The sequence below is a fragment of the Gallinula chloropus genome (genome assembly GCF_964237585.1).
Source record: "Gallinula chloropus genome assembly, chromosome: Z".
Lineage (NCBI taxonomy): Eukaryota > Metazoa > Chordata > Aves > Gruiformes > Rallidae > Gallinula > Gallinula chloropus.
In genome coordinates this window covers 60,524,814-60,585,213 of record NC_140089.1, presented here as the reverse complement: position 1 = coordinate 60,585,213, position 60,400 = coordinate 60,524,814, and the positions used below count along the sequence as shown (strand labels likewise).

The 60,400-nt window shown below is 43.9% G+C and overlaps 1 protein-coding gene across 1 annotated transcript; it reads left to right on the top strand.

Moving 5' to 3' along the window:
- Positions 1-3,040: 3,040 nt before the first annotated feature.
- On the top strand, positions 3,041-59,862 carry DMRT1 (doublesex and mab-3 related transcription factor 1; the record flags this gene model as incomplete). The annotated part of the gene is made up of 5 exons (XM_084278620.1): positions 3,041-3,325; positions 6,818-6,998; positions 24,269-24,552; positions 33,920-34,082; positions 59,723-59,862. The coding sequence occupies 5 exons, from the start codon at positions 3,041-3,043 to the stop codon at positions 59,860-59,862; spliced, it is 1,053 nt and encodes a 350-aa protein (XP_084134746.1).
- Between the last annotated feature and the right edge of the window lie 538 nt (positions 59,863-60,400).

The following is a 60,400-nucleotide window of genomic DNA, read 5'->3' as shown; positions in this document are numbered from 1 at the left end:
ATTCTATGATTCTATGATATGCTCGGTCATCCTGTATGTGGTGGTGGAGACTTTTCGCCCTCAAAATTATGATCTTGTTAACAAATAAAACATTTTTGCAAGGTTCAAGCAATCAGCTAAAGGCATGCATCAGCAAAGGACGGATGGCCACTGACGTGTACCTTAGAAGACTTGTGCAAAAAAAGCTGAAGGGTAACTATCAAATAGCTAGAAAAAAAAACAAACCTGTAATTTGATTACAGTTATTGCCAAAAGTGACAGCAAACTGCAGTAATATTTAGTTACTGACATCATTGCTGGATTCAAATTGGAGAAACCCAGGCTTACATTTAATGAATGACTATGATTTCTCAAAGACTAGCAATGACATTACTCTGATGCGTGTTAGAACTGCTGGCAGTTTATAACCATCTCCTATTCCTTCACTACTCCAGCAGTAATCCAGTAATGTGTAATGTGTTGCCATCTTCACCAAATACAGAGTAAAAAATTTTGAGACAAACATTATTCCCTAAAACGATACTCAAAGTGTGACTTGAGCTAGCAAAACCAAGACAATACATACTTAAAGGACCATCCATGTACTTGTATTCATCAAGCATCCAACTATTTTTATGGTATTCATCCAGAACACAAAATAGGTACTAACAACACTATTTTTTTTCCTCATAGATTCCATAACATTATGTATAAAACACATCTGTGCAGTTAACCTGAAGAGCAGGAGCACAAAATACTACTTTATGTGAGACAGCTGAATTAACCTTCTTGGAACTGTTGCATTTTTTGCATCTTGTAATTTACCTCTAATCTTGACTGTCCCACTTAGTTCCTTGTGAAAAGTCATATATAACCAGCAGGTAACTGCTATTACTTTTTCTTTCTGTGTGTTTGCCTGCTTTATGCACCATACTTCTCTTTTCCTGTTTTTCACTCCTTCCAATATTTCCTGTTCCTCCTGTCATTTCTGATGTGCTTTTTCTTCTTCTACCTTTTCATACCTCAGCCTTTTGAGTTTTACTTTATTTTGCCTTCCTTATTGTTTTGATTTAGCTTCCTTTCACCTCCTTTTTAATTTGTATTTTCAATTAACTTCAAGACAACCTCAGATCCTTAGCACCCGAAAACACCCCTGTGTGTGTACTCAATTACACACAGAACTTCACAGACTAGAGTTTCACTTTCAAGACTCGCTCCTAGACAACGGCTTTGTTGCCACTGTGAGTTGAGATCCCAACTGGTTTCATTGAAATTTCCTGTTTCTATATAGGAAGTTAAGCACGCCTCAGTGCATTGTTCATGTCCTTAAGTACTAGTGATAGACACCATTAAGTGTATAGACAAATCGTTATTTTTGTTCCACTGAACATTGTATTCATCTCCTCTTTTGCAGGAAAATGTGCTTTAGAAAGGTCAATCCCAGCAAAGTCATGCAAGGGAAAAGCTCCGGTTTCTGACAGTTGAATTACTGTCATGCCCCACTGCCAAGACCACACAGCTTCTGCCAGTGCCTCCACTGAGGACCATCTGACTGCTCCAGACTGGGGCTGAACGCAAGTGTTTTAACGCAGTCTCTCTGGAGGATGGAAAATACAGCAAATGTTTCCAAAGGAGAAAGTGTGCTTAAATGTCATTTAGCAAACGCTAATGCAAACCATGAAGCAGCAAAGATCTGGGGCTTTCTTCAGGCCGGGATAGGTACCGATCGTTTCCAGCAGAGAGGCTCAGTCTGAGCAGAATTAGCCGGGAGATAGCTGATCTCTAAGAGGTAGAAGCTTTCTTTGGCTTCTTCCAGCAGAAATAAATTTCTACCTACTGTAACTTATTACCATCTGATATGCTGAGTCATGAAGCTGGGGTTATAGAAATCTTTATGCAATCTTTATAAATCAGCCTCACATAATCTCAGGCGCTTTCTGCTTCATCTCTGTTGAGTCACTCATTTGACAGTTGTCATTCATCTTAGATTGAGCTGTAATTTAATAGTTTCATTTCAGCATGAAGATAGCGTCATCTGAAGTTGAGCCTGGAAAGATTTAAAGGTGTAACAGAGGAAATATTAATACTGTAAATAATATCTGTAGAGCTGCATGAGTCTATAAATCTCTTGGTGCCAAGTTGGAAGGGGAGCCTATGTAAAAAAAAAAGAAGAAAAAGCATCTTCCTCTGCAGAGCAACCCGCTGTAGCCACCCACACCAGCTCCAGAGGTGCTGGTTACCAGGCTGTGTCCCCACCAGTCTCACCATCTGCAGTTGTTGGCATCACCTGCTCACGCAGGTATTAATCAACGCGTGGTTATACCGATTCGGGGAAATGAGTGACAGGCAGCCCGCAAACAGCGGGACACAGCCCAGCAGCGAGGAGCCAACAGCCTCACAAAGGAGGGTAACTGAGCTGCAGCAGCCCGGGTGTTGTACTGAGGGGTCACACCTTTCCCTGCCACTGGCCGTGTGCGTCGCATAAGCAAACCTGGCCGGCCCAACCCAGGGGAACGCAGGGCTTTACAACCGCCTCTCCGAATCCGGCCTTGCGCCCTTAGACCACGACCGGCGTTACCGCCATTGGCGCGGCCTGTGCCGGTCCCTGCCCCGGCAGAAAGGACGGGGCGCCCGGACAGCGGGGCGGCCGCGGAGCCGCCTCCGTCCCTGGGCGAGGGGCGCGTTGTCGTGAGAGGCCTGCGGGCAGCCCGGCTGAGCCGAGCCCCGCGGGTACCTACAGCACGAAGCCGGCGATCCGGGGCCGCTCAGGCCCAGCACCCCCACACCCAACGGCCACCCCATGCGACTCCCCTCCACCCGACTGCCGCGAGCCGGGCCCAGCCGGACAGGAAGGCGGGGCAGCCGCTCCCCCCCCCCTAGCGCCTGCCCCTCGGGGCAGATAAGGCTTCGCGGCCGTACGGACTGTCCCGGGGTGGGGGGAGGCAAGGCGGGAGGGGCGACGTCCGGCTGCCGCCGCCAGCCAAAACGCGCGGGATACTGGGACTGGACGGGGCAGGGCACAGTCGTGCCGACCCGAACTCGGCAGTCCCGGGCCGCCGCGATGCCTAGTGATTCCCCGGCCTTCAGCAAGCCCCCGGACGCCGCGAGGTCGGGAGACCAAACGGGCGGCTTCGGGAAGGCGGCGGCCCTCATGGCGGCCGCCCCAGCGGACGGGGTCGTCACCGCTGCAGGGAAGAAGCCTCCGCGTCTGCCCAAGTGTGCCCGCTGCCGCAACCACGGGTACTCCTCGCCGCTGAAGGGGCATAAGCGGTTCTGCATGTGGCGGGACTGCCAGTGCAAGAAGTGCAGCCTGATCGCCGAGCGGCAGCGGGTGATGGCAGCGCAGGTGAGCCCCCCGGGGCGGCCGCCTCCTCGGCGAGGTCTGCCAGAGCAGGGTGGGCTGTGCGCCCGGCGTGCTGCCGGTGGTGGGGTCGTTCCTCCGCGCCCGGAGGCGTTTGGCGCCCGGAGGCGTTTGGTGCCCGCAGGAACCAAGCTGTCGGCGCTGGGGGTGCGGAGCGCTGAGGCAGCGCGGCCGCGAGGGAGCCGCGTCCCGGGCTGGGGTTACACCGGCGTCTTCCGAAATTAACGAGTCTTTTCGCTGTCTTTTGGGGGGGTTATTTGGTTTGGTTTTTTCGGGGGTTTTTTTGTTTGTTTTTTTTTTTTTTTAAGTAGGAGATGGTCTGAAGGCGGATAGCATTTAAGTTGGTGAGCCAGCAGCAGGAGCGCAAGTAGCGGGCTCAGGTGCCGCCCTCTGAGCACGCCTGGGTGAATCCCCGTCTGAAGCGGCGGGGAGCCTGGACGTGCCGCCTGCCACTCCTCAAGTGTGCGGGTTCATTTTAAAAACCTTTGGAGAGGAGGATTTCTAGTTAACGTCAGATGGTAGTTTTCCAGCTTGTTTTGAACTAGATAATCTAGACAACTAACTGGTTAGCGAGAGTATTTCGCCCACGTGTTTTCAGATTCGCTGTTACCTGCTTTTCCTAATGCTAGGTGACTTCGGTTGAATGCATTTCGAAAAAAGCTTTTTGCTTTCTTTTTGCCTTTTTTTTTTAACGGCGGTGTTCCCGATTTTGCATATAGCTATTCTGCACACAGCCGTGTAGCTGGCCTGTCTTAAATCTAAACGAGGACTCGGTAACACAAGCTAAGAAACCTAACTGCATCCAGTTCTGCATAGAGAGTAACTTCTGTTGGTGGTTGTTGTTGGGTAGTCCCGCTGATAGTCACAGCTTCTCGGCGGTGTAAATCACCGTTGTATTAGACCTTTATGATCTTTTGTCTGGGAAACTTCATTCGGAGGAGCCCTGGGAGCCTCGTGGCTGCTGGTGTGCTGGAGCTCTGGGTGCGGGGCTGCCCGTTGTTAGTGCGCAAAGCCCCGTGCAGAGAGGTTGGCTGGAAGGCGTTCGGGCTGCAGGTGCGAGTGAAGGCGGGGATGCTACCCCCGCTGACACAGTTTGCAGCTCATCTGCGCTCGGACCTTCGAGGTCCTGCATTAAATGTGTCGGGTTTTTTTTTTAAAAGCAGCCATGGAGTAAAAACTTGGGTGCCTTTTTTTTTTTTTTTTTTAAAGTTACCCGCTGCAGATATAACCAACTGTCCCCTGAACCCAGTGGGAGATTTCGTTCATTTAAATGATTCCTCTTTGTCGGTGGCATGGCAGCCCAGAAATGGTTATTACGCCCAAGTTATACGTGCTTTCTCTGTACAGTGAGAAACGTAGAATAATAAACATGGATCCCTTTGCTGCCTGCCTCAGGGGAGGGAGCACGAAATGAATGGGGTGTTCCCTGCACAGCTGTCCTCTTCTGTACAGACTGTTCTGCCCAGCAGCTTCTTTCAGGTGGTGAATGCCTCCAGCTAGCCAGTTCTGGCAGTGCCCCCCCCTGAGGGTTCTCTCTTCCCTGTCTGCTTTTGAAAGTTGCTTTGAAAGCCTCCCTAGCTGAACCTTATCTGTGTAGGAGTTACAGATTGGAAGTGTGTCTTTTCCCCCTTTTGCTGTATTTCTGCAATAAGCCCCTTGCTGCTGGTGGAATTTTACAGGTCAAGGTTATTGGCTTGTGAAGTCAGTTACCCATGGTGGTTGCAAGACTGAGCCTCCTGTTTGGGATGTCTTGATTTACTTCAGCAAGTAAAATTTCTCTAATGGTATTTGACAGCTGTATTAAAAAAGTGTTGCTGTTGAACATGGAAATGAAGGGGAGGCCTGTCCAGCTCACTCAGGAGAATATCCAGCAAGAAAAGCCCATGATCCCAGTCTTGTAATCAGGGTCGTATTTCCAGAGTTCAAATACAGATGCAAATCAGACGCCTGACAGGTTGCAGGGTAGGTAGGTGTAAAACCCTCAGTGTCATGAGGGTAGAAAGGCACTAAAGAGGGATCTGGACAGGCTGGATCGATGGGCTAAGGCGAATGGCATGAGGTTCAACAAAGCCAAGTGCCGGGTCTTGTGTTTGGGTCATAATAACCTCAAGCAGTGCTGCAGGCTTGAAGAAAGAGTGGCTGAAAAGCTGCCAGGCACAGAAGGACCTGGGGGTGTTGTTTGACAGACAGCTGAATAAGAGCCAGCAGTGTGCAGATGCAGCCAAGAAGGCAAACAGCATCCTGGCCTGTATTAATAATAGTGTGGTGAGTAGGACTAGATTGCCTCCCTGTACTTAGCACTGGTGAGGCCACGCCTTGAGTGCTGTGTTCATTTTTGGGTCCCTCACTACAGAAAAGGCATTGAGGTGTTGGAGCGTGTCCAGAGAAGGGCGATGGCGCGGGTGAGGGGACTGTGTTACAAGGAATGGCTGTGGGTTGTTTAGCCTGGAGAAAAGGAGGTTGAGGGGAGACCTAATTGGTCTCTACAACTACCTGAAAGGAGGTTGTGGAGAGACAGGGCTGACCTTTTCTCCCTAGCGACAAGTGATAATACAAGAGGAAATGGCATCAAGTTATGCCAATGGGGGAGTTAGATGGGATATTAGGAGAAACTTCTTCACAGAGGGGGTTGTTAGGCATTGGAATGGACTGCCCAGGGAAGTGGTCACCATCCCTGGAGGTATTTAAAGATAGTTAGATGTGGCGCTTAGGCACATGGTTTAGTAGTGGTGGCTGGCAGGTTAGGGTGATGGTTGGACTTGATGTTCTAAAGAATCCCTTCCAACCAAGACAATTCTGTGAATCTATATATGGCCTGGGCATGTATCACAACTTTGTATGGGTGGACAGCTGCCCAAAATTGATCTGCCAGTTCATATGAGGCAGAAGGAGTTCTCTGTATCTTCAGTAAGCAACAAATACAGTTTGGACCCATGTCCAGACTGCGTATATTGTGCTGAAATTCCCCTGAAGGGCTAGATTTCCATCAAAGAGACAGTGAGGGAGCCCAGCAGACTTGTGGAGAGCAGGAGATTGCAGGTATAGGTCATCACAAAGAGTTGCTTTATATTGATGAAGGAGGCACAGCAGAGCCCTGCAAGTAGATGAATTTCTGATCCCCAGCAGCGGTGTGTCAGCAGAGAGAGGGGTAGTGACTACACTTTTCACAGTGTGCTTTGCTCAGGAGCAGCCGTGTCCAGTGAGTACAGTCAACTTCAGTACAACTGCATGTGGCCTCATTGGAAATAGATGTACATGACATCAGCATTTTATAGGTTTGTTCATATATGTTTGGTGACAAAAATGTGTTGGTTTTAAATAGCTTCATAACCTTCTTTATATCCTGCTCTACTCACTTGGCATCAATGCTATAGAGAGTACCAAGAAGTAAAAACAGCCCTCAGTCTTTCATTGTCAGTGTTTATAAACTATTCTCGAGCCAGAAAGCATACCTTATGTTTGTTTTCTTGTTCTCAGGTTGCACTGAGAAGGCAGCAAGCTCAGGAAGAGGAACTGGGAATCAGTCACCCAGTGCCCCTGCCCAGTGCCCCTGAGACAATTAAGAAGAACAGTGGTGGCAGCTCTTGTGTCCTGTTGGAAAGCAGCAGCTCTATGCACTCAACAAGTACAGCTGTGACAGCAGTTAGCACACAGTCAGGTAAAATGTTGGACAAATGATGCATACTTGGTGGGGGCAAAGTTGTTTATACCTACCTGCTGTTGCAGCCCTCCTCTGTCTGCAGCGGCGAGGTTACGGAGAATCCCCTGTACAAGAACAGGCATGTGCTGTTGGTACAGCTAGAAAAAGGGAAGAACACAGGATGAATCTTAACGAATCTTAATTGGTTATTTGTACTTGAAAATCAAAATCTGTTTGGTATAGACCGGTGCTGCAATTGAGTTCACTGGGGTATACACCTGCAAGTAGAGACTTACGAGGACTTCTTCTCCTTTCTTCCAAAATATATACTCATGCCACAGTCCAGGGAAACACGTTGGCTGGTTGTGTTACTTCTTCAAAAGTGGGAGAGTTACCAGCATTGTATAGGAGCCATGTATGTAAAGTAATGTCATTGACACCCAGCAGCAGAGAGCTGACCATTTTACATGACTTAGTGTGGTGGCACATCTGTTCTGTGTGGCCAGGTGTAATAAACTTTGAAAGACTGATTAAGTCCTTCCTCTCTACTATACCTCATTGTATTGCATTTAACCATTGTAGAACAAACAAAAACAACGCACCCCAAAATAAAAACAAACAAACAAAAAAAAAAACCCCAAAATCCAAACTTGTGTTTGTCTGCAGCTTGGGTAAAACCGTGCCTAAGCACAGCTGGGAGTTAAAGGCATTGGAGTGAAGAGTAGGCAAAGTGCTTTTCCCTATGCAGAGCTTATGCCTGACAGATAAAGAATTTGAGTAGGTATAAAAATGAAACTGATGTAATTGACTTGACAAAAAGCCAACCAAACAAACATCGAAAGGACGTCAGTAATACAGGTGAATATATTTAGCAGTTTAAAAGATGCATCTAGAGTGGACAGTGCCTTGCTTGAACTAATAAAAGGACAGCACATCTACATGTCTGTCAAATGACAGCACTCTCTGTTTTTTAGGCTGTTTAAAGCCTTGTCAGGTGGATTCATTGCATCCTGTGCAGACAGGCAGTTTCAGACCAACATGGAGGAATTTCTTTGGGAACCTTTTAGAAGAACTGGTTGATAAAACAATAAATAGCTTTTTATTAGCTTTTTTGTTTTCATTATTGCAGTCATGTTAGTGTCACCTTTGAATCGATGTAGTTACTCCTTTCATATTTGGATTACTGCATTAGACATGGAAAAAGCTAGCTAAAGATTAAAGTAGTATATTCAGTAATGTGTAGAGATTGTGTGTAACGCAGGAGAACAAGAGAACCCTTGCATATACAGAAAAGCCAAAAAATGAAATTGTCTTACTGTCAACAAAATTTACCGAAGCTTTGATGTAATATTTTTAAAGTGTCAGTGGAGGCAGTTAATTTCTTAATCCCACTTTATAATTTCTTATTAATTGACTTAAATTATGGTCTTTGAATGCAAAACATTCATTAAATAAGCTTAAGGCAATTCACATGCTTAAGTAAGGACCTGAAAACCGGAAAATGCCTACTTCTAAAGTAATTTGAATTTTTCTTCAAAGGAATTATAAATGGTTTGCAGTATCATTCTTCTTAACAGTGCGTTTTTCTTTGTGAGCAATTCAAATACATTGTTTCTCAATTATTTTACTAAATAACTGTGCATGGCTGACAACATTTAAAATTCACAGCTTCGTCTCCAGAGAGATGGTGTGATTTCAGCCAAGAATCAAGGCAGGTTTGGTTTTGTTCACCGGGAATCGAAGAATCTGGGAGTGAGTAGGGAATTTAGTTATAAATTTTGGTTTAAAGCACCTAAGTAGCAACAGAAATCGATGCTCAGCTTGGAAAGTGACTGCACTGCATAAAGTCATGTCACAAATAATTTTGGTAGGTTCATCTGTTGAAAGCAGTGTAAGTACTTGGTATGGATTTAACACTACCAGTGACTGAGTGCTGGCTCTGGAGCTTCAGAAGCTGCTCTGCCTTCAGTCAGACCTGTGGGGTGATTTTGTCAGGTGTCAGAGGACAGGCTTCACCCTGGAAGATCTTATTTTTCAGTGGGGAGTACTGCTCGTATGTTCCAAGGCTTGCTTTTTTTAGCATCTTTTGTTACCTAAGAAACTGCCAGGTGAGATGTGAAGCAAAGTTAGTTTTAGGTGTCAGGTTCTTTCAGGACCAGGAATCAAAGGGTTCTTGCATTGCTATTCTGTCATTTTGCTGGTACGCTCAACTGTGAGCAAAATGAGAGACCTGGTTGGAGCAGGTGTTGGGATGTCTCAGTTTGGTAGGCTGAGATGCTGAATTTGCATGAATTTACAGCAGTGGTTAAGGCAGGCAGAGAGAGAGAAACACTTCATGGCAGGGGAGGTCAACAGCAAGCACCAAGGAGTGCAGCGTGCCTTGTACAAAACACATTAAGCTGGGCAAGAGACGGTTTTGACAGTGTTAACTCTGTTCCTCCTGTAAATTTGTGGCTTCGGAAGAGCAGTTTTTGTTCTGGACTCCCATCACGCAGAGCGTTGTTTGCCAGCAGAGAAGTAATGTATGAAGGAGTTGCACAAATCAGACAGTGCCAGAGAGAGAGCCTTCCCTCACTGTATCTATTTTATCATCAGATCAGAGAAGTATTGTGACATCTGGAGAGACTGGAGACAATTTTTCAGATCCCTTCATGACATGCTGTTTCTGAAAAAAGGAAAAATAAATTATCATGGTCATCATGTAGGGTTTTGTCCATTTACCTTCTCAAGCTTGGAAAACATGTTTACTTTGGATGGTGCATATCTTCCCTACTCACAGCAAACTGGGAATTTGTAAGGAGCAAACTGGGAATTAGAAAGGGAGCAGACTGTGATCACAGGGCATTAGCAGAATTTCTTGCGAACAGATTTTGTGTCTTCTGTGTGTTTCCTCTTACAAAATTGCAGGTCACTGAGAGCAAAGTCCATTTAATTGTCCAGAGCAGCAAAAATTTGTGATCCTGGGGCATATAAAGTGATTGTCCTGCCTTCTGTAGGTTAAGTGCATTTAGTTCAGTTAATTAGTGTGGAAAACTCGGGAGAATCCCACTCTGCAGTGGTCAATTTACAGTTGGTTTTGCATTGACCATTAATGACAGCATTGTTCAGGTGCCTTATAGTATCAGTGGTTGGCAAGTTAAACATATCACTGTCAGCATGTAGGAGTAGTCAGCTTGTGCTTGTTAGTTTCCTTCATGACATTTATCATGTGTGACAGAAACAAAATAGTGTTCTTTTTACTTTTCTCTTAAGTAGGCGCTATCTTTACTCTGAAATTCAGTCTGAAGGAGGAGTGTCTTTTCATCTCTTCAAAAGTGGACTGTTGTGGGGTCAGCAATAATACTATGCCTAATGAATGATAGTACTGAGATCCTTTTGAGTTCACAGTGCCCTAGATGCCTCTGAAAACCCTACCTTGCCTTCTTTACTCTCCCTGTGTGTTGGTTAACCTTTTCTACAATACTGTATTATGATTTCAGAAAGTTTTGTCTTACTACATAGGTGATGAGAAAAAAAATGATATTGGAGGATACCATGGCTTCTTTTTTTAATTTAAAAAAATTTTGAAAGGAAGGCCTGAATCTTTACAGTATAGTGTCACATGCTGTCACAATTTTGATTTATCAAAAAAGTCTAATTCTAGTCAACTAATGGGCAACATGAGGAGGCTGCCATGGACCATGAGAATGGTCAAGCACTACAACAGGTTTCCCAGAGAGGTTGTGGAACCTCCATCCTTTCGGAGACTGAAAACTCAGCTGGACAGTGCCTGCGCAACACGGTGCAACTGTAAAACTGGTCCTGCTTTGAGCAGCATTTGGGCCAGCTGGCCTGCAGAGGTCCTTCATTTCTATGAAATGCCTACTTTTTTGCATTGACATTAAGTCAATGTATTGAAATTTGAAATTCATCCGGCTTCAATACTGATTAGTGTTTGCAAGGCGGTGAAAAAAACTCTTCACTCTTTTGACCTAAAATGACTCAATGACTACACCTACGGTAGATTTCAACAGAAAATAGCATTTTTGAGGTTGGTAGGTGGTGGAGAGGATGGCTAGCTCCAATGGCAGAGGTCTCAGCTTGGCTGAGAGGTAGTGAGGAGGCATGAGCTGGTTTGCTTACCATTGCCAGGGCTAATGTGATGGCAGCATGTCCTTAGAGGTCTTGGTGGGTTCAGAGTGGTTTCTGGTCCATCATCTTGCTGTTTCCTTTTGTCAGCTTCTCTCACAACCAACAAATCTCTGCTGCTCAAAAGAAATGAGTGTACTTGAAGGTGATGTGTATTTACTGAATTGTGGATAACTAATACCTTGCTATTCATGGTAATCTGTTTTTCTCCAGTTGGTTGCCATTAAGATGAGAGAATCGTATTTGCATATGCCTCCTGTAGTAGTTTGAATTTCCTTACTTCTCTTGCTTAAGCATTATTTCCACAGCATTTGTCTCGGCTTTGTCTCGGTAAGCAGTTGCTGGAGACAGTCTTCTGCCTCTGTGGTGTTTTTCTCAGTTGCTAAATCTCTTTCAAACTAGAACTAAGTAAATATTCAGGGAGTGTTTCTCTTTGAGCGATCTTTCTTTGGTTTAGGCTAAAACTTTCTTGACTGGCTTTTTAAATTTCTGAATGATAACAGCCTGCAGTGTGCCAGTCATGGCTTTGTAATTTTCAGTTCCTACTGAAATCCTGGGTGTTTTGCTCAGGGTTGTTTAAAAAAGCAGCTTGTGAAGCAAGGGGGGCATTTCTGCCTCTCTCCACTGCTTTGGTTTCGCTGTACTTGGGAACGCTGCAAAGAAATTTTGAGCATCTCATTATAAAAGGACATAGATAAATCTGAAAGGATAGAGGGAAGGATGACAAAAATGATGTATGGCTTGTAGAAAAGGAGACTAAGGGTGGATATAACAGTCTATAAATATTTGAGAGGTAATAATATGGAGGAGGGGGAGGGATTATTTACAGTGCTTGAGACAGCATAACAAGGAGCAACGGCTTGAAACTAAAAAAGACAAAATTAAATTAGACAGTAGACACTTTTTCTCCTAACTAGAAGTGCAATTAGCAATGGAGTGACCTGCATAAGGACAAGGGGGTAAGTGAAGCATAATCAGAAGAGGTGTTTAAGAGTGTGTTAGATTATGATCTCAAGTGATTAATATGGGGGTAAACTCTGATCAATGTGCAGGTTAAACTAGATGACGGAAATCTCCTGCAGCTTTGTCATCTCCTGTATGATTCATTGCCTCTGGCCATTGTTTGATTGTGTTAAATAAATGATAATGTTTCAGGGTTCTGCATCCCTGATTAGATGTTTCCACTTAATTCTCGTGTTCTGGAGCTTGCAGCTTGCAAACCTTGCACTTTACCTGCTCCTCCTTTCAAGACGTATTTGTTTTTTGTCTTTGCAGCTTTGGATGTGTGTATGTGTAGGTGTCTGTGTTTTGTCTACTAATGTCTGCAGGGCCATACATGGTTTTTCTGGTGAGGTGCAGACTGTCAGTGTGGTCTTCCTGCCATGTTGGTGAAGCGGGTAGAAGAAGTAGTGACACTTTACAGAGTTAAGTCTCTAAATGTGGAAGTTTTATTTTTCCTTTCAGGCTTTCAATCCTGTCTAAAGCTTCAGTGGAAGTGTAAAAACGGATAGTAGTGTGGAAAGATTTGTAAAACCTCAGAGGAGATTGCTTTTCTTTTCTGTGCAGCGTTATGGCAGGGCTCATCCAGGACTGCCTTCACCCTGCTTCGCCCCAGCAGGGTGTTCCTTTCATGTTTCAGAGGAGCTTTTTCTCCCTGCAGTATTTGGAATAGATTTTTTTTATTATTATTATTATTTTTAAAAAAACTCCAACTTGTACCCTAAGGCTTCCTCTGACATGCTGGTAATTGCATATGTGCATTCACATTCAGAGAGTAATCTGTGCAGGCAGGTGCTTTCCATTTGTCATTATGAACACCGAGATAAAGAACAGAGCAGGAGATGTACCAAAAATTTTCTATCCATGGGCACATTATTACTGCAGCTAACCTCTTGTTCCTTTCTGTGTCCTTGAAACAGTTACTACGACTTATCTGAATGCGTGGGGCTTTCTTTTTTCTTTCAGAAAAGATATAAGTGGGGAGTGAAGGAGTACTGCATGCTTCCTTAACTAAGCACTGGCATGATTTCTTGGGGGTTTTTTTCTTTCTTTTTTTCATGTGCTTTCTTATACCTTGAAGACTGCTTTTGTTAGCTTTATTTATCAACTAACTTCCTAGTGCAGCCCGTTGGCTCATTTTCAGTTTTCAGTAGATTTGTCATTTAATGACGTGGGGACTGAAGTGCAGTTTTCAAAGTTTCTTTTGTAGGAATGCTTTTTCATATGCTTCTTCTAATTCCCTTCTTTTTAATTCATTTTCTGAACTTTGCTAAACTCTCCCCTGAGTTTGAGTATATGCTGGTCTCAATCAGAGGTGTGAATAGCTCTGTTCCTTAAACATACAAACATTGTTAATGGGCTCCTGTCCTGTGTCTTGAAGAGCTTGAGGAGAGTCAAGTTAAGCACTGAGCTGCTTTTTTGTTGGTTTTTTTTTTTCCTCATTTAGTTCCTGACGGTAGTTCTTGTCCATACTATTTCTGTTGCTTGTAGCATAGGCCATCCAAGTGTGGTCACTTGGATGACTATCATCATGGGCACAACTGAACTTCAGCTGTTATAAGCCACTGTAGCTCTAGTCACAGTGTATTTCTGTCTCTCACTTGTGCCTGAACAAAATTCATTAGTGATCAATTTGCATAGAAGCACATTTTGTGAGTGCAGATGTTGCTGCATCCATGCAACACTGGCGATCATGTGTGAAAGTGATGTGTATGTATGTGCTTTCTCCTCACTTACCCAGGACCAGTGGGCATCTAAAATGTTTTTTTTTTACCAGTCCTGGTATTAAGTGTATAGATATTTCCGTCACATAGTAGGAGACAGAGTGAAAAAGCCCTCCTGTTACTTCCATTTGGTCTTTTTTAGAAACCTTTTGGGTTTCTGTCATCATATAGCTTATAACCAAGGATGGACTCAAGCTAATTCTAACCATTGTCCTACTCCCTTTATTATTTTTAGTGTGAGCCATAATGATTTTATCCCAGTCATATTTCCTCCAAGGTCTCCTATCTCAGACACTTGTAAAGCCTTCCCTCCCTTCTGGTGTCCTCTTTGATCTCCTGTTAATGACTTAGATCCCTTTATATTTAATCCACACTGAGTTTCTTTCTCCTCCTCTCAGTTTGCTTATTTGCACCTGCAGGCGTCTGGGCTGTTTTCCGTCACTGTCTAGGAATCTGGTTTTCTTTACTAATTTTCTTTCTCTACTAATTTCTTCCTCCATTTTTTTAAAAGTTGGGTTGATTTTAACTTTTGCTGCCATTGCACACTTCAGTAGCATTTTGGATGTCTGAATGCAATGAGTTAAGTATCTGTAAATTTCTTGCTCAAATCAGGTACCTCAAGATGAATAATAACATGTATATATATGCACACACAGTAGTCATACTCTTAGCTGTTATACTGAAGATTGAAAATGGCACTTGTTTCTTATGCTCTTAATTTTCTGAAGCACTAATTTTATTGGTCCTTACCCTGTTACCTGTCATGCATGCTAGTAATGTTAGATATGTAAATAACTCTGCTGTTTCGTTTCAGCAGCATTAAAATCATGCCTAGCATCTTCACAGATTCGACGCCATGTTCAAAGCTTTTGAATTCTTTTTCTTTACCACAGCCATTCTTTTTATTTGCAACTAAAGATTTGAATACTGTAGCTGTATTATAAAGACCAAAAGTACATGTGAGGAAAGAAAAGCGTGCCCCTCCCCAGCTTACATAAAAACATCAACTATTCTGCTCTAGCTAGTGGCAGAAAATGTTGGAAGTGGAATTTGCTGCTGTAGGCATCTTATTGAGGGCCTGAAGCTTGCATTAAGCCTGTAAATAAAAAATTTTTTCTGTAGGTTTTATTTCTTCAGCTGTATTAGGAGGATTTTTAAGTTGCATGCTAAATGGTTGCAGCAGATCATTTTTATTAAGTGTACGCTAAATGTGAACAAAACGTGCCCTCTCTGGTTCTACTGAAATCCATGGTGGTATTTCAGCTCCTCTTAGCTGGAGATGGATTGGGGCGATGTGTATTACTGGGAAATTTACTATGCCAAGCTGCAGTCTTCTGTCTGGGATTTCTCTCTCCTTGTTTATTTCTCCCAAGTTACATTTTGCTTTGATTAAAAAAAAAAAAAAAGTGTTTGTGTTAATTTTAAACTTAAGTAACAATCTTAAATCCGGGAGGTTTTTTAGTGGTATTTAGGAACACAAACATAGAGTTAACAGTGATTTGACGAATTATGGGCTAATAATTTTACATGTGAGGGAGAGGAAGAAATGCTCAATAACTTTTTCTGATCTTTGCTTTTAAGAAAGGCAGATGATACTGATGTATATAGAGATGGTGACATTCTGCTTTCACTTCCAGCAGTAACTGAAATTAGCAGGATTGGATTACCTGCATGCAGTATCAAAAAAAACCCAACCCAAACAACAATAGAGAACTTGGCTGAGGATCTCTCTGGTCTATTAATGCTAATTTCCAGTAAGTCTTTTAACACTGGGGAAATTTGTAAGGTCTAGAAGAAAGCTGATGTCATGCAAGCATTGGAAAACAGCAGGTGTGGCAGGATGAGTGGCAACAAGTCCATCAGCCTGACACTGCTTTCTATGAAAACAGAACAGTCCACAGCAGACTGAAATGGTGGGAGGGGGAGAAATGCAACTGTTGAAGGATGCCTGCAAGCAAATTACAGAAGTTATGGGTAAAAGATTCTGTCAAGTTAGTAATCTTCTATCATTACAAAACTGCTTGACAAAGTGGCATGTTGATGCACTAAAATTCTGCAAAGCTTTTGATTTTGTATCCCTTGACATCTTGATTAGGAAACTGAATTGACAGAAAACCAGAATTGTATGTGGTACATGGCTTTAAGAAGGATGATCCTATCAGTCTGAAAGTGCAGGTCTGAGTTTGGGAATCTAATGTGGTGGTGTTTCTGGAGAAGTCTCACAGGGACCTGCTTTTGGCTGTAAGAAGTGTGGCCTTCCCAGAGGTATCCAGGAAGCAAGCCTGCAATCACACAGATTGTCTTCATAGGTGAAAGACACATGGACTGGCAAGCAGTGGAGAAGACAGAAGTATACTGTGGGAGGGCTTCACTAGATGCTCGGTCACAAAAAAAAGGATGACCAAGAACTGGTACAACCCTTTCAGACAGATCAGTGATGGTGGGAAGGGGGCGTGTTGTCTTCTGTGCCTCAAACTGGTGAGGTGCCTGTTGGGCTGGTGGGACTTCTTCCCTGGTGACACTGTACATTCAGGAAGTGAGCTCTGCATGAATATCAGAAGGTAGATCATGGGTGGTTTTTAAGTAGACCTACCACACCAGGCTCCAGAGTGTCACTGAGCCAAAAAGGGAGGGAGAGGAGTGAGGAAGGTACCACATCCATTTCCCCTGTTTGTATGGTTCCCTAAGTTTCTCTTTATAGTTGGTATGGGGACATAGCCATGGTCTGAAACAGTACACCTGGGCTTGAACTTGGAAAGGCTCAGGCATGTGGTACAGGAATGGTTAAAATACCAGAAAACACATCATGTGCTGAGATACGGCAGTTCATTTTGCCCTTTAGTTGCCTGCTCATCTGAGATTTAATTAATCCCCATATGATTGTTCTGAATCACTTGTGCCTTTGCCAGACTATAACAGCTCAAGTTGGGAGTTTTCTGTGTCATTTAATGTGATAGGTTTTGGCATTGTCAACAGACACATCACGTGGATGTGGTGTTGTATGACAAGCTTGTGTTGGATGCATCTACCACGGGGTTCAAGCAAGAACCCACACCTTAATTCTAGGATCTCCCTGATTTTCTGGAAGTGCACTTTCCTTGCTGCTGAACTTTTATCCTAGAGTGCCTCTTTCTGACATATGTCGTTCTTAGTGAGCTGTGCTGTCCCACTTGGGACTGGTTTGGCCCTTTATAGGTGGAACTGGAAAAGTTTATTATACTTTGCTCAAAAGATGACTCCACGATTATTTCTAGAGGGAAGAAAAACGTAACACTCATTCCTTTCAGGTGAAAATGAGTGTTGTTTTGGTAGTCAGGTAAACATTGAGTAGTGGGAGAGCACAGCCATGATCTTTTCATGGATAAGGCCATCTCCTGCCCCCAGGATGCATACCCTGTGCCTGCAGACACTGCTGGCATTATGCTACTCCTTGCCAGTACAGCTGAACTTTAGGTCTAGCTGCTTTGTCCTGTAAGGGGAGTTGTGGGTCACCATGAGTCTGCCCTAGCTATCAGAGAAAGATGCAATGACTGGTGGTTCTGTGGTAGAGTTGGCAGGTGTGCCCAGGTGAAGCATAGACAAGACAAAGAGGTGGGGTAGATCAGTCCCTATGCATCTCAGCTCTGGGGAAGAGGCCAGGAGCCTGCAAGGTGCTCAAAGTTGTTGACCTGGGCATTTTTTTCTTTTTTTTCCTTCTTGTTTAAAAATTTCTATTCCTGCTTTGAGAAGGAATACTTGCTCTGCTGAGCAAGTATTCTTGGGTATGGTTGGAGGGGTACCCATGGACTGTGGTAGCAGTAAGTCGTCTTGGCAATGATTCAGCTGCTTTTAGTCCATGCCTCTATATAGCTGATAACAGATTTTTTGACCTTTCACTCTAATAATGTTAGTCAGCACAGCTGGGCATCCAGGACTGTGTGGGCAGACAACCCTGAGCAAGGAAGAGAAAGAAATGTTAGATTTGGTGTGAGAACTCAATTAGAGCTCAAGATAACACTGTTGGCGGTTGGGGGAGGGAGGAAAAAACATGCTTTTCTTGAAACCTTTCTGGTCAAGCAGAGGTGGTTTTCCATAGGTGAATGGAGAGTCAGCCCCATACATCCCATAAACTGGGTTCCAGGACACAGGTTTGCGTGAAAGTTCCCCTTCTGCTCTGCAGACCCTGTTCTTTTCTTATTTTTGCTGGCTTACATCAAACACAGGGTGACTCTGTCTTCCTTGCACTGCCCAGAAGTGGAGACAGAGTAGACTCTGTCTACCTCCCCACTGCCCAAGAGCTACCACAGAGCAGCGCGCCTGAGGCCTGCAAACTGCAGAGGAACATAGAGAAAGTTTTCTCTTCACTGCAGTGGCTCAGGGACTGGATTTGGGGATGCTTTCAGAAATCCAGGGTCCCTATTTTTTCACTCTGCTTTTAGGAAGAAAATTTTCACTGGCAGATCTGAAAGGCCTGATTCTGTGTGAGTTGTATACTGTGCACTTTTAGTCCAAATTAAGTACCTGATCCTTGGTGTTTCCCTTTATTTGTCATGATGCCAGAAATGTGTCTCAGATTTTATTTCAGAAATGTATTTAATCAGTTCAAAAACATCAAAACTACTTTTTTCCTAAAATGTGCTACAAGATTATTTCTTAAATATCTCTTTTCAGATAGGTGTGTGGTATAAAAGTTTATGTATATAAGCACCTGGAAGGTTTTAATATAAAGCACACTCTGGAGTACATTGATAAAAAAGAGGACTAAGGAGAAAACAAGTGTGTCAGATTTCTTGTTTTCATGAGAGCCCTGCTTCTCTGGGGGGTTTGATTGCAGGATCCTTATGAAGGACATGGTGTGTGGAGTGGTAGTGTGGTGAGGCTCTTAGCTGAAACAAATGATACTGAGATGCAGGTCAGGGCCTGATCCTTTGCTGGAAGCTTTGAGAGCAGTAGAGATGGAAAACCTGGTCCTTTGCACACCCACACTAGTATTCATAAAGGACGATTGCTGTGGATCTCATATTGGACCAGATTTGTTTCTTAGGAACCTGTACTGCATTCACTAGAAGCTGTAAATTCAGGGTGGGAGGGCAGTGGTTGTTAAAGCTCCCCCATCCCTGCTTACCGAAGGAGCAGTAAATGGGCTTGTCTGTGAAAGAGTAGGGCTCAGAAGAGTTACACAGGTCTCAAAAGTAGCCCAAATCATGGAATCAGACTCTGGGGAGGAAGAGGAAAAAAAACGTGGCATTGATGAGGAAAGTGGCTGGAACATTATTCAGTGTCTCATGTTGAGGCTCCGCCATGCATTGCTGTCCTGTTCTTCAAATTCCCATTGGGAGACTCAGGCCTCTTCCCATTCCCTTTTCTTACTAGAGGTGTCCTTTCCCCTTCACATTTTAGCTAAAGCAAGGAGTAGGAATAGGGAAGGTGTTGGTGGGTAGTATTTTGTACGGTATCACTATGCAGGGTACAGATAATACACTGCTGGCAATTTACTGCTGGCTTTTGTATGTGCTATGACAAGTGCTCAAAAGGTCAAAAAAGCTTCCTTAACAAATTTGATAAGATAATGCAGTGAGCTGTAACAACATAAAGTCCTGGGGGCCATAGACCAGAATAGAAGAAATAATTATGCATGGTAATGGGTAATTACAGATAATGGCCTTTTTTGGGGGTGGCAGAAAATACACAGCCCCACAGCCTTGCCTGGAATGAACATTGTCTAGCACATTAACTTTATAGCAAGCTGAAAGTTCAACGCTGGAACCAAAGATAATCCGCAACTTCTAATGGGAAGAGAACAGAAATTCTCCTCTCAAAGGCAGAGCAAGCTTATGGGTTCTGCTCCTCAGCAGACAGTGTCTCAGCAGAAGGTTAAGTAATGGTGCCAGCTTTCTTTGACATCTGAAATAGCTCTGTCATGATTGTCTAGTGGGAGAAACATACTGTTCCAGCATTTCTGATTATGGTGTTAGGGAGTGATTTCACACTGGCCTCATTCAAGGCTACCGTTCTACCCCTAAGCCAGCTATGAATTGAACTGATGCCTTTCTGAGACTAAATATTGCCATACTGGTTAATAGGAGTGTACTGATGCCTCACTGAGCAAGGAGAAATTGTCAGCTGTGGACCCAAGATTCTTTCAAGGTCTGAAGGCAAGTGTTTGCTGACTGCGTAATTATTATTAGGGCATTTTAATGGCATGGCTGTCTTCCGGCACAGAAGCTGGCATGCGGGAAGATACTGACGCTGCCATGATGAAAACAGTCACTCTGAATTGAAAACTACAGGAAATGTAAGCTGCCAGAAGTTGAACTCTGCTCACTGGGCAGTGGCTATGCCTTCCTTCTCCTTAAGCAAATGCATTACTTGAGCAGTCACAATTCTGCATTTTCAGCAGCGTGCCTGTGTATGTGTACAGTCTGTAGGCATAGAAGAAATAAAAACTGCTAACTGTAGGTGTATGTAAGAGCTCACATCAATAAATGCAGGCAGTGAAATTCTTTAATTCCCACACTACATCTACAGAATCCTTTTTTCTGAAATACACAGTTAGGAGGAGACTTACCAGCTGTTACAGCCACATGAGTAAATTGAACCATGCCACTGCACATTCCCAGACATTGAAGCATGACTGTGCTATCTTGATTTTTAAAACAGTCCTGATGTGCATGCTGTGCGTGTCCCAAGCTAATATTCTTCCCCAGATTCACAAGTGTGGTCTCTCCATTCCCAGTAGGCAGTTTGGTGCTACCATCCTGTTTTAGATGCTGAGAAAGTGTGGCATTTGACCTCAGCATCAGAGTCTTACCCAGGCATGTTTAAATTACTGTTACCAGTGTATAGTAAGGTGTGTAACTGGCCCCGAACAGTAGTGGTAGGGATAGAAGATACTCCATGCTTAAATACAGAATCAGTTAATGTTACTTCAGTGTTTGCCTTTCTCAGGCAAACATTTTGATCTGTGAAATAGAGATGATGATAGAAAATCCTGCAAAGTCCCTGACATTTCTCCTCACTCCTCCCAAAAAAAAAGGGAAAAAATGGTCTATATACTGCCTTCTGTGGTGATTTTGCCATGCATATCTGCAATTCGTGTAAATCACCATAGCTTTATTGAGGTAAATGGTCTGAGACTGGTTTACATTAACTGAGAACTGGACCACTGTTTTTCACCATGCTCTGCTAAGTGAAGGCAGGAGTTCCTCATAGGTTACCGAATGTATGAGACCCATATGTGTAACTGACCCCAAGAACTCACCTTACTTAAAAGAAAATCCCAGCCATCCTGAAATGAATTACTGGTTAACTACTATTAATATACCATAGAGCTGGAGAGTCGTCTACAATACTGCAAGATCAATAACAGTATTTATTGTGCATCATATTGATCTTCTATGAAAGAATGGGCCATATTTCACACTGTGTACATAGTGCAAAAAAAGTAGCATCAGTTCTTTACGGGAATTAGTAAAGACATAGAAAAGAGCTTAGAGATCCAAGGGCACAACTGCGTGAAGATAGCGTTGCCTCACTCTGAAAGTGTTGATTGCACACAAAAAGCCTCTGATGGCCTTGCCTTGTAGATTTGGTGTTCCAAAAGCTGAGCAAGAATTTTACCACTCAGTCTCTCCATGTACATGGTGAAGACAGCTAAGCTGTGAGCCCAGCTCTTGCAGTCTTAAAGACAGGTGGAGGGGCAGAGTGTGAGTCTGATGGTGGAGCAGCCAGTTGCCTTGTTGAGAGCTTAATTCCTCTCAAAAATTGCTCCCCTTAGAACAATGAACTTCAGGGCTGCCCCTCATATGCAGGTGTTGTAATGCGTCAAGCTCAGAGGCCGGGGAGGACCCTCTCCTTGCCAGCAGAGCCATTCAGCCATATTGAATTACATTTGAGAAACAAAAACCAGCTGAAAGTTGCTTTTGTAACCTTGGTATTCTCTCCTTGCTGGTGGAAAATACAGCTGTGGGCTGGAAACCTCATTTGAGGAGGACACCTTGCTCACTGGGTAGTTGGAGGTGAGGCTGTGGAAAGGTTCAGCCTGCATGTAGGAGTTGAGAATTAGAGGTACAGGCCAGAGACCAGACAGAGGAACCCCATTTAGTTAAAGTTAAGTTAAAGCCATTGCTTCCAATAGATCTGCCTTATTCTGCAAACAGTGGCCATGTCTGAGGATGCTGCATCCCAGAAGCAGTGTGCTTGCCTACCAGCTGTCTAGCAGACTTCAGCCGGGGAGAACTGGCATGGGTAAGGCAAAAACTCACCTGGGTAAAGAATAAACATGAAATCATCTCTAAGCATTATCTCCAACTGTCTTGTTTCATTGATAGAACAGTGTAGCTTGTTTCTTTGGCCTTTAATTCTGCTCCTCTTGGCACTTAGCTCTTCTTTAAAGTTACCCCATGTAGGTAGTGGCTGATCTTACCTCCTTTTCTTCCTGAGCTTTCATTGTTCAGGAAAAAAGTCAAGATTTTGAGGACTTCCTCCACTAACAGCAAAACTTTCTCCTTAATGTATTCACAGGTGTGCATGTTCTACACGTCGTAGATACACGAGGTATTGTGTATCTATGTGTATGTATTGAGGTATCATTAGTAGTAGGAGATAATACGATTAAGCCAGGCTGGATGGGGTAAGAGCATAGAGCTGGACTGCAACCTGCTCTTGACTTGTTGCATGCAGGAGCTCAGGTCTCCATAAGCATCCTTGCCTTCAGGCTGCGAGGAGTTTAGAGTAATCCATGGGATGCTTTCACCTGGTCTCACCTGACATCCACTCACAGTCCAGATCGCACAAAGCTCTGTTTTGTATGAGATGTCTCCCTTCTCCCAGGAGAAACACTGGATTTCTTCCAAATGTGTTAGAAAAAAAAAAGAAGTGGAGACTTGTCCCAAAGCATGACATCAAAGAAAATATTACCTCCTGAACGCAGGGGAATGTGTGAGTCGATGCATGTGGCAGCTTTCTCCTGCTCTTTTTCAGATGTTGCCCATCTTTCCAGCTTCAGAAGCCTGCTGTGTCTTGGGATTTGGGGAAAATCAACTCTTCTGGCTGTCTTTCTGGCACTGTCACAGGAGTCCTAGTTCTGTACAGAGTTCAGTGCGTCTGTCTTGAACTTTGCCTTTCCCATGGCTCCTGTTTTATTGCTAATCTTGCTTGAACGTATACTGTGGTGTGGCCACAGCTCAGAAGGGTTGTGTGCCAGGGATGTTAGGAAGACCATAGATTCAGTCGTCGTCTGTGTATGAGAGAAAAATGCACCAGGCTGATGAGGCCTGGGGATTTATGAGTATGAATACATGGGTGGCTGAATGAAAGGAGACTGGCTCTACAAGCTCAATATTGAGTCTTGAAATGGCACCTGATAGTACTGTAGAGGGTATTGGAGCGTGGAGAGACAGCAGAAGGAAAGCAGAGGACTGTTACGGTGGATTCGTAACGGCCCTGAGCACTGAACCACTGGTGGATGTTGTACAGCAAGAAGTATGTGTGGAAGCAAGTCAGCCCTTTTGCTCCTCTGGTGGTAAATGATGGAAGCTGTAGTCACGTCTAGCAGGTAGAGAAAAGAAGGAAGCAAAATCCCTATCTTCCACTTCATACAGCGCAACACTGCCACCGCTGCTTCTTTTTCAGGAAGGAGCTGTAGCACTAGCAGCCACTGGAGATAGCACAGATATCAAGGATGCTTGTATGATCTTATGGATAACTATGGACCCATCTGTTCTATTCTTACCCATATTTTCCCATGTTAGGAAGTGTAATGCATGAGACTTTTCAAAAAATTGCAGTAAAACCTGCTGGTTTCTCCTCCTCTCCTTTTAGCTGCTGGTACCTCACTGTGGCTCACCTTTCATGTTTTGGTATGAAAAGGTTCCATCTTCTTAGCACTAGTATTCTTAGTGGAAAGTATTACTCTCGTGATGCACTTTTCTTGTGAAAGACATAGCAGAGGTTTTGGAAATTATACATCTGTGCAGCATAGCTTAGCCGTACCAGAAGATCTGTGGCCAGCTGCCTTCCTAATCTCTGTCTCATGTGGAATCTGTATCCCAGCAGGGAATGTGTTGGAGGATTTTGCTCTTGGTTTCTCTTTTACAGCATAAAAAGCAGAACAATGGATCACAGCTTTATTCCGGAGCTAAATTTGGAAGTAGAGTTAGGTTTGTGTTATGATTTGTTAGAATTATTGGCTTTTCTGTGGCAGTTGTTTTTGTCTCCTGTTTTGCAGCCTGCAGTGTTTGTAGGTGGTAGTGGTCTTGGGCCCTGAGTGGACATCAATTTACTTGGGTTTCCACCAAGCATCTAGCCATGTTTCCCTTTCAGCTCCCACCTCTTCCTATTTACTACTCTGTCTATCCTTCAGGAGAAGTAGTAGCTCATGAGAAGGTGAAAGGTAGTGGTCTTCACGGACCCTCCCGTTTGATAATGACTTGTTTTGGTTTTTTTTTTCTTTTCCAGAGGGACGGATGCTCATTCAGGACATTCCTGCCATCCCCAGCAGAGGGCACTTGGAGAGCACGTCTGATTTGGTTGTGGACTCCACCTACTACAGCAGTTTCTACCAGCCGTCCCTGTATCCTTACTATAACAATCTGTACAACTACTCCCAGTACCAAATGGCAGTGGCCAGTGAGCCTTCCTCAAGTGAGACTGGGGGTACGATTGTAGGGTCGACCATGAAAAACAGCCTTCGAAGCCTCCCAGCAACATACATGCCAAGCCAGTCAGGAAAACCATGGCAGGTATGATGTTACAGAGGTGTTACATGGAAGAGTGAGGGGGACAATGAGGTGTTTTTTGGGTCTGATTCTGACACCCTGTTTGCTGGTATCATGGCAGTGCAAAATCAGAACCAGATTGCAGGGTGAGATTAGGACCCACAGTGAGAAAGCTAGCTGAAATGGGTGGTTATGATGCAACACAACGAAAGCAATGATACAGGTATAGCTAGGTTGCAGCAAACACAGATAAAGAGCACCCACTTGATGGTATCTTCTTAGTTACCTCATAGTACATTATGGGCAGTTTCCTGGAAAAAAGAGTCCAACTGAATTACCCAGCATAGCATCCTGAGACCTTCAGGTGTCGTTTCTGAAAGACTCTGATCTTCAGGAACCTGTTCTTTTCCATCTTTCACATCCGAGGTATTGAAGTGACTCCAGAGACCATGCTGTTGGGCAGTGTGTTGGTGATGTGTTGCTAATGGTGTGTTCTGGCAGTGTCAGCTCCAGGGCCTGTGATTTGGACTTGGGTACCTCAGGTTACAGTCTGTGCCTAAGAAGGTCACATTAGAGCTCTGTGTACTTCATTAGTTAGTGTATGCAGCCAGCTGAGCCCTCTGTAGGGCTGGATAATTGTAGCCTCCAACTCAGTACTGGTTGAAGACTGGAAAAAAGGGAATTCTGCCAAGGCAGGGGATTCTTGGCAAGGTAGGTGGAGCCATTTTAGTGACCTTGAGGCTGTTTTGTCTTGAGCTGCAGTGGTGCTTTTCTGTCTGAGATTGAACTGTGGAGGCTACGTACGCCCTTTGGGTCTGCGTATGCCTACGTCTCTTATCCAAGGGCAGGAGAAGCAGACCTCTTATGTAGAACAAAGAGAGAAGGCAGGCTGCCTTCTGCAGAGGCTCTATTGTGAAACCACTCAGCAATGAAAGATTGTACACCAGATTGTCCTATCTGGAGGGAACAGATGGCTCAGCCCCTTTACTGACAGAGAATTCTTCTAGGAATTCTGACACAGGGACCAAGTCTGAACGGGCATTTTAAGTTCTGATACCAAAGAGCTGACACTAGAACCAGGGCGATTACAATTATGGTAGCAGGCTACATCACCTTCAGTGAAGTTTTCCTGTCATTGGGCATTGCTTTTCAGAGAAAGGTCCTTCTGAAAATTCAGAGGCCTCCTGGGGCAACAGCTTGCAGGCCTATGAATTTTAAGTTCATGGCTTTACAGCAGTATGCATTTAATGCTATTCCATGTCCCTTTTTCACCATGAATACAGCTGCATGGGGAAAAGAGCTGTCTCCCTTCTGTTGTGTGAGCCCACCACAAGAGCTTTCTTTTCTCAGTCTAGCTTTCTTCTCTCAGATAGGCTTCACTGCAATCACTTTCAAAAACATGGAAATAACACTCTTTTGAGTAGGTTAGTTGATAGCATCCTCTCTAGCTGCTGACTTCGACCAGGAGGAGAGCTAGTTGAGGCAAGGTGGGGACAAGATTTCGTGAGTGGTAATGAGCCAGTGTTTTTCAGCTTTTTCATTTTGGTTGATTGGGTTAACCGGGCACGTCATAGCAGAGTGTTACAGATAGAAAATTACTTACTCTGAAACATTTGCATTACTTAGTATGTAAGAGCCCTTTGCAGACCTGATGCTTGGAGACACTTGCCACAACACAAATGAGGAGTGGCAACATTTCATCTTGTGAAAATAGCATTCTTGCAGGCTGCTAGTCCCACACTTCATCATTCCTCCGGCCAGTAGAGACTTATGTGATTTTACTTGCTTGGGAAAAAGGAAAGTAAATTACAGGTATTGCCTATCCTATCGTATAGTGTTGAAGAAAGATACATGAAGGTATCTTAAAATACGTTACCTTGCAATGAAAATGGTGTCCCATCAATTCTGTTGTCTTGTACTGTTATTTGAAACTAGACTGTATTTGTGAGAAGTCTTGACCAGGGGAGCTGTTCACCCCATAAAGAAAAAAGTTTTAGTGTCTTCCATGCATTTTTCTCTTGAGGTCCTGCAGAATGTGTAACTAACTTGTGCTTAAATGCCACTCAGAATCATGAGATAGTGAGTGAGTTAAGGAAAAAAGCTGGTTGTAGTCATAAAGGACCATTTTCCTTCCACTGTCAAGCTCCAAGCACTGGTTGGGATGTACCACAGAGTTCCATTGCCCTCCATATGAATTTGGTGATTTACTTCACCTAAGATTTTAATTTCTCCCAGCCAAACCTTTTGAGATCTGTCAGTGCAGTCCTGGTGAGACGTCTGGGCAGAAAGACTGGAAGTAGTGCCTTCTGCCTGCAGAAGTGACATCTCCTCAGCTTCTTAGTGGCCTGAAACTGGGACCCACCTCTCCTGTTCAGTAGGGCTGAAGGTAGTTCAAGGTCAGTGTCATGCAACTTAAAGTAGTTGCTCAGAGGCAGATCTATCTGATCCACAAGAAGAATTGTTATTGCTGGAAGAGTTACAAATCACGGTGTTTGCATACTGTTATGACAGCATAACATTGCACAAATAATCATGAAAAGTTTTAGTGAGAGCTAGACTAGATAATGTTTGATGGCAGTGGGTGCAGTGATGCTGAAGTTGTAAAATACTGCGTGGTAAGGTGAACGAGCTCTCAGCTAATGCCCGTGGTTCAGCATCGATTCTGTGCAAGGGAAGATCACAGAAAGACAGTGTTAAATGGAGAAGGATGAATGAGTTTCTCTGTCAAACACAGTAAGGAGTAACAGGAGAGTTTCAGAGCATGGTCCACAAAGAGGAATCAGACATTGTTTACACCTTCAGGGGCTTTTACTGGCAAACCTGTGCAGGTTCTCTAGAGGGACCAGGGATTTTCCTACAGGAATTTTTGCCAGACTGTCTGTACTGACTGGGTTTAGTTTTTACATGCTCAGGCTTTTTTAACCAGTCTTCAGTACAAGTGAGTCTGCTTACATGACCGGTAGTGCTGTAACTGTTCTGATGAAGCTTTTTGATTCTGCTGCTTTACCAGGATAATAGCTGTGCAGTGCCTGCTGTAACCATATCAGGGCAGTTTGCTAAGCTGTGAGCCCACAGCAGGTTTTCTTTGTTGGTATAAGCCACCTGCATGCTCACTGGAAGACACCCTAGTTTAAGCAGTGTAGACAAGACACCACCCTTTCCAGGCTCTGTGGGTACAGTCTTGTTTGTCCTGAATAACTGTAACCACACAAGGAGAGTTGCGTAAGATAACTTCTGGATGCAAGCAAGGCCTTGAGCAGCCCAGCTGTCTGCTGTTTCAGAATTTAGGGAGCAAGGAAGAAAAGCTGGGGAGGAAACGTGAGTATGTGTGGGATGGGATGAGGATTAATGCATCATTGAGCCTTGGCAAATAAACTGAATCACTGAATCTTTAATGTAGATTAATGTCAGATTTCATTAGTCTTTGTTCTTTGCAGAGGATCATGTACTTGAGTGGATTCCTAGAGGTACAGGTTTTTTGGTTTTTTTTAATATATATATATATTTCTGTGTAGCTTTCGTTCATTTGTATGCAGTTATGCCAGAAGCTGTATCTGTCATGATTTGATAAGCATGATGAAGATGGTAGTTTTGGTCAAGACCTCTTTAGTCATGCATATTTTGTTGCTTTTGCCAGCTCTAAGGCAGGGAATGGGATATGTCTGATGTTGAACCTGAAAAAAAGACAAGCTTAGGTTGGAGGGGAAACATAGCAAATATGGTGGTTACTGTGCATCTCCTTTCACTCCAGTTCTGTGTGAGCATCTGCACCCTCCCTGGAAGTTCTCATAATTGTTCATTACAACAGGAATTTATTTGCATTCAGTCCAATTCAGTTAGATGAGTTCACCAACATTAGTACTGCAAGTCAGAGCGTGCTGGTATATGGTAGAAGTTGCTGCTTCTGAAACTGGTCTCACTGCAACCTGCTTAGGGACAGCAACTGGAAAATGATGGGGTGACTGCAGTCTTCCCTACCACTACAAAAGTAAAGCCTGGATGGACAAGTGAAATTGCTGGGGTGTGACCCTCACCGTAAGGGTAATTGTGACTCCTTGTCCATCAATATACTCCACAAAAAGTGTTAAAACTCTCCTGGTTCTCTCAGCAGGACTATTAAAAATCTACAAGGTGCAGAATGTGCCCAGCACACCTGGGGACCAATAGCTGCATTTTCTTTGTTACTCTGGTAACTCCAGCGATCCTGCTTCAGAGAAAGGTTAAGACTGGCCAGGAGGTTTGGGGCAAATTCCATAATTTTATGTAATGAAATTACACTCACGCTATATTCTCACTTCCAAAACCTCAACCTTTTTATTCTTTCCATAAACCAGTTTAGAACTAAAACATTAAATAAGTGTTGTTGAGAGTCAGACAGAGATATTTTAACTCATTTTCTAATACAGGAATTACGTTTACCATTTGGAAATTCAGTAGTATTTCTGAGGTGGGAAACTGGTTTTCAAGGATTTCTTAAAAAGTTGCAAACATACAAAACTGTCTTATTAAGTCCAGAACAGTGTGGCTGTGATTAGGCAGCTAGCAGTTTGAACTCTTTAAGAAGGGCTGTTTGCTAGTGAAAAAGAGCACTCTCTTAAACTTCTGTGACCTGTTCTAGTTTCTATCAGATTTTCCTCCAGTAAGCCTGGCTGCCTTCTCACAGAATTGTGTGGTCTAACTCTCCAGAAACAGGTTTAAAATGTGTAAAGTGTGTGTAAATATATGCACATTGTGCAAGTCACCCAACATAATCCCAATTTTATGTGTAAGCAGTGCATTATATACTGTATTCATAACATACCCTTCACACTACAGATTTATGCTAAAAGTATCCTAATGTTTCTGACAGCTCATGTGTGACATGAATGCAATCCATATTTCTTGGAGGAGCTAATCTAAGCGGTTTATTTTCCGATACTGCTGATAGGGCTATATCTCTAGGTGTCACCGCAGTTGAGATTCTGATGGTAACATATTGTTTATGGGTCACTGCCTTTGTCTAAAAGAATAGGTTGGAACAGAATAGCAAAGGTTAATTAAGTTTGTCTATCAAGAAGGGACAGATATAGATGTCTCTTGTATTTTCTGTGCTAGAATCAAAGTAAGTCAAGGCAGGGTATCATAGACTCGTTTTTTCCTCGTGCTGCAAGATACGCTTAGCTGGTTTGAGGAACAAAACAAAGCCACCTTGGGCAGCGTGAGTGCAGAAGTAGTTAAGAGGGGTCAGCTCGTGGGCAGTAGCATTGCAAGATGGGAGAGTGGTGGCAACCCTGGCTTACAGCTGGGGAAACTGAGGGAGGGAAGTGTTAAATAACTTGCCCGCAGTCATGCACTGCAGCCTGCAGGTGACAGAGTGGAGATTCTCGATGTCTGGATTTCCACCCTGATGCCAGTGGCAGTTTCTGCAAGTAAAAGAATAACCTGGGTGATGCTTTGTCTGAATAAATCATCGGGGAAGGGCAGGACCATTTTCTGGCCTCTAAGGTTGGAAGAAGTGAGCTAGCACTTGTGCCTTGCCTGTTTTCTGTCTCTGGTTTGGCCATCTCCTCTCCTCAACATTTCCTCCATAAAGAAGCTGTGTAGAGGTTATGCAGGTGCTGCCAAAAGCTTGGTAGGAGGAGCTGAGCTTTACACTGCTCTTCTACCAGCTTTGAGAAAGCTTTTTTTGCAAGAATGGTGTGAACTGGTGCAAGAGCATTTCCTTTATGTTTCCCTGTCTTCTGCTATGTATTCTGTCACTGTTGGGCACTGCTGTAGGGCTGCACTGACTGTTGTGGTCAGTGATGGACCAATCCTGTTTCCAGCTTACCTGCTTGTGGATGAGCTGTAGCTCTCTCTGGATTCTGCATATTGGCTTTACAAGGGAACAGAGAAAGAATTTCCACTCTGTGTGCGGTCTTTTAATCAGGTCATATTTATTTATTTGTGAGTTACAAGCATCCTGCTGGTGCTTGAATCCTTTAAAAAGTTACTGTGTGCTGTGTTGTGCAATGCAGGGGAACCAGTAAGTGTTAAATAGGCCACATGTGCTTCTCCCATCATTTTGTGTCTCCCACTGAAGTCAGTGAGATACGTGGTGTATCAGCGCTACGCCTAGGGCAGGGCATGAGCAGTGCATCACTGTCAGTGAGCAGCTCAGGTGCCCAACTCAGGAGCTCAGCTTGCTCTCTACAAAGAGCAAGTGAAGGCGCTTCCCTTCCCTCACCTAAAGTGTGCCTTGTTCTGATGGCACATAGCCTGTGGTGATAGAAACCATAGTGGCTTCTTGGGCTGTCACAGCCCTTGCTTGTCTTGGCCTGGAAGTTGTAGTGCTAAAGGGGTGAAGGAGGCAGGGGGAGACACGAGAGGGACAGGCATCTCCTCCTGTGATCCCTCCACTACCCCAGCATTTCCTCAGGGGAGGACCCATGGGACAATCCCAAACCTGGCACATGGCTATAGTGTTTGGAAGGCTGAACTGGCCCAGGTTAGAAATAATTTGAATATTCCAGAGCCTCCAGGCTGGTTTTATATCCCTTTCTAGCACCCCAAAATGTGCAAGGACTCTCCAGAGCTGCAGGAGTTAATGCAAAGCAAATGCACCTTCTCATGGGGTAATGATCTCCTAAGCCCCCTTTTTAATTCAGCTCTAAGGTCAAGAATTTTTATGACTGGGGTTTTTTTTTATTGTTACTGTAAAATAGGGTTGCTAAGCACTATAAAAAGGAAACCTTATGGTTCATATTTACTGCAGTGTGTATTCTAAACAGTTAATAAAACAAAACCAAAAGCTTTTAGATTTTCTTCAGTGGTTAATACACAGCATATTCTCTGCAGAGCCAAGTGTCTGGCTGTCGGTCGAACTGTGGTTCATAGACTTGGTGTGGGTAATAAGATTATAAAACATGTCTCTTGCTAGCCAGCTACCACACACTAATAATAGTAGTAGTAATAATTCATTGCATCCAGAGATTTTAGGTGAGTTGTTTTTTTAAGAAATGGAGAAAACCCCTAAAAAAAGGTTTGAAAGGAAACAGGTCACTGCATCCACTCTGCAGGGAGAGGAAATGTCCTTTCAGTGCCAGGGAGTGATCCCTCCATTTTGTTACAGCTGAAATAATGCTGTCTCCTGCAGGCAACTTTTCCTTCATTGCACTTTTACGGGGAAGAGTTGCAGATGTGAAGACATCAGCCCTGCCCCACCAAGGAAAGGAAGATGCTGTGTGGAAAAACAGCAGGCAGAGAGGAGTTGGATGGCTTTTCTTTTTTCCCCGCAAAGCCGTTGAGCTAGCAGGTGTGCAGATTCAAAATGGCCTTTGGACTAAGGTTTTGGGAAGTTCGTGTTGCCGATCTGTAATTCCAGGGCAGAGGCAGCCTGGGTTTTGTGGAGAGAATCAGTGCAAAGCACAGATGGCTGATTCCAAGAGGAGACTATTTTTTTTCAGAACAGTAGAGGGGATGTCTGTGGCTCTTCTGAGTTCAGGGTCTCTTGGGATGACACATTAAACTTTTTTAAGGCCAATTTATTTTTTATCATGGATGAAACTTCAGTGCATTTTGAACTTTTTCTGCATGTATAGGGTGAAGATGGTTAAAAAATACCACCCTTTAAATATTGCTTTAATTTCTAATAGAAAAACTCTTACTTTCACAGACTAAAAGGGTGTCCTGATAGTCCCTTGGTACATGTGACTGCGCTGCTGTCAGAAGATGGACAGAGCTGCAATTTGCCTCCTGTAAAGAGCCACCTCTCTCTCTTGGCACTTAGTCTCACTGCAAACCTGGCTCCACATGGAAAGCGAGATGTTGCACTCTGTTTCAAGAGAGCACCAGCAACAATCTTGTCTCAGAGAGTACCCAGTGCCACTTGTGACATGTTATTTCCAGACAGGCATACTAAAATGAATTTAAAGGGACTTGTGGAAAACAAAGGGTGATGGCAATATGGTTGTTTTGCTAGGATGTGCTAGTGGCTCCTTCTGCCAGTATGTTATCCACGGGTCTGCTTGTGTGGGGTGGTCTCCTTGGGCAGCAGGTTCACCCCTGCATCTGCTGCTCACCAAATCTGAGCTTTGCATCCTGGGAAGGACTATGGGGCAGGGCTTGACGCGGGGCTGACTAGGACTTGAAGGAACTGCAGTGGAGCAAACAGAGCTCCTCTGAATAAGCTGAGATGCAGCTGAAAAGGCTATCAGGCACTTCTGCTTGAAGGGTTGTTGTCAAGTGGCATAGCTGGATGTGCATTACTGCTGGCACTGCTACCTTTATACCTCATACAAAACTCATACTTTTTACCTGCCTGGAAGCTTTCCATCTTTCAATCATTCACTGTCCACCAGACCTAGGGAGACGAGGTAGTGTTACCTTTAATGTGGAAAATCCTAATCCTGTGTTTTGCTGCATTTTTTGGAGCATGGTAGCCACATTACACTGTAGGGCTTTGGAACAAATAATAGCATATGGTAGTTTTCTTATAAAACAAAAATTGTAAAAAGCATTGCTGCCTCTCAGAGATCAGTTTGGATTATTTCAGGGCACTGGAGTAGTGCAGTCCACTGCTGCAGGCTGCTGGAGGGATAAGGGGTTGTCTGGTGGGCACCGTACTGACACAGCAGACCTGCTGGCTGGTGTTCTGCTGTGGCTCCACTGCAGGCTTCCCTTGTAATCTTTTCACAACTTGGTTTCTCTGGGTAAACCAGAACACTTTGCCCTCTCACATGATGTGTTTTTCTGCATGTGTCACTGCCCAGAGGCCATGGAGTGTGTCCCAAGTGAATCAGTCAGTAGGACTATCCAGGATTTAGCCCCACCCAGTAGGTCTCTGGCAGAGCAGTTGCTGCCAATCTGAGATGGGTTAGTTTCAGGGAGGTGTAGGGACTGTATGAATACTTCATCTTTCACACTGGCCAAGTGTGTGCAGTTGAGAGTCTGGAAAGCTTCCCATGGTGTTGTCTGTGCCATAAGCAAGGGACTTCGTGTGAGCAACCTAATCTAGTTAAAGGTGTCCCTGCTCACTGCAGAGGGGTTGGATTAGCTGATCTTTAAAGGTCCCTTCCAACCTAACACATTCTATGATACTATTCTATGGCTTGCCAGGAAGCTTCTTGCAGTGAAGGTTAACATGCTTGTGTGCTAGATGCGGTGTCACCTGAGGTAAGACAAACCAGACAGGTCTGTTGTTGCTGCTTGCTGCTGCTAGGTGACATCCTGTACCACACCAGCTCACCTGTAACTGAGTGTGGGCATGCCATGAGCTCGCCAAAGCGAAACGCAGGGGCAGTGTGTCAGGGCTTCACCATCTACCCCCACACCATGACCTCTTTAAAAGGTGTGTGCATGTGGGGCAAAGGGGTGCCCACGTGGTGCTGGGGCTCAGCTTTCACAGGCTGGTGTTTACTTCTCTCCCTGACAGGTGAAGGGCATGGAGGGTCACCACACCGTCAGCTCCCAGTACCGCATGTGCTCCTACTACCCACCTGCTTCCTACCTGGGACAGGGGGTTGGTGCTCCTACGTGCTTCCCCCAAATCCTGACCTCTGAGGACAATCCCTCCTATTCGGAGTCAAAAGCGAGAGGTAAGTGCACCCACCGGGACATCGGGCACTGCACTGGTTGGGATGGGCTGCCAGAAGATGTGGGCTGCTGATGGGAAGGAAGCTAGACATCAGAATGCAGGTATTTACAAGACAGTGGCTGGATTTTGGAAGGCTTGTAGTGTGGTGGCAAGGGCTGTTACTGTAGAGTAGTACAGGCACGTACTTCAGAAATCTTCATGGTTCAGGAGTGCAGTTAGTCAGTACCTTTCTGCTTGTGTGTACGTCTCAAGTTTTACAGAGTGTCAGTTGAGGTGTTTACCATCCAGCTCTAGTGCAAGAAATAATTATCTTCGCATCAGCCAAAACATTGTCTTTTCTCTATTTTCTTCTCAGAAAATGACCTTCTCCACTGGCCTCCCACTGAAGATTTGTAAAACCCTTTGCAGATTTGCTTCCTTGTTTCCTTGCATGTTGCACTGTATTACTTCATTTAAGACTATTGCAGATAAATGTTTCTTCGCACATCCAGTGTTTCTTGGCAGTTTAAAGGCTTACTGTAACCTCAGATAATTTCCGGGAAGGCACTGGTGAGTTTACATTATAGTTTTGACAGTGTTTTTCTTGTTCCTTGATCCAGGAGAAGGTTGAATGAACCAAATTCTGCCTAGCTGCTTTGGTGTACCTAGAACAGCATAGTAGTGGATGTTAGCAAAACAAGACGAGAAACAGAGAAAAAGTAGGGTGATCCTACTAGCTATAGCCAAAATCCTTACACACGTACAGCATTCAAAGGCATCCTGAGCTATTGATTGCCTCTGAACCACTGATCTCAGTTACCAGCAGCAGACCTGTGCTTCATGAATTGAACTAACCCTTCAGTAAGCTTCTCACATCTTTCTTTTTTTTTCTGTAGCAGTGCATTTGGCAGGTTAATTTTACATGGTCTGTGGGAATTATTTTGTTTACCTAACACCTGCCAAGTTTTTTGTGGTGGTTTTTTGGTGTGGTTTTTGCACAGAGTGACACACTACCAACAACATCCATCCTCATCTGCTTCTCTGATGCACTTATACATGGAAATTAATCTTTATATCTGATGGAAGAATGTATGTTGCGTAGGTTCCATAATTGTTTTCAGTCATGGCCTTTCTGTGGCTGATGTCCTGGTGTCTGTTGCTGGGTTTTTGTGGTGAAAACTGCGTTCATTGTGTCATGACAGGACCTTAAAAACTCAAATGAAGTTTCAGAAGGTGAAGTACATATAAAGTTACACTTGCAGCTGGTGTAAATCATCACTAAGCCCTTGAATTCAGTAACTGCAGATGACTTACACTGAGGAGGTGGCTGCTCTTGCGTAGTGGCTGTTTTTTGAAAGTCTTCCAACTAGCGATGACGTATCAGATACATCATGGTATGATGGAATTTTAGACTTTTTCTCCTTCTCCAGTGGTTCTAAATGGCTTAGAGAAATTAGTGGTCCTTGGTTCATTTTCCTTCTCTTTTCTTCAGTTTTATTTTCTTCCCTGTTTTCTGAACAGTGACGTCTTCCTTTCTGCCCATTGGCTGGAGACGTGGTTGGCTTTATGCTCAACTGCAGTTGATGCTTTTTCTTGCATCCATCACTACTAACTCAGAAGTCTTACCAGTCGAGTGTTCTTACAAATAGACAAAAGACCCTATACCCTTTGTTCCCAAATGCACTTCAGTAATTTTTCATCACTCTGGAAAAAAGTTGTGCGTAATGTGCCACTGATTTTTAAACTGCATAAATACTGTATTTTCAATAATCCCTGACTACTTCTCCAGACAGTATTCCACACACAGATATTGTTCCCTAAGTTACACCATCAATCAGAAACCGACAAGCAGTGAGATGTAATTTACTGAAATCAAATGGCATTTTCCAGACTCTGAAGAAGTGTTTTTCCATAGCAGGGAGCTAGTAGGTGAAAGCAGCACCACTATTTTTTTGAGAAACTTGGAACATTTGAGGAGGACTGTACCCATTTCATGGGCTTCTTAGAAGCTTCTTTCTTTTTCCTTTTTTTTTTTTTTAGAGATGACTGCTTTTACTTTTTCTGTCTACAGACAAAATAATATTCTCATGCTGTTAATCAATGACTTACACTCACATGACATTTTTCTTCTGGGATTTTTCATAGTTCTCCGAGGGTTTCAGGGGTTTTGCCTCTTACTGTCACCTGTGTGAGTGCTGAGTCAGCCAGCAGGCTGTAAGCAGCATTAAGGATGGTGGTCCATTTGCCCCAAGCATTGACTGCTCATGCTGCAGGTGTTGTCTCATAGGAGAGACACGTTCTCATGTTTCCCGATTGATTGTTGGGCTGAACTGCCTGTACCGGTGGCATGTTTCCACAGGTTAGTGATTGTTACTTGTAAGGACACCTCTAATACATGTTCTAGATGAGCAAGTCATATTTTACTCATCCTTCCTTTTCTGCGGTTGAAATGGTAACCATGTTTAGAGCCCCATTTCCTTTCTAAGAATACAAGCCCATAGATTTTTAGGTCCAGAAGTGAACAGGGTCATCTAACCTTACCTGCTATGTAATGCAGACTGTAAAACTTCACCTAATAATTCCTGCCTCAAGTCCATAACTATTTTTTAAGGTCTATGTCAAGACTTGTGTATGGTTAATCGAGAAATTTTACAGGAAGGTGACAGTGCATGGAGACGAGCACCAGGTCAAAATAAAAAAAAAAATCTCATTTTACAGCCAAAATATCAGAAATCTGTATCTCTTAACAAAAATATTTATAGAATTCCCAGCCACAAATCAGAGATGGTCTTACAACACATGCAGTCTATTACACACACTTCAGTTGTAGCTTTATAGAGGTTTTGCCAGTTCATATATTATCTCAGTTAGTATTTCAATCAGACTATTTCATTAGTTTTGTTCTGCTAAGTTAACTTGCTGTTAACTTCTGTTCAAAGGGAGGAGAGATGAGCTAGCAGACCACTGATTTACACTTTCTTTGTTTTTATGAATGATGTTAAGTTCTCAGAAGGCTTCTGACATTTGGTCATACCATGTTACAGTGTGTTGCATATAGTAATGGGCTGACATTTTCTGAATGGACAAACACCATCAGTCAACCTCCTTGCAGTTTGAAGTGGTTCTAAGTAAAATGTGTTTGCTTCCAACTAAGCACAGCTGCTGCCCTTCCAACTGAAACTGGAAAAAAATTGCGTAGAAAGAGAAAAGGAACCAGGGACAAATAGCAAAAGGATGCTTTAGAGAGCTGTCTTAGATGACCAGGTTCTAAGTTTTACAGAATCATTTCCAGATAGGAGAGGAATTCTGTACTCTCCTTCCAAGGGATTGTCCCTCTCTTTTTTTTTTTTTTTTCTACTTTGTTGCTAGGTTTTTAAAACAAGGACAGTGAGAGGAGAAGATGTGTGAGAGGTTGTTAACAATGCCTGTGCTTACAGAGCATACTTCAAAACATGTCTCTTTTTTGGAAGAAGCTGAGTGAGCCTTGTGCAAGAGGTGGAGGAGTGAGAATGCATCACAACAGAGTATTTCATCTCCAAGAGCCAAGTGCCTTATTCCCATTGATGTCTGTCAGACAGGTGCTTTTTGTTTGTTTGCTTGAAATGGGGCTTTGCAGTATTGGATCAGTGCCCAGAACTGCATGGTACCTTCCACTGATTTTTAATCAGACGTCTCCTGTGCTTAGATTTGTGAAATACCCTGCACAGGACCTTGGTTTGAGAGAGCAAGAAAGCGCATGCTTGGGTCAGGACCAGGAGCCTCACTCTGGATCCTGTTCCCACTAAGTAAAAGTTGAGCATTTGCTTACCTATATGGGAGTAGCTTCCAGGTTTGGGGCACTGTTAGAAAAGTTTAGCATTTGAACAGAGGCGTGCAAAGGAAAAACATCGTTCTCTTTGCAGACACCTTTGTCTTCAAATTAGTTGTCATAAAGTTTGCATGGAATAAAAACTCCTATTTGTCAATATAGAATCATGGGTTGGAAGGGACCTTTGGAAGTCATCTAGTCCAAACCCCTTCAGTAATCTGCAGGACATCTTCACTAGATCATGTTGCTCAGAGCCACATCAAGCCTGACCTTGTGTATCTCCAGGGATGGGGCATCCACAACGTCTTTGGGCAACCTGTTGCAGTGATCTACTGCCCTCCTATTGAAGATTTTTTCCTAATACCCAACCTAAATCTTCCCTTTTCTAGGTTAAAACTGTTATCCCCTGTCCTACTGCTGCATGCCTTTGTGAGCAGTTCTTCCCCAGCTTTCTTGCAGGCACCTTTCAGGTATTGGAAGACTGCTATTATGTGAAATGTTGAGCTGGTTATTCTGTGGGTCTGTGCTCGTGATGAAAGAGATGTTAGGCATTCAAAATGTTGCTGTAGCTGCTGAATGGATTTGAATTTGTATTAGAATTCTTATTTTCATGTCTGAGTGTCAGGATAGTTGGAAACATAAGAAATGAAGCACTGGAGCAGTGCTGTAATTCCAGCTTGAACGTAAAGCAAGAACCTGAAACTCCTCCCAAACACAAATGAGAACAACTGGTATAACTTGTTCATTTTGATCCAAAAAAGGTTAACAATTTTGTTTAAATTAGCAAACAGCATCTTTCCAAAGGAGCAGAACATTTCTGGTAATAGAGTTTCTTTATTAGTGGAACAGATTCCAACACTTTCTGAAGAGTCAGTCCTGTTTAGAAGTTAAATAACTGGTATCCCCAGTTTTACAGATGTGTAAATCACTTCAGCACAGATTTTCCAGGGTCTACATTTAAAATCTCATTCTTCTTTCTGGCAGTGTGGGTACTGTATTGAAAACAGTTGTGAGCCATTGGAGAAGCCCACCTGAACTATGGAGCAGCTCTGTAAAAAGTTTCTTCCAGTAGTAGTTTTGCAGTCAAGGGCATGTTGGAAACAGTCTCCTTGCCTAAGACAAAAAAGTTTCATTTCACCCAAAGCATTGGTGGAATGCAAGGAATGCTGTGCACCAGAAACATGGGGGGGTAAGGGCAGGGGGTGCGGGGGAGGGTTGGACGTTTCTGTCAGACTGGGTTACCACTGTTGAAGTAATGTCCCTTTTTTGAGGTTTCCTACCTGTGGTATTTTTGCATGAACTTGCGCCCTTGAAATGCCATGCAAGATAAGAGCAACACTCCAGAGCGATCAGGGAGTCCTGGTATGCACAAAGGTTTTGAGACCACGTCCTTGAACTTGGAAGTGCTTTTCATGGACATTGTTTGCACAGATGGCACTGTAACAAAGTGGGCTGTTTTGGTATGGCTAAGAAATTACCCCAAAGATCAGAAAAGAAGCCTTGCATCTCAGCTTGCTTTTGCAGCCAGCTGAGAAGGTGCAGTGATAGAGCTGTCTTAATAAAGTACTTAGGAAGTGGGGCATAGTAGCAGAAAATAGCCCAAATTCTCCTCCATCAGTCTGCATAAGCTAAAGAGTAGCTATTTCTGTAGCCCCAGGGGGTCTGGGTGTTGTGAAGTGTGAGATGCAGCACTTCTATGTGTCTTTTCAGTAAAGCCTCAGCTGCTGAAATGCATCTTGAATGTGGAGGGGTTTGAGCAGCAGAGTGTGTGGGGAGGATAACACTGTGCACCTAGAACTGATGGATTTAAACAATATTTAGCTTGTGTGGTTTTTGTGTGTCTATCTTTCCATCTGTTGCATAAGAAGCGACCTCTGTTCGAGATCATGCTACCCTTAGTGACGAAAGAGCAACAAGCGTTTGCTGAAAACTCAAGATGTCATTTTCCACTAGCTATCCATCTTTTAGAAGTAAATTTTAAAATAAGACCAAAAAAAGGGAGGGATAGTCTTCTGAATATGCAGATTTTGAAGTTAAAGTGGATTACTTGATCTTTACACAGCTGTTTTTCTTTTTTTTTTTCTTTTGGGGGGGGGGGGTGTCCATTCCTATCGCTGCTGCTTCTGGCCCCAGATGGCTGTTGTGTGCAGCTGCCCTCAGGCACTCACTGCAAGGGTGGCAAGCAGGTTCTGTACTGTGCTTCTGCAAGCCTTGATTTGTATTGCTGGCTGTGCATGTGCATTGTGACCTTTCACAGACCTTTTTAGGCCCTTTGAACACGCAACTTTTATTTTCAACAAGAAGTTGAATTTTGGGCTTAGCTGACTAGACAGTTGTTGGATTTAGGGATTATTTTGTAAATTAGGTTGGATCAGTGAAGATTTGACTAATAGTAAAATAACTTTATAATCTCTGAAGGGAATTCCTGAAAGAGTTTTAACATAAGCATTTGCTTATACCCCATTCTGCTTCTGTTTATTCCTGATTAGAAGTATCATTTTAGCAGTTTCTTTTCTCCAGCCTTTATGTTGTGCTCGCTTAAAACCACAGAGAAATAAAATAACGTGTGTGTGGCAAAGCAACTTGTCATTGGGCGACTGCAGAATTAACAGGTTTGATTCATGACTTTTTGCTGATTCATGCCAGGGCAGCCGATGAGCTCTCACTGTTCCTTCTGGAGCAACTTGCTGATCCTGCCACAGGACTGGCTAAACAAGCTATATTTTGATGGGTTTCCCCCCAAATCTGTTTCTGTAGAAATGCAGGTGTTGCTGGTTTGAAGACTTGGCATTCTGTAGAAGAAAAGCTAGAGTGGGACAGCCTGAACCCTCAGGAGATGCCAGTGGAACCCCATCTTTCCCCACGCCAGCAAAACCACATCCACTCAGAGTGGGGTCAGCTCAGACATTTGCTAAGCAGTGGAAGAAAGGGTTTATTTTTTCATGGGATGTATTTATAAATGCTTCAGTGTGGATCAAAGGGTGCAAGGTTTTAAAAAATCAATTTCTGGTAAGTGTTGCAAGGATTGGTTGGTAAAACAAGGGTTTAAGTAAAGTCCTACTATTCTGAGGAAAATCAAATTAGCAATACGGTGGGTCACAGCAGTTGCAGATCCAAACCAATAAATTTAAACCTACCTTCTCCTATGAAGAAAACCTCCTGGTGTCCCGTCTCTCTCAGTCTGAAAACGACTGGCTTTGACACATGTCCTTCACTCTTTCTGGCTCTTGCTGTGGGTGCATCAGAGCCCCTCACCTGCCCCTGCACCGCTGTGCAGGGTGCTGGGGCAGGTGATGCCACCTGGACAGCATGCTGGAGAGTGGATGTGACGATGCTGGGTCCTGCGGTGGGCTTCATCAACACCTCCCCGCAAGCACTTACTGGGGTTCTGTCCTGGGATAAGCAACGGCTCTGTTTTTTCCCCGGACACCTTCCCTCTTTTCCTTTATGTTCTATAATGCAGGGAGGTTTCTGCATAATCTCTTTTGCAGTTAAGGGCATTTTAGACCCATAGGTCAGAGAAGCTGAACCCTTTCTGCCTGTTTGAGCAGCTCTTTGTGTAGGAGGGAGCGTGTTACTACAGCTGGTGAGGCTGTGGGTTTTTTCATCACTCTGGAAGGATGTTGGATACTTGACTAGAAAAATCCACACCATCAGTTGAGTTGCTTCCTTTTAAAACTTGGTGCAGCTTTGGCGCTGATTTCATTACCTCTGGATACAGAACTTTTCCCTCTGCAAGCAGAAATTTATAGAAATCATTAATATGAAAACAAACTTTACCATGAAATGATAAAACAGCATCTTGTCAGAAGAGTGTTCGTAACAGTGTGCTTACCCAGGCATGACTTGTAATTCTAACAAAGCTTCTTTGCTCTGCTTTAATGGGCAGTTGCATCCTCGTAGCTTGGCTGGTTATGAGAAGAGAGAACTAACTCCATACTCAGCTGTAATCTCTTCTGTACATGAGGGTCTGCATAGAGCATCTTGCGGTTCACACCAGATTTGCAGCTCAGATGAGTCTCCGGCTGAGCTAATTCTTCTGCAGCCTCTTTTGCTTATAAAGCAGCATTTTGCGGATTGTGAGAAACTCTAGCAACACAACTGTTTGCTACTGATGGTAAAGAAAAGAAAACAGAAATGAAACAGAGCTACTTGAGGCTCTGTAGTGTAGAGCAGTGTAGACTGGCTTCGCCTTGAGCAGGGATGCGATGAGCCGAATTGTGAGTCCTTGCAAGAGGTTTTTGCGGTCCATGGCGCTGCTCCCACACCAGAATGATCTCAGGGAAAACAAAGGGTAACATCTCTCCCCACTGCAGTGCTTGCACACTGTGCATCCTCTGTGCATTGCACCCTGTCACAAGGGTGAACTTCTGAGAGAACGGAAGTAGCTTTCCTGCAAGCAGTGGGCAAAGGAGCTGTGGTGGGACAGTCCTACTCTGTGTGTAGCTGCACAGGATACAGGGAAATCTGTTAGTGAGCAGACAGCCCATCATTCGTTCTGCCTGTTTTATAAAAATGCATATTTATATTGCATGTGTAAATAATACCAGGGTATGTTGCTTGCATATGATGTATGTAACCCTGCTGGGCAGGGTGGGGGATGGATACCAAAGGTACTTAATGGGCTTTCTTAATTTAGCAGCCATTAGCATGCCTGCCCATCAAATGTTTTTAATTCTATGCTTCAGTGTAACCGATAAGTTTATTTCCAGTGCTCCACACAGGCATAGCTTAGGCCAAGTACAAGTTGAATAACCTTCAGGAAAGCTGTGCTGTCCTTCTGTCGGCCGCTGTCTTTGAAAATTGCCTGCAGAGTTAGTGAGCAGGAACAGTTAAGATTTACAAACAATGATGAAGCTTGTCATGCATCTTTCACCATTCATCATCTGGGTGCCGTGGCTGGGCGGTGAAGTGTTCTTCATAAAAACCAGCTCAGTGTGAAATACACCTCGCAGCAATGTTTACTGCTCTGAAACTCGTCAGCAGCCCTTTATAGTAAATCCAGATTGCGATGTGACATTACAGTATATCATTGCAGAGCGCGCTGGGGTTTACACTAGGAATGAGTGCAGTTCACACCAGATGAGATGTCGAAATTGAGTTATGTAGGAATTTGGCTGTTATATGGGGATAGCTTTTGTTTTCTGAGGACTGAAAGTTAGCTTTATATATAATATATATAATCTACACATACCTGTACTTGTGTGTGGGTGCCTATATCGATATAGAGATATATGTACTTGTATATATAGATACACACATGGTATGCACACATTCTGTATACAAACACTGTGGATGTTCAAATACAGATTTCTCTGATAGGACCCTGTCTTATTTTTATGCTGTTTCTTAGAAGTATTTCAGTATTTCATTGAAGTGCTGAGTTTTGCCACTAGCTTTTCAGCAAAGTAGCTTTCTATTTTCAAAAAAAAACCCAAACCACAAACTGTTGAAAATACAGTTCTTTGAATATCATAGTTTTATGATTTTTGGATAGAAATACAGAGTGGGAATGGGAAGGGGATTTTTGGTTTACGCTAGTTGTCTTTTTCGCAGGGTTTGTGTAGCAGGTGCTTACATTGAATTTCTCAGTAGCAAAGCCAGGGGACATGTGAGGTGAGTGTGTTACATACAACTGATGAGTTGCTTTTGGGAGAAGGTGGCTGCCTGCAGGTGCACCCTGCGAGCACCTGAGCCAGCACAGCAGGGCACTGCAGAGGTTGCTTCTGACACATAGAGATGATGCAGCTGGCTTGTAACCGCTGAAACGGAGCTGAGGTCCATTGCTGTGTTTTGGTTTGGGTGGGTTTTTTGTTGGGGTTGGGGATTTGGAGGCGGAGGGTGGGGAAGTTTGTATGTGTAAATGTCTCACAGAGCTTGGGAGAGGAACATGAGAGCAAAAGATCTGGGGGAGATTTAGCCAGAAACCTTAAAATACAGAAACTACAAAAGTTACTGATAGACCTGGCTGCATGCTGGAATGGCAGATATTCTCCCTGCTTGTTTTAGTCCTTTCTATCCAGTATGGACCTGAGAATAAACTAAAATCATAGGTGTCTTTGTCCAGTTACCCAAGTATGCAGTCAGTGCAAACTATAAGCCAGATGTTTTGCGTGTGAGTAAACTGAGGCTGAGTCTTTGGGTATGACTCTGCTGTCTGTGGGATCTGGTAGTCTGAGAAATGTCCCTGGAGCTAAAGATCAATAGCCACATGAAGTGGAAAGCATGCTGTGTTGGGTGGCCGACAGGCAAGGACAGTAGCTTGCTTCAGTGATAGCTAGGTACTTGGTGATTCGAAAGAAAAGAAAGAAAATAATGGAGATAGACAAGCAACATTTTTAATATGTGATGTTGTTACTTGAGTGCTACACTGCAAAATCTGGAAATTGAGTTATATTTCACTGTCTTGGGTGCTGTGACTGCTTTGTCCTCTGTGAAACAGAGCTGGCATGTTCTGGACTACCCAACGAAGTCTCTTGCATTTATTATTGCCTGTTTTTTAACTAGATGGAATGTTTGAAATACTGTTGTATTTAATTTTAGATTTTCAAAATACTGTTGTATTTAATTTTATATTTCTGAGACCCATGCTCAGGTATTGAATACAGTTCAGAAGTGGAAAAAGGAGTGGGACTGCAGTTGGTACTACTGGAGAGGAGACATAACTATACTTCATTTGTCCTCCTTAACTGTTTTCAGCTCATGTAATTGTTTTTTGCTTTGAGTACTAATCCTGTGGTGAAACCATACTTTCCTAGCTCAGTATAGTTTCCACAAATGTTACTGATTTTATTTAGTTGACATCCTGTGTTTTAAAAACAAACATCAAAACTGCAAAGTTTACTTTGCAGTCTGCTGCAGGCAGAATAAACGTAAAGCTTCAGATCTACTAGTCACGTAAATAAGGAGTCTTCCGGGCATACCTGTAGCATTTTAAACTTGTTCATATTTGTAATTAGCTTAATGATACAGTATTAATCTCACTTGCTTCTTTACCAGAAGCTCTAAAGGATCCAGTGTGAAGTTTCTTAAGAGGTGATTGGGGCATAAAAGGGTAGAAGTGTTAAAACGTTATTTACAAATTATTATTTATTTACTTTCTCCTTTTATTTTGAGAGGAGAAAGTGTGGACTTTTTTTTATGTTACTCTTGTAGCTTGAATTAGAGGGGTGGAGAGTAAAGCTGTCACTTAAAATGTAGTGTTTTCAGGTGCCAAAATGTTTCATAGAAAATCAAAGGGATGTATTTCTTCACAACCTTGACTGCTAGATGTACCTGTTAGGTTTCTAGTAACTTTACTGAGCCACAGTCTTCGGATATATATAGTAAGCAGTGACTTGGCACAGGGACGCTGTGATAGCCTGAGGAAACTTGAAAATATATACTCAGAACACTATTGCACAGTTTGTAGTTTAATTTCCCATTCTTGCAGTGTCTGAACCACGCAGAGTGAAAGAGAATTCCAGGAGTTAGGGCAAGCACTGGGAGAAATCCTGCAGAAAGGTGCCACAATAACACTATTTAGTGAAGTGCTGGCGTCCGGTTGTTGCTGCCCAGACAGCTCCAACTTTTGAGTTAAAAGCGTAAAGTGCTGACTGGGGGGTTAGAAAAAACAAAACAAAAAAACCCGCGTACCGTGTGTGCCAGCTTAAGTCACTTAATTTTGTATTGTTTTCTCACACACATACAAAGTGTGTTAGGAACACACTTTCGGGGGGGGGGGGGGAGGGGGGAGCCGCGTTTGGTTTTTGTGACCCTTCAAGGCTTCAGAGCCAGTGTATCTGCAAAAAAAAAAAAATAGTCCAGGAGGAAATCGCTCGGAATAGGGAAAAAAAAACCAAAAACCTCACCATAAATAAGCTAACAGTGTGTTGGCTGATTATAATGACTGTCTTACAGCACCCAGAAGTTGTCAATCATACCTTAATGTTTAGAGAAGTGAAAAGTCAATGTGTAGTTGTTTAATTTGACATGACTCTCAGGTTGAGAAAGTGTAATCGCTGGAGGGGACAGTTAAGTAGCTGTGCTCCCTGTCAGCCTGTCTCGCTCTGACTACCGCACTAAACGCTTTCCTGATGAGCGATAGATTTGGTTAAATACCAGGATAATTGCTAGCTTACAGCATCCAGCACTCTTTTAATGCCGTGTACTACATCTATATTAGCTCTTGCCTGCGGCTGTTTGAGGTTCCTGCAGTGAAGAAGGCATGTACGTTCAATTACATTGTTCTGCTTCGGGTTTTGAAGGGCAATTGTTGCAGAGCTAAATAGGCTATTATAAATTACATTTTTCTTCCAAACCTGTTGAAGTGGACCAGACGTGCAAGTGTTAGAGCTGCTTTCTGCTCGCAAGTGACATTTCATTAGCCTGACGTACCAAGAACGCCGAAAGAGCTATTTAGACAAAGCGTTTTTTTCACTTGAAAAAAAGGAAGAATGACAGACGTCCTGCTGCACGGGTGCAAAGGCAGTGGAGTTGCTGTGCTATAGAAGTATTTGCTTCCACACGTAAGACCATATACAAGTGCAGATTCATGCTCATTGTGAATAATCAGCATAGGAGAGGGACTCTGCTCTGCCCTCTGAGTTAGGAGGGTGTCAGCATCCCCATTAAGCTCGTAGTGCTGATGGCGGCGTTGAAGGAGAAAACTCGAAGTGGCCTGGTAGTTTCAGACAGGGTAGTGGCTGTCCCATGCTGATGCCCATGTGCGGTGACACAACCGTGCGACGACATACCTCTGGTGCCATCGCACGTCTCTAACACTTCTCTGGGGTGTACCCCAGTTCGGCTACAAAAGGGTCTACCCCAGCTCGGCAGCGACGTGCTGGACAAGATGCGATAAAATCTGAACACATCAGGTGGGCATGTTACGGCTCACTTCAGCAGTGCTTTAAACGGGTAGAGCAGGGAAGGGGGGGTGGAAGGGGGAGGGGATTTACTGTTGAAATACGCTTCTCTTTAAAGCGTAGAAGGTTCTAGAAAGTTTTTTTTAAGTGTCTTCGGAATTGAACACTTTAATTTGTTGGCATTCATTTTAATATGGGACCTGGCGACAGTGGGAAGCTGAACTAACCCTATAGGACTCTCTGTGGTTCTTTTCGAAATAAACCAATCAGTTGTTATTTTCTTTGCATTCGCTTCCTGCTTTTTTGTAATTTTACAATGCCAACTCTATGACTGATACTTAATTTCACAATATGAGTGAAGTTCCAGGAGTAGAAGGTTTGCACAAGATCTGAGTCACACCCCCGTATGCTGTGGGTAGCATGTTTATTTACCCCAAGCATGGCACTAATCATGTCTTAGACAGCTGAAAGTAAAATAATGTTTTCAGTCCAGTTTGTCACTAGTTTTGTTTCCTTTCTGGACATGAAAGGAAAAGAAAAATCAATGAGCTCTCTCTCCTGTTCATTTATAAATCATTTTCCCTTTCAAGTTCTGTCTCAGAGCATTTTGCAGACACTGCAAGGAGTGTTTTATTTTCCCACCCTGAGATAACTGTTGACACCAGATTTTTTTAGATTATTTTTGAATTGGCTTTTGGCAATATGAAACACATTTTGATAATTTTCCGTCTGAGTCAGATTTGAGCTAGTCATGTAACCTTAATTAACAGTTTAAAACATCCTAAATGCTCTACATCGAAACTTTGCTCATCTCGGGTGTCGCAGTTCCCTCTCAGATAAATACAAAGTTCTAGTTCATAAAGCTGTCTCTGCCAGCTGTGTCAAACACATCTTGCCTCTGCTCCTCCTTGAGTCACAAGTGTTTCCAGTTACTTTAATTTAGTGGACTGAGTCTCTATTTTTTCCAAGCCATAAATGCCACATGGGTTTGTGCAAACAGAATCTGTATCAGACCGAAACAACACCAGCTTCATGAGAAAGGTCTACTCTATTCCTGTTTTGTGGATACTTTTGCAGGGACTAATGCAGATGAAGCTGCAGCTGCCTAAACTGCAGTTAGAAAGGAGTGAGGAGAGAGGAGCCCCTCATCATGTGGTGACCTCTGCGCCTCTGACTCAACTGTCCAGCATGGATCACTTGATCTGCTTTTCTTGCTGCACCTACTGTGCCTGCCAGGCCCAAAGAACCCATCTTAATTTTTTTTCCACAAGACATGACAATAATTCTAATTTTCTATTTATTTATTTTAGAACTTCTCTGCCACTTAAACATGGCTTAAGGTTCACTTTCCTGACTCTCGACCATGGCAAGCAAGGGCAAGATAAGCACATGTTGAAAATTGGTCAGATACACTCGAGTCCGTTACAGTAACCTTAGTAAGGAATGATGGCACAAGAACCGTGGCACAAGTGACCTGGTTCCCTGGTAGGAAAGTAAAAAGACCAAGTCTTTTGGGCCCTGCTGACCTACAGCTTGTAGACAGTTAACTATGATCTCAGAGGAGTCTGGACCTTCCTAGCAAGGCAGCTGATGTCAGGATCCTGAAGAGGTGGCTTGCCTGTCCTACCAGGTCTGCATTGCCATGGCTGTGGGATGTCAGCAGGACTTCCTGGACCTGGGAAGGTGCCGCTGGCAGCACCAGCAGCAAGCATCATGGGTGCAGACCGTGCCCTTCTCCAGTTGGTAGTACATGGTCAGCCAGAGGCTGACTCCTCATCTTGGAGCAGCACCAGCCTCCCTGCCACACCAGTGTTTCACAGTCTGCATTTAATGCTGCTTTTGTGTTTGTGGAAATAAATATAACACAGCGGGTCTGTCTTACGCCTAATGTTGTGTGACACTTCATTTAACTTATTTGACTACCTCAAAAATGTTCTGTGTTTGGTTTTTGTCCTTATTTTCTCAAGTATTGTGACTTATTGCAATGGGATTCCTAAACTTTAGAGGGCATAAATCTCACTTTAAAATAAGTAGCAACATTTTTACTCTGTTCAGGCATATACCCATCTTGTGCAGCATATTTCATCAATACCCAGCAAACCATTTTACTGCAAATCTGCTTGACTTACTTTCAAGTTAAAGTTAATATTAGAAATGCTAATGCCATGGTAATACTAAGTCACTTTAAAGCCTTCTGGTCTTTTTAAACTCCAGATTCACTTAAATCGTTAGCTGTAAAGGATAAAGCATCTTTCTTCTCTCTTGTTCAATTTTGAGCACAGTCATTGGTGAGTACAGCCTTCGTCAGTGATGAACCTGCTGCTTTTGCTGGTGCAATGTGAGTTGCTGGTCCTTGTTTTCTCCCTTCCCAGCAGAGAAGCTTGTATCGTAAGAGCATTAAAATAAAAAATTAAATCTATCCTTTGCAAGTGCAAAATTGTTGTATCTATCACAATAGATAATTTTCATTAGAAAAATTTCTCTCCTTGTCTAGCAGCCTTTTGAATTCTGGAAGCTTGCAAATCATGCCCGAGAAGTCAAGCTTTATGATAAGGCACTTTTGCAATGAGCCAGTATTTTCTAAAATTAAGACTGTCGTTAAAACCTGAAAGAGACGAGCCCATCGTTATTATCTGCTTGGTTACTCTTTGAACATTATGATTGATGGCAATGAGCATGGATTTAATCCTTGTTTTATAGATTGAAAGTGACATTGGCAACAATAAAAATGTAAAGACCAGTGACCAGAATTAACATTTACATTTATACGGCTGGTCCCGGGGTTGTGCAAACTGTGATACCCTCCTTTTCTTCCTGGTACACTGGTGAAGATTAATGGCCTTTCTGACCCAAGAATGGAGAGGCATTCAGCCAAAATAGTGTTATGTTTGGATTTCTGTGCTGAACACCAAAAAAGGTGTATGTGATTTTTAAAGCTCTTAGGATCTTGTTTCCTTCCTGTAGTGTAGCTACACAAGGAAGAAATCTAATGCTCTTTTTTTGTAGCTCCACACATCCTGCTGCTTGATAACATTATCCTGAACCTCGAGTGCACTCTTCCCTTTAAAACTGCCATTTATTTTCAAAAGAAAACTATTCTTGCCACAAATCTTGGAAAACAGCAACACATTTCCTAGGTAGGATGATGGATTCCTATAGAGGTAGCTATTCACAGGGGACTTCTTGTTTGGACAGGTTTTAAATATATGCACCAAGCAAAATAAAACAGCTATACAGTAGTGATGCCCAGAAGTAGATGTGGATTCAGGAGTCACTAGCTGTCTCATGTGCTGCACTGGGAGATGTAGCATGTGAGACCTTTCCTCAAAGTAGCTCCCACATCTGTCTGTGTGTCACTCTGCAGTCTCAGCAGTTCATCCCACAAAGAGGAACCCAGTGGCTTTTTGTCCCTTCATCATCACATGCTGCCACGCAGCCACTGTGCTAAGCATATGTGAATGTTGCTGCTAGTTGGTGGTAGCTGGGGGTGTCCATTCCAGTCACCTTTGTGGGTTAGGTCTTGTGGGGGAAGTATGGAAGAACCTGTGTCGTTAGCGTAGGAGAAGATGCAGGCCACGGAGGAACAGTAAATCAGTCTCTGTAAAATCAGCTTGAGGTTCCCAAATGATACCCAAGGGGATTGTAGGGCATACAGAGATGACACTGTGATTTCTTCTTCAGACATGGCTGGAAATTGTTCTGATCAAAGCTTCTGCTTCGGAAAAATTCCAACTCACTGATGTTTTATGCTGAAATCACATGTTTCTGCAAACTCACAGCAGCATAAGTGGAAGGCTCAGCTGCATACGAGTTAGCTTCTTTTCTCAGCAGGCTCACATGGATGGGGAGTCCAGTTTTTCAGCCTGGAGAACGGAAGGTACTGGGGAGACCTTTTTGCAGCGCTTCAGTACTTAGGAGTTTATAAAAAAGATGGTGACAGACCTTTTAGTGGTGTCTAGTTGTGATAGTCCAAGGGGTTTTAAACTAAAAGAGGGTAGGTTCAGACTGAATAGAAGGAAGAACTTTTTTTTTTTGCAACTAGGGTGGTGAGGAACTGGAACAGGTTGCCCATAGAGGCTGTAGATGCCCCATCCCTGGAAACATTCAATGTTGGGTTGAGCAGCCTGGTCCCGTTGAAGACATCCGTGCACAGGTGTTGGACTAGATGACCTTTGTGGGTGCCTTCCCACCCAAACCATCCTATGATTGTGTGACTCCTGTCCCTAGATTTGGAGGTTATAGGCAGTCTGTTGGTTTTGCTTTGCCACCAGAGGTTGACACCTGTTCACATCGTAGTGGCCTTTTCTGACCTGGATCTCTGGAATCATTTGTTTTCTTTGTCCTGGGAAAGAAAAGACTTCTTCAAAAAATGCAGTTCGTTTAATAGACCTGTCTTCAAAGGTAGCCGTATAGGAAGAGCATGGAGGGCCACCAAGATCCCTGCCTTGTTCCTGTGTCCAACAGTGGAAGAGCCTAGGGAGTACCAGGCCTCTTGCCCTGCAGTAAGCCATTTTGTGCAAAACCAGTCCTGGCAGGATGAATTCCCACAACAGACATGTGGGCATGCACATCGCAGCTGGCAAGATAATTAGATGTTTCTTGTGAAAAATACCTATACATGTGTTTTAATTGTGGTGTTAGAACATTTTTTTATTACTATATGAACAAGAAAAACATTGAGTTCTTTTTTTCCCCCCTCAGAGCTTCCTCTTTCTCCAGTCGTGTGAGTACAACACACCAGGGACATCGCTTTTTTTATCGCGCAGCAGTCCCCAGTGTGTGGAATAGAGAAGTAGTATCCGACCTGCAGTAATAAAGAGATAAAAGGTCCCAGCTTTTCCACAGCCTTCTTACATGATGAAGCAGATCACCTAATTCCTCTGAGATTCCTTGCTGCTCCTCAGCTGGTGGCAGGTCTCCAAATGCCCACATCCCTCACAGCCACTGTTTTTATATGACTTCTCTGGAAATAAGTGCCTACTCATATTTTTGCAAGACTGCTCTCAAATCTTGAAATGGTTTGGGCTTCTCCTTCCCCCACCCCCCTTTTTGAAAGAGAAACTCCTTCAAAAGCATTGTCTGATGGCTTCCAGTTTTGAGTACGGCCTTGGAAACCATTGGGCTTTGCCCTATCATGGTAGACTATAAATGTCTGGAGGAAGTAGGGGTCTCCTAAAGCAGGTGTGCTGGTAGTCATAACACGGAGTCACGGCCTGAAGGAGAGGTGCGCGGACTGTTTACACTTAGAGATGGCCTAGAAAACCCTTTACAGAAATTTATATTTACCTTGTTACCCAGCAGTGGGAAACCTCTGCTTTACATTGAGAGGTCCCATTCCTGGAGAACATTTATCTTCGTATCTTCCAAAACAGAAAACGCCTGTGTGAAACCATTAAACCAGAGGTTCACCATGCCTTTTCTAGCCTGCAGCAGTGGCTTAGTGGCATTGTTGGCCTCAGAATGTCACGCTGGTGATAGCAGAAAGTGTTGGTCTGTCATTGCTGGTCTGCTCCGGGAAGCATGTAGGGTGACTGCTTTGTAGTGCATTTCTATAGTTTCCAGGTAGGCTTTGGAGTCTTAGGAAAAAAATCTGTGCTTCCCAAATGTCATCTCTACATCCTCCCTGTCTAAATGGTGGTGGATAAGAAATGGAAAACCTTGTTTCGTTGTGTCACATATTGTTGTAAGAGAATTTAAAGCCAGAGGTGAGGGAGTTCAACAAAAGGATATTTTCTTCAGCTTCTGGTTTCTAATTACATTGGCTCTAGCCCCACTTTCTTAGTTGCTAAAAGTGCAAGCATGAACTGGAAAAGAATGAGATAATCCGTGGTAAAGCATGCTGAATAAAAAATCACCATTCAGATCTTTACCTTTTATCCCAAGTTCCTAATGCCAAGAATTAATGCTATTTGATAATACACAATGAATATACCCCACTGTGGGCATCCAAGATAATCCTAATTGCTTTAAATGTTAGTGAGAAGGGTAGGTGTTTGAGAAGGGAGAAAGGTCTCTACTGTGAAATAGTATACCTCTGTTAAGAGGCACAGACAGGACATGTTTACAGTTCCGTGTCCTTAGGCTGGTATTTTATTTTTGGATCAAAAAGCAGCTCTGCTTGTTGCTCTTGAAGCTTCCTGTCAGCCTGAAAATATCCACAGACATACTTTCCTAGAGCTGGACTGGTTGCCCTTGTGTCAATAACATGCAAGGCCGAAAAAGAGCACCACTCCCATTTTCTCGTAAATTGGCCTGCATTAGTCAGGACAGCCCATAACGTAGTGATCAAAAGTCGCAGGCGTGTCAGGTGGTGTGTGTAACACAGAGTTTGGTTTTACAAGGGATCTGTAGCAGGGTTTCCATTAGCCCCCTGCTGTTACTCAGTATCAGCCTCCCTCTTAGGGTAATGCCTTGTCTTGCTCGCTGTTGTGTGTAACACTGCTTCTAAGAAGCCTGTGCCAGTACTGTGTTGTGGTGACCAGCTGCACTAAGCAGAAACCCTTGGCTTTGGGTGGGCTTCCAGAATTTTTCCCTATGGGACCCAGCACCTGGTCCAGATCTGTGATGAGGCCTCAGGGATGGGAGGAGAAGGACAGTCAATACAGTCCATTTGTAGCATATTTTTGCATTTGCAGATGTTGGCAGGAATTCTGATTCAGTAAGGAACCGTTTAATCCCAACATTTATCCTCAGCAAGAGATGTGAGGAAAGAGACAAGAAAGGTTTGGATTTTTTAGGTTAATTCGTCCAGAGTAAAAGCAAAAGAACTGAAAGATACTGGGGATTTACCAAGTGTACTCATCCTTCAGAAACATGAGTGACTGCAGCTTAAGCAAAGAAAGAATCTTTGTGCTCAAAGCAAGTCTTCAAGACACAGATGACAAAAGTTTGTCTTTTCATTTTCTTAACATTTTGCAGTTTCTCTGTGGCCTTCTAGCAGGCCTCTAGCTGCTGGTGCCTTATGTTAGGTCTACACAGAGCCGAATACCAGACTAATCCCCTTGCATGGCTGGTTTATGAAGAACAGCTTCCTACTAACACTGGCTTCTTCACCCTAGTGTGAGCCAGGAGTCCTCCATCTTTTCAAAACAGTCAGGGAATAAATCATGGGGGTGATTCAGAGGACACAGAATTTGTCCTTTTGTTAATTAACTCTGTGCTTAGAGTTGAACATTGGGAAACATAAAGTTGAGCACTCCAACAGTGAGAGACAGCTAAATGGAGGTTGCATAGGAGGACTTAATTTGGCCTTTCTGCATGTTTTGCATTAAGGTTTCATTTTGCCCACGTTAGGATGATAGCAAGTTCAGGACAGACCCTGGCAGTCTTGTTGCCACTGTAACACTTTCTCCGTAATAGGAAAATTGTGCTTTTTCTATCTCTTTTTGTGTATGACTCCTTCTTAGCAACTGAGATGGTTCCAGTAGTTCTCTTGGACTGTCTGGTTTTGCAGCAGTAACTTTTCTTTTTTCTTTGTGGGTTGGGTTTGGGTTTATGTTTGGATTGGTGTGGGGGCAGGGGTGTGTGTGTGCTTGTTGTGGTGGTTGTTGTTTCTTGGTTTTTTTAATTTGTTTAGGGGTTTTTTGACCTAATGCTTTTGTCAGGTAGTTGCCACGTGTGTTATGGTAGTTGCTGTAGCTTGACAGCCTGTTTGCTGGCTGTGTGTGTTAGAGCTAGTCCTCAAGGGTTGATCTGAGCAGCAAAGTGACTTGAGTAGAAACCCGGCATTGTTTTCAAACTGGATTTAACCTATGGTATTTCCAGGCCACCATGCCGGCCTTTCTTCAGGGCATTGCTGGTCACCCCACAAAATCTGAGAGCAGCACCAAGAAGACCAGTGTCATTCCTTGAGATGGAAACCTGGGGAGAGTGCCAGTGCCATTCTCCTTTGTTGCGTCCTTCAGGCAGGTACTATGGCTTGCTTCTTGATTTGACAGCCACCAGTTTCCCAGGACTGTTTGTTTTTCAAGACACTTCATGTAGGAACTGTGGAGCCTAGAGTGGAAGTTACTGCTTGCTTAGGCAGCATCCATTTCCAGTGGTATTCGCAAAAGGAACCTGCTTTAGCTTCAGTGGAGAAGGTACCATGAAGGACGGGTTCCTGTCCACCCTCACTGAAAGCGAGGGCACACTTCAGTGATGCTTCTGTGCCCTCAAGCTGCCAGCGGCAGTCTGGTTCCGCTCCCCTTCGTCGTGCACATGTGGCTGTATGTGTGCACACTGGGAGGCAGCAGGAGGTGGTCCTTAGCAGCATGTGGGACTGGCACACTTACATGTTTTCCTTTTCTCTGAAAAGGAAGGTGAAAGAGTTTTAAAAAATTGATTGTGCCTCTCAGCTTTAAATCTTTAAAAATTGCTCCTTATTGAGAGTTTAATAGGTTTTTAAATGTAAACTCGGGAAAATATTTACTTTTCAAGCATGAATATCCTTCTGTTTTCTCACATCACTGAAAGTGTGTTATTCTTTTCAGTCCACTGAATTCCAGGGATCACTCATGTTAAAAGTCAATGCGGTTTCCAGTGTCAGATGATGTAAGGTTTTGTGTTTGTGGTTGGAATCCTTTCTCGCTTCTTTTCCTGTGCGATATTAGCTACAAATTTTTCCCAGATTCATATGGCTCAAAAGTATTCAGGTGTTTTCCGAAGGAGAAAAGGTAATTAGATAAAGGAATGGTCTTTAAAAACTGTCACAGACCCAATTCTGGTACTGTTATTTACACAGATAAGGGCTGTGTAACAGCAGTGGGGGAGGATCAGGCGCAAGCCTCAAACAGATGAAACTCATAGATCTAAATGAAAAAGAACATGGGTTTTGTTTCTTTGAACTTGGAACTTCTACGTTTTATTGCTGTGTGATTAAAACACTTGAACAGAATTGCTCGTTTTCCTTTTGCTGCCTTTTTACAGCTACAAGTCCCAATTCAAGTATCTTGCTTTTATTATCAGCATTGCTGGTCCTTGCTTGAAGAGGAAGTCTGTTTGAGTAAGCGGTGCAGGTTTGATTAGAGGAGTAGCCCTGTCATCTGCTAGATGTAATATCTTGGTAGTGTCAGGTTGTTTTCAGAGTCTGCAGCTATACCTGTGTACCTCTACCCACATTCAGAGACCAGCATATGTAGCCCAAATTGCCTGGCTGTCAAAAATGTCATCAGTTTGGAAGTCATTGAAAACCAACCTGTGTTATTTAGATCAGTGCTTCAGACCCTACAATGATATTCAAGGCCAATCAGTTGGTTACTGGAACTGTTCCCGTGTAATGACACTTTCCATTTGAAGTTTGACCAGGATGTCTGATACTCCAAGGGAAGTATTGGAAGACTGGTATAGCTCCATTGTTTCAGAAGACTCAGAAGCCACCACTTGAGGTGCTGAGAAACAGATGTGGGTGTCTGTTTGCTGAAAGAGTTGTCCTCTCTGTCATTCTCTGGGTTTATAATAAATTAACTTACAATTGCTAGAAAAACAAAGCATTAAAAAAAAACAGTCATAAAATCAGAGTGGCAGTTTTACTGTGGTAGGGTCTTAAAATCCATGCTGTAGCATGTTGGGTGGGTTTTCTGTAGGATTCTTCCCACTTAGAGAAAAAAAAACCCTTCTGTAAGTTTGTCACAGAGATTTATAGATCTCAGTATTTAAAAATGGGCCTTTCCATCACTCCAGACACATGCACACTAAAAATATTAACAAATCCTTTAAAATAAATAAGCCTTTTGCCCATTTGGCTACTCGGCAGTAAACAAAAAATTGCCCCCTTTCAGCCCTAATAGCTTGCTTGGTACTTCTGCCCCAGGGCCTGGGAACACAGATTCCTTACAGCTTATCCTAAATCTCAGCACATTGGGATTTGCTAGATCAGAACAAAATGAGGTTTCAGAGAGCCGAGTCCCTGTGCCAGCCAGTCCTGTTGAAGCCATGCTACTCTTTGTTTACTACATAATGCAAAGTACCTCATGGAGAATGAAATTATTTCTGATACCAGACACGGACAGATCCAACCAAAGCTGGTGGTGTTGGCAGGCAAAAGCTAATCCCCTAGATGACCTTTTAGTCTCTAGCACATGGCAGGAGAGGGACCAATGGCTGCATTTTTTGGAGGTGATTTCCCCTTTGACTTTGGGGTGTAGACCTACAGAGCATCTTTGTTCTATCATTTTGTAGTAGTCAAAGCACGAACCACACCAAGTTACTCACCTGAAATAAGGTGTGTTTCATATCATGGGTGTGTGATGCAGACTAGGCCACCCAATGAATGCTTTGAGCCTGGCTGACCAAGTGAGCCAGCTTCCCTTCCAGAGAAGGAGAAACATTCCTTTCTTCCTCTACTCCTTTTCCCTAACCTATATGTTTGCACCTGGTTCAAGTCCTAGGAGCTTTTAGGCAGTGATGATACCTCAATCACAGACTTACCCTCACCCAGACACTCAGGAGATGTGACTGCTCCTTGGACTCCACCATCAACCTCACTGAAAAGGGAAGGTAGGAAACATGGCATCAGAAATTGCCTGGTATGTTCTCACGGTAGAGGAGAGCTTGGCTCTGGTACCTCGCAAGGTGCATTCCTGATCCTGCAGTGCTTCTGTATTTCAGGGTTGGTGGGCTAGAGAAAGTAATAATCTACAAAGTTGTTCCCAGTTGCATGTTACCCAAGTGCTGTTCTAACCTGCTTTAGGGGCTTCCGCCGGCAGTGTCCTGGTTTTGGCTAGGATATAGTTAATTTTCTTTGTAGCAGTTGGTGTAATGGTGTTTGGGAACTGGGATGAGAGCAGTGCTGATAACACCCTGATGGTTTCAGTTATTGCCAAGCAGTCAGGGACTTTTCAGTTGTTCAGTTGTCCCTGCTAATGGGAAGGCAGGAGGGTGCCCAGGAAGCTGGGAGGAGACACTGCCAGGACAGGTGACCTGAACTGGACAGAGAGGGTATTCTAGGCCAAATCACATCATGCTCAACATAAAGGGGGGCTGGTGAGGGGAGGAGCCCATGGCTTCAGGACACACAGTTTTTGGAGATGGTCCAGGTTTGGGATGGCTCTGACCTGTATGTTCTGAGTTGTACAGTTGAGTGAGAAACTGCTTTGTGTGTCACCATTTTCATATATTTTTGCTGTAATTCCTATAGTCCTATTGCACTAAGTCCTATTATTGTTATTTCTCTCTCTGCTGTCCCAGTATACTGTCCTTACCCAAACCCATGAGGTTTGCCTTGGTTTTTTTCCCTGTGTAGTGCTCAGCTCCAGGCTGGGGGGCAGAACCAGCCTGGAGGCAGAACCATGACAAGCAGTCCAGTGGTTATTCAGGCCCAGAGATGTTGGGGAAACGTGTTTGGCTCTTCTTTGCCTTTGACCACATAGCAGAGGAGTGCATGATGCTCCAGACCCTTTCTGTGTCATTAAAACATTAGCAGCATTCACAGGATGTCAAAAAACTGTTAGAAGTTGCCTGTTGGAAGTTTGTCTCTCCCTCGTATCTAAGCAGTTCTTTGTCTTTTAGCTCGGATGAGACATATTTGTAGGGATCAGTAATCCCATTCATGAGGTTAAGCGAAAAAATGTTTATTTTAGATAGACATCAGTGGAATCTGCTTTGGTGGGGTGATGTTAGAGCCTTACTTGTCCCATTACATGCGTGAAAGGGGTGTGAAGTCAAGGAGCCATGTTGTGCAATGACAAAAATGGGCAGAACTCCCTGAAAGGAACAGATTGCCATTTTATTTAGTCACATGAAAAGTAGATGGCAATGATACGTGAGACTTAACTCCAGAATGACTTTTCTGTCTCTTGGTAACCAGTGTAACATTTAAAATGAAGCTGAATCAGGAAGCTGAGCTGCAGAAACGTATGGTACTACGGAAATAGGATGTTGGTGCATTTCTCATTTTTCCAGTGACAGGGTAGACCCAGATGGCTGCTGTTTGCTTCCCTTAAATCCATTTGGGTTTGCCTAGCGATGAAAGTCAAGACTGACCTTTTGTTTTTCATTGAACTTTGGACATGCTACAAGTCCCCAGAGCCTGCACAGCACCCAGGGCTCACGCATGGGGGAGCTGCTCACTTGAGCCCAGCGGTGCGGTGCAGGGATGGAGTTTCAGCCTCAAATCCAGGTCCCTTGTTCTCGTGTGGTTGTACTAGATTCATCATGGCTTCTAAACAAGCAGCAGTTGTAAACAATATTCTATTTTAAAAGATAACAGCCTGTTAATACTCTCCACTAAACAGTAAAATCTGGAACATAGTAAGTATTGTTGATTAAGGTGTCTGGGGCTTGTGGAGCTCCCGTCGTGATTTAGTTCCCCACGACTGCCTCAACTACCATTGCATTTTGCTAATTACATCATAGATTTTCCTATTGATGAACAGAATCTGAATTAACACGGGAAGCACTAATGTTACCCTTTCACTATTATTGTTGTACAAGGAGCCGTGGCAGATGCTGGCAGTTAGTTACACAAACATTAGTATTAACGATTGGCCATTTGGAATTGGTGACAAACTGCCGCCCGCTGGAATCCTGAGCCTGAAACCAATCAGGAAGTTAATGAGGAGAGAAATTACCACTGCAGCTTCCCCTTAATTATATTCACGGTAGGCAGGAAGGGAGTGTTGGGGGTGGATCTCAACTCATCTAAGGTTAGGAAGGTCAGAGACCCTTTTACTTGGTTTTTGTATCGACTGTAAATTGCAATGTTGCAACCGTTCCTATCCCTATATTAGTTTTAAATTCTTTAATATTTGGCCTTAACCTCGGGCTGCCTGAGCCAAGGCCCTTAGGTCTGAAGGGCGTGTGAGTTTCCAGGGGCTCGGAGGGGTTGCGGCCTCCAGACCTGAAATTGTTTTCCCCCATCGCTACTCCCACTGCGTTCACCTTGGCCAGAGGAGGAGACCAGCACCCCACAATGCAAGGGGGACGCGCAGCCCCTCGCCCCTCTTCCCTGGGAGGGGAGGCCCGCGCGTCCCCCCTCGGAGCAGGGGTGTCTCAGCCACTGTGTTTTTCTGTCTCTCCCCCGACTCTCAGTGTTTTCGCCGCCCAGCAGCCAAGATTCCGGCCTGGGATGCCTGTCCAGCAGCGAGAGCACCAAGGGAGACCTGGAGTGCGAGCCCCCGCCGGAGCCCGGCGCCTTCGCGGTGAGCCCCGTCCTGGAGGGCGGCGAGTAGGCAGGGCGCGGCACGCACGGCGCGACGGGATTCGCTGGGGCGGGTCGGCGCGGCAGCGTTCACGGTTTGCTTGTTCTGCTTGAGGGTTGCGGGGATAAGGGGGGTGGGGGGAAGGGGGGTGTTCGGTTTCTTCTTTATAGGTGCGGGATGCCGGCTCCCCCGCGGCCGCTCTCCGGAAGCCGGTGGTCTGTCTCCGACGCTGGCCTGCGGGGCGGAGGGGTCGCCGTCCGGGCGAAGGCAGAGGCGGAGAAAAGCGTCTCCGAAATGCGGGCCGGGGCCCGAGGGAGCCGGGATAACCGAGTGTCGTGCGCCCGCCTCTCTCCGCGCACGGGCGAGGGGGTGGGGAACCTGATAACCCATCTCTGAGAAACATCATCCCATCGTGTATTTTTAATGGTTCCTTATAGACTAGTGCTGGTGCTCGGCCCCGGGCGTTTTCTACTCGTGTTGCCAAATTAACATATTTTGCATATTACGGTTGAGTGCCTTGCTTTAGATTGCAATCTAAACTGCAAGTAAACAAGCCCCTAAAAAGTTA